At 39.7% G+C, this 72,089-nt stretch overlaps 1 protein-coding gene across 1 annotated transcript; it reads left to right on the top strand.

Annotated features, from left to right (window-relative positions):
* The first annotated feature begins 45,156 nt into the window (after positions 1-45,156).
* On the top strand, positions 45,157-46,198 carry LOC105471187 (taste 2 receptor member 40). Its single transcript, XM_071094325.1, has one exon. It carries the CDS (start codon positions 45,199-45,201, stop codon positions 46,168-46,170), a length of 972 nt encoding a protein of 323 aa, XP_070950426.1. The 5' UTR covers positions 45,157-45,198; the 3' UTR covers positions 46,171-46,198.
* Positions 46,199-72,089: the final 25,891 nt, after the last annotated feature.

Raw genomic sequence — 72,089 nt, 5'->3', positions numbered from 1 at the left:
TGCACATTGTTTTGTTGATTGACTCTCTCACTATCGATCTTTATTAAAAATCCAAACAAATCACAAATTAAGCATTAAGTAAATCACTCTCCTATCACTACCTCTTATTTTTCCATTTTATTTGCTCAAGGGCTGCCATAGAAACATCACAGGCTTTCAATTCATTGACACTTCTATATTCTCTATCCCTCTCTCAGGCCTCTCCTCTCTTCCTTTCGTATTCAGTTTGGATTACTGGTCAATCATTATACTCACCCTTCAAAAACAGCTTCAGTATTCACAGCTGAAATGAGCTGTATCTGTGATTTGCTTTGAATTAATCCAACAGAGGGCAAAGGAGTGGAGAATGGGGCGGTTTGGGTTATTCTTATGCTATTTTTTTTTTAAAACAAGGCTTCAGGCACGTGGAGTTCTTTCTACTATTCTGTTTCAGAGTATGTTTGAAAATTTCCCTAATATAGCTTTTATATAAATAAATCATACAATACTCTAATTTCCTGACCCTTCTAAATGTGAAATAACCCCACATTTAAATGACTATTTAACATTCTGTGTTTGCTTCTAAGCAGCTGAGTGTTACTTGAGAGTATTTCATAACTGGATGAGCTCATGTTCCTACAAATTCATGCTCCTCAGCCTCAAATGAGTAACTTCATTGAGCATTTCCATTCCATATTTCCCTAGAGAAGTCATTCATTAAAGTCCCCACAATGACTATCTCACATCTTTTCCTCAGTCTCCAAACCTTCAATCTCTCTTCTCTCTGACCCATTTCAGCCCTTAAAATCTTTGACAGGCAACATTAGGACAATCCTCTTTTTCCCATTAGTAAATATACTAATCCACCAATTTCTGCCTATATACCCAATATTTCAACAGAAAAGGTTCCAGTCAATGAAAAAAAAAATCATTAGACATGTTTCAACTATGTTCTACTCCCTCTATGTTTTTTCTTCCTCCAGGTTTCATTTTTCTATGTGTTTTAGTTTGTTTTCTCTCATGATTGAGTCTTTCCTTAAATATCTGATGATCCTTGAATGTCAGTACTAAAAAGTCGATTGCCAAATTTTAAAAATTCATTTTTAAATATCTCTTAGAATATAAAAACTATATTGAATCATCTATGTGAGAGGTAGCTCAAAAGTAGAACATACAAACTCATTAAATACTGCCACATTATTTCCACTGGTGAGCCAGAATGTTAGGAACAATCATGGATGTGTCTTCTGTCTTACTCACTTCATGTAACTCATCAGTAAGCCCTTGTTTCTGTCCTGTGACGTGTATAAGTAGAGGATTATTCAATTATTAGTTGAACAAGTATTGGCTGAACACCAACTATATGGCATATTCTATTCCAGGTGCTACGTATACAATGAACAGGGCTCTTGTCATCACAGATCTTCCACTCTAGTGGGAAGGCACAGGTAATAAAACCTCGAATGAATAGCACATCATAGTGGTGGTGGATCAGCCCAGTCAGGAAGGGCCCAGATGAGTAAATAAGATATAAAGAGGTAATTGTTAAAAATATAACTCTAGGCCAGGCGCCATGGCTCACACCTGTAATCCCAGCACTTTGGGAGGCCGAGGGGGGTAGGTCATGAGGTCAGGGGTTCGAGACCAGCCTGGCCAACATGGTGAAACCCTGTCTCTACTAAAAATACAAAAATTAGCCGAGCGTGGTGGTGGACGCCTGTAATTCCAGCTACTCAGGAGGCTGAGGCAGGAGAATCCCTTGAAACTAGAAGGCAGAGGTTGCAGTGAGCCGAGCCGAGATCACAACACTGCACTCCAGCCTAGGCAAAAGAGCAAAACTCCATCTCAGGGGAAAAAAATACATATATATAAATCTAGATAGGGGAAATAAGTTCTAGAGTTCCACAGCACTGTAGGTTAACTTATAGTTAACAATAATTTATTGTGTATTTTCAAATTGCTAGAAGAGAGGATTTTGAATGTTTCCAACACAAGAAATGTTTGAAGTGATAGATATGCAGATTACTCTTATTTGATCATCCCACATGGTACACATGTACCCAAATATCACTGGGTCCTATAAATATGTACAATTATTGCATGTTAACTAAAAATAAAACAAAATTATAAAAATAAAAAATTATAAATATGGGCCGGGCGCGGTGGCTCAAGCCTGTAATCCCAGCACTTTGGGAGGCTGAGACGGGCGGATCACAAGGTCAGGAGATCGAGACCATCCTGGCTAACACGGTGAAACCCCGTCTCTACTAAAAAATACAAAAACCTAGCCGGGCGAGGTGGCGGGCGTCTGTAGTCCCAGCTACTCGGGAGGCTGAGGCAGGAGAATGGTGTGAACCCGGGAGGCGGAGCTTGCCGTGAGCTGAGATCCGGCCACTGCACTCCAGTCTGGGCGACAAAGCGAGACTCTGTCTCAACAAAAAAAAAAAAAAAAAAAAAAAAATTATAAATATAAACCAAGCATTTAGGATAATTACAAAATAAATCTAAGGAAATCAGAACGTATTAAAGATTGATTTGATAAATAAAATATAAAAATGTTAAAATGGATACAAAAACTGGTTCATTGAAAACAGTCAGTAAAATTGGCATCATTAGCTTATATAATCAAGAAAGAAAAAAGGCATAAATACATAAAATAAGACATGAAAGAAAAATAACTACAAATCAGAGAAATTGCAGTACTTTTAAGAAACTATTTTGTTTAAGTCTATGCTAGAGTTTGAAAACGTAGATAAGATAGATGTTCCTAGAAAAATATAATTTACTAAAATTGACTTCAAGAAAATCTCAGCAGAATAATCATCACAGTTGAGCTACAGAAAGTGGCGAAGAGCCACTCCTCAAATAATACTGGCACCAGGTGTTCACAAGGGAATTCTATCAACTTCTTAAAAGCAGATAACATGAAGTCTATGTAAATTGTTTCACAGCATGAAAGTTAAAGGAAGCTTCCAAATTTGTTTTGTGAAATAAATATAATTTAGATATCAAAACCTAACAAAAATTGTCTCCCAGAAAACTACAAATAAACCTCACTTATCATTGTTTATACAAAAATACTAAATAAAATGTAGTATTAAATTTAAATCCAGAATACAGGTTTATTCCATAAAAGTAAAATGGTTTAATATTAGAAAACATATCAATATAATTAACCATATAAATAATATCAAAGAGAAGAATCATATAATAATTTTCATAAGTGCTGAAAAATAAAATTCAACAACCATTCCTAATTATTTTTAAACATCTTAAAATAAAAATAAGTTATTTCCTAACATGATAAAATATATCTATCTCTTAATAGTTAGCATTTTTTTTTTTTTTTTTTCGAGACGGAGCCTCACTCTATTGTCCTGGCTGGAGTGCAATGGCACAATATTGGCTCACTGCAAACCTCCACCTCCCAGGTTCAAGCAATTCTCCTGCCTCAGCCTCCCAGGTAGCTGGGATTACAGACATGCACCACCATGTCCGGCTAATTTAACAGCTAGCATTGTTCTTAATGAGAAAACATTATTATTTCCATTAAATTCAGGTAAAAAGATGAATATGTTTACCCTCACCCTATTAACTGATGTTATCCCTACACAGTATTCAGTACAACTAGAAGAAGTGAAATTAATGTAAAGAATTTTTAAAAAGTGGAAGTTTCCTGGTGTAAGTATCATTATCTGCAGATGGTTGTATAAATAAAAAACTCAAGAGAAGGAATTAAAATATTATTATAAATAATAAAAGCATGAAGCATGGAAGGAAAAAAATAAACAGCAACAAAAGATAAGATACTAGAGCAATAAAGTTAACAAAAAATGAGCACGACTGAAACAGGAAATTTTCCCTGACCCCTTCATAGGCCTCGAAAAGGGAGTGGCTTGTTTATTCAGCCTGCAGCTCTCAACCCCATGCAGCTGAGTGGGAGCAGGGACTGGGAGGAGTTCTTCTGGATGCTGACAGGAGCAGAACTCCTTGCGGCCCTGCGGCAGCATCTCGGGGGGTACCCATGACCCCTGGAGCCCCAGAGGGCATGTGTTACAGTGCTCTTTAGCTCTGCCATCCATGTACGGCTTTAGTGTTTAACAGCTCAGTGTGATAGCCCTCTGTATCTCGAGCTCTTGTTGGGCATCCAGGAAGCATCAGGTCGCAGGAAAAAATTGAGCATGGTAAATGCAGGGGATTTTATTGCTGATAAAATTTGCTCTCAGTGGGATGACGGGCTTGGAAGTGGATGGAGCGGGAAGGTGGTCTTCCCCTGGAGTTAGGCCATCTCTGGCCAAACTCCTCTCCAAGGTCCTGCCATCAAGCTGACCTTCTTAAGTCAAGCTGCTTCTTGCCAGTGTCAAGTTGCTGCTTTTCTTCTCTCCTCTGACGCTCTGCTGCTAGTGGAGCCTGGGGGTTTTATGGGCACAGGATGGCGGGGGTGGGGGTGGAGCGGGCCAGGGTAATTTGGAAAAGACAACATTTCAGCGGGAAAACAGAAATGTATGTTCTCACTTTGGGCTTCAGGTCCCGGCTTGAGGGTGGGGCTTCAAGAAGGACCCCATCCTTTTCTACCTAGTATTTTGCTGCATCCTGTCCATATCACAATCTATATGAAGACTACTTTTAAATGCTTCAGATATACGCACAGAAGACTTGAACAGGAGAAAGGCTACCATGCTATTGAGTGGAAAGTGTCAGTGTCATTAGATATAACATTTCCCTAAATGTATCTACATTTAGTGTAATTTGAAACAAATGCCAAAAATTTTTTAGACAGTAATAAACATAATCTGGAAAAAAATGAAGCAAGAATGGCCAAAACATTCTGAAAATGAAAAAGTAATGAGGGAGGACTAACCCCATGAAATAACACACATGTTACAAAGCTAACAAACACAAAGTAGTGTGACAGTGGGAATCAATACTCAATAAAACAGAGTAGACATCCAGAAAAATGAGAATGTAGTATATGATAAAAGTGGCATTGCAAATTAGTAAAGAAATAATGGATTATTCAATAAATTATGTTAGAACAACTAGCTAGCCAAGTGGAAAAAATTTTGGATGTCTCTCTCACATCTTATACTAGGCCAAATAAATCAAATAATTTATGTTTTTTAAAAAAGGAACTATTAAATATTAGAAGAAATTTTGGAGACTTCAAAGATAATTTTAGAGTTGAGAAGACCCTTCTAACCATGATAACTGAAAAACAAACATAAAATGATTTATTTAATCTGGTTACGTAAAGTAAAAAGATATTACATGGCAAAAACTACCTAAGCAAAGTCAAAGACAAGAAACTGGGAAATAATATTTGCCACTCACATTCCAAATAAAGATTAATTTTCTGAATATATTAAGAGCTCATACAAATCAATAAGAACAATTACTGAATTTAAAAATTGGCAAAGGATATGAACTGATAGTTACAGAAAATGAAATAAAGGTGGCTCTTAAGAAATTGAAAGCTTATAAAATGTGAAAAGATATTTAAAAATAAAAATTAATAATCATCCATTATCCTTCAACCCAGAGACAACTTTTAAAGCGTGTGTCTGTGTGCGCATATGTGTGTAGTTTAACAAAACTAGGTTCATACTAAACATAAAATTTTTGTAACCTTTTGTTTTTATATAACATTTAGAAGATTTTTCTAATTTATTAAGTTGCTTTCAGAAATGTGTTTTAAAAATTTAAAGGATGCTCAGCCTGACTTACTACAAGAGAAATAGAAATAAGAACTACTCTGAGATGTACTTTTTCACCTATCAGATTAACAAAGATCAGAAAGTTTGATAACACACTGTGCTGATGATCATAGGGACCAGGTGAGCTCATAAATGATGGAAGTGTTAATTGCTACTGCCTTAAGTACAGTTTAGTAGTATCTATGAAAATTATGATGGTACGTAACTTTCACTCAAGAATTTTACATGAGTGAAACCAGAATACGTATACTTGAACACACAGAAAATAACATATGTACAGGTCACATGTTACAGCATTGTTTATAATAGAACAAATAGGAAAATCAAAGGATATCATCAATACAAATTAATATCAATACACAGGTTCAATGTAAGAAGCTATAGAAAGAAAATATTAAAAGAGGCACAAGAAAAAGAAAGAAAGAGAAGGGAACCAAATGTACTTATTTGTTTGGAATGGCTTCCAAATGTGCTATTAGGCACAAAAAAAGTGTTAAAAAAAAAAAAAAAAAAAAGCAATGCATTTAGTATACTATCACTTGCATTCAATATTGTTAAAAATAATTAAATACATGTGTGCTTGCATATACATTAATTTTCTCTGCAAGAATACAATAAGAAATTAATAATATTGTTTTCTTAAAATAGAGGTAGAGAATGGGAATTTTTTTTTTTTCTAAGACAGAGTCTTGGTCTGTTGCCCAGGCTGGAGTGCAGTGGCATGATCTCAGCTCACTGTAACCTCCGCCTCCTGGGTTCCAGCAATTCTCCTGCCTCAGCCTCCTGAGTAGCTGGGACTACAGGCGCCCACCACTATGGCTGGCTAATTTTTATATTTTTAGTAGAGATAGGGTTTCACCATGTTGGCCAAGCTGGTCTCGAACTCCTGACCTCGTGATCTGCCCACCTCAGCCTCCCAAAGTGCTGGGATTACAGGCGTGAACCACCGCACCTGGCCCAGAAATATTTATATGTTATTTTCTTCCACAGTTGTAAATTATGTGACTGGGAGACAAGAAGCAGGAAGAAGACTTTATACATTTTGTATCTTCTGAATTTTCAGTGGTATTACCATATAATCTATTCAAGAAATGAATAAATAGAAAATATGAGCTGTTTTGTGGTGTGTGCTTGTATTAGTCTGTTCTCACACTGCTGACAAAGACATACCCAAGACTGGGTAATTTGTAAAGGAAAGAGGTTTAATTGACTCACAGTTCCATATGGCTGTGAGGCCTCACAATCATGGTGGAAGAGCAAGGGACATTTTACATGGCGGCAGGCAAGAGAGAGCTTGTGCAGGGGATATCCCTTTTATAAAACGATCAGATCTTGTGAGACTTATTCACTATCACAAGAACGGCACGGGAAAGACCTGTCCCCATGATTCAATTACCTCCCACTGGGTCCCTCCCATGACACATGGGAATTGTGGGACCTACAATTCCAGATGAGATTTGGGTGGAGACACAGCCAAACCATATCAGTGCTACTAAATCTTGAGAATTTAGTCATGCTTATTATAATGCTAACAACATCCACTGCCATCCTCTGTGTTTCCAGAACTTTGTTTTGTTTCAGCCAGAAACATTTTTTTCATATCTGGTCAAGAATTAGTGATTCTCAGGCAGCCAGCAGTACTCTCAATGTGTGCTAACTTGAATTAAGGGAGGACATATTTCTGTGTCCCAATAAATTTAAGAAATGCTCTCTTGAGCCCCAGTAAACAGATTTCTATATAATAAACAAAATGTTGCTAATTCACCATCAGCATTGGAATGATAAACCCTAGCAAGCTACCTCTTTCATTTCTATTATACGTGTGATAACATAAAATCTCCCATATCACTGGCCATTTAGCAGAAAGAATTTCTTCTACTTGGCATTAGACCAAGAGTAACAACCTACAGTTGGGTTGAAAAGGCCAGATAGAGGTACCTGTAAAAAGACTAAAGACAAACTGAAAAGAAAATGCTGAGGAAACAGTAATTAAGAAAGTGCTTTGAGAAGAAAATTAGGTTGAATCTTAGAGAAAACTGAATTAACAACAAAAGTAGCACCAACAACAACCAAATAACCACAGAGTGGAAAGTGTCTACAAGCAAGGAATGATAAGACTAGTTAAATTCAAGTTAAAGTTCTAAGTCTCTGCCATCTACTCTGTTTATTCTTGAGCAAAAAAACTAACCTATGCAAATCTTAATTCTCTCATCTATTAAATGAGGAAGATAATAATGCTAATCTCACAGGAGAGTCCTGAACAATAATTAAAATAATATATGTATAGCAAACGGCCGATACAAGGTGGCCATACCTGTTATTGAAAGCAGCTGTATAGGGGTAACAACTAATGTTGAATCACCAGTCTCCAGAACTTGACCTACGAAAAATTTTCTAAACAAAACGTATTTTACCCTCCATTTCCCTCTGCAAAGTATTAGGTGGAACTCTTCTGAAATAGAGGCACTATTTCTTTTTTCTCTTCAGGAAATTGTAGTGAATCTTCTTAAGAGTCTCATTGTCTGAACTTTGGTGTCTATGGACTTCTAAGAGGAGATAAATAAAGGCAAAAGAGCAAAAGGCAAGAACAATCCTGAAACTCTCAAGTCAAGAAACGGATGCTACAGATCATTTTAATCTATTCTGGGTAGGTTCTGGGCATCAGGCTTCTGACCTGGAGTGGAAAGGGCCCCAGAAGGTAGACATTCCTAAAAGGAAAAAGGTGAATGGAACTGCCCCCATTTGTAGACTAATCTCTAAGACAGTCTGTAAACATGGACACCTGTTGGGGGTTCCCCTGGACCAATGGCTATCTGTGTTAGCCATTGTTCCTCAGATCCACCATCCTTAAAAGCTAACAACAAGTAATACGACATTTTGTTGACACCCTTTCACAGCCTTCTAGGAAGAAACATGTCTGTTCCAGGTGTGTTAGACAAACAACATTATTACCTTTCATTTGATCCCTAGTGAGGATTTTGTTGTTGTTTAAAAAAATGAAGTATTTGGTATGCAAAATGATGGCATGCTTCCTTGTACCTTAACAAATGGATTTTGAATAATATACTGGATGCAGAGGAAAGGGGTAAGTGTACTTTGTAAATGCTTTTTCCTATCTCATCATTCTCCGGCATTGAAAACATTAAGTCAACAACTGTCAAAACATTGCCATGGACAGCTGGAAGTAGAGCATTAAAGCCATCGAAAACCACCTGGGAGAAAATATTTACGGGAAATGACAAGATTCCTTAGCAAGCAGCTCCCAACCATCTTAGTAACAGGTAATTTGGTGAAAACATGTCACATGTCACAATTGTTTGCTACTACTTTCTGGTAATGTTGAGAGGTTTTATTTTCTTGTGAACTAGCCTGATTAGTAGAAAGTTAAACTCGTCATAACTCAAATTCTCATGTATGGCCTTTTTTAAAAAATAGATTGGGAAGACTTACAAAAACATAATAATATTACTCATTTTTAAATCTTCTCCCCCAAAAAATACAGAAGCAAAATTGGTTGTTTCAAAATGATGAAACTTTCAAAATTATTATTATCAAAGTAATACTGGTTTCTGGGGGAAAAAATTAAACACTAAAAAAGGTGTTTTGTGAAAAGCAGCAGTCTCCTGTCTCACCCCAATTAACATTTCCAAAAGCAGCATTTCTATCAATTTCTGGCTTTAGTTTTTATGGTGGTTACTCTCACAACTCCACATACATACACATATACATGTGTGTATATTTTTTATCCATTTGTAAATAATATTCATTGACATATCGCTATAAAAAGTGGGAATTTCTTTTTCTGACTGGGTGCTGTGGCTCACGCCTGTAATCTCAACATTTTGGGAGGCCGAGGCAGGAGAATTCCTTGAGGCCAGGAGTTTGATACCAGCCTGGGCAACATAGTGAGAACCCATCTCTAGATTTTTTTTTTAAGTGAGAATTTAAATGTCGTTTACATTACTCTCAAACTATTCATCCTTGTCCTCTTCTAAAATTTTGAGTTGTATTACTATTTTCGGCTCTTGTTTTCATTGCCTTTAAATTGTTAAGTGATAATTTTAAGTTTCCATTTCTTATTCAAGTATTTATACTCAATGCCCATAAAATGCACTTTATAAAAAGAGTACGTTAGCTCTCCATCCTTCCTTCAACACCTTCCCTTTTCCACCTTATAACTTCTGAAAGCAATATGTTCCTTCTGCATTGTCATATGCTTTTCTATAACTATAGTTCAGTCTTCTATGCTTTATTTATAACTTGATTTAAATATAGAAAACCAATAAATAGCATTTCTAATATTGTGGCTAAATACTGCTCAACTCAAGACAGAAAACCACTTCCCATTAAGGTCAATGACACAATCCATAGACCCAAATCAAAGGAGAATATTTCCACAATAGAAGTCAAATGTGTTTTATAGTTTTCTGTGTACAATTCCTTCAACTTCTTTTATAAGTTTATTCCTAAGTATTTCATTATTTTCGATGTTATAATTTTTATCATTTTTTAAAATTTCATTATCAGATAGGTCATTTTTGGTGCAAATAAACAGTACTGATTTTGTATATTGGCTTTGTATCCTGCAACTGTACTGAATTTGCTTATTCATTCTAACAGATTTTTGTAGTCTTTAGACTTTTCTACATATAGGATTATACCATCTGCACACAGATAGTTTTATTTCATCCTTTCCAAATTGGATGCCCTTTATTTCTTTCTCTTGAATAATTGCTCTGGGAAGGACTTCTAATACTATGTTGAATAGCGGAGGCAAGAGTGGGCAACCTTGTCTTGATCTTGACAGAGGAAAGCTGTCAGCTTTGAGCTATGAGCTTGTCATGTGATATATGGCATTTATTATGTTGGGGCACATTCTTTTTATACATAATTTGTTGAAAGTTTTCATCATGAAAGGGTGTTGAATTTTGTTAAATGTTTTTCTGCATTGACTATGATAATGACATAATTTTTATTCTATATTCTGTTAATGTAATGTATACATTTATTGATTTGCGTAAGTTGAGCTATCCTTGCATCCCAGCAATAAATCCCAGTTGATCGTGGTGTTTTCAATGTGCTCCTGAGTTCGTTTTGTAGTATTTTGTTCTGGATTTTTGCATGTATGTTCATCAGGGATATTGGCCTGTAGTTTTCTTTTCGTATGGTGTCTTTGTCTGGTTTTAATATCAGGATAAAGCTGACCTCATAAAATTAGTTTAGTACTGTTTCCTCTTCTATTTTTTAGAAGAGTTTTTAAAGGATTTTGTTTATCTTGTCAGGTTTATCTTTTCAAAAAACAAACTCTTAATTTGATTGATTAAGTTGTGTTAAAATATTTTCTATTTCATTTATTCCTTCTCTAATCTTATTATTTCTCTCCTTTTGTTAACTTTAGTAAACACTTAGTTTAGGGCTTAGTTTGTTCTTCTTTTTCTAGTTCCTTGAAGGGTAAATTTAAGTTTTTAATTTGAGATCTTTTTTGAAATGTAGATGTTTATCACTGCAAAATTCTCTCTTGCTGCTTTTACTGCATCCCATAAGTTTTAGTATGCTGTCTTTCCATTTTAATTTGTCTCGAAATAGTTTTATAAATTTTCCTTTCGATTTATTCTTTGAAACATTGATGAAAGAAATTGAAAAATCACAAATAAACGAAAAGACATTTCTTCATGTTCATGCACTGGAATAATTAATATTGTCAAAATGTCCATAATATCCAAAGTGATCTACAGATTCAATGCAATCCCATCAAAATTGCAATGGCATTCTTATAGAAATAGAAAAAAATCTAAAATTTATGTGGAACCGTAAGATGCCCCAGTAGCCAAAGCAATCTTGAGCAAGAAGAAAAAAAAAACAAACAAACAGAAGAAATCACACTTCCTGATTTCAAAATACATTGAAAAGTTATAGAAATTAAAACAATATGGCAGTAGCATAAAAACATACATATCAACCAGTGGAACAGAATAAAGTTTCCAGAAATGAACACACACATTTACAGTAAACTAATTTTTGACAAGAAGGGCAAGAATATACAATCAGGAAAGGATAGTACCTCTTTCAATAAATGGTGTCAGAAAATTAGATACCCACATACAGTAAATAAAATTGGACCTTTATCATACACCATACAAAAAAAACAACTTAAAATCGGTTAAATATCTAAATGTAAGACCTGAAACAATAAAACTCAAAAAAAAAGGGGGGCAAACCTCCTTGACATTAGCCTTGACAATGATTTTTTGGATATGACACCAAAAGCACAGGCAACAAAAGAAAAATAGACAAATGACATTATATCAAATTAAAAACTGCACAGAAAAGAAAACAATCGGCAAAGTAAAAAGGCAACCTACTGAACAGGTGAAAAATTTGCAAAAGGTATATTTGATAAAAGACTAATATCCAAAACATAAGGAAGTTCTACAATTCAATAGCAAAATAATAGCCTCATTCAAAAATGGGCAAAATATTTGAATATACATTTCTTAAAAAAAAAAATCCAAATAGCCAAAAGGCATATGAAAAGGCGCTCAACATCACTAATCATCAGGAAAATGTAAATAGCAATGATATATCACGTAAGAATAGCTGTTACCAAAAAAGAAAAAGTAGCAAATGTTGGTAGGATATGGAGAAAATGAAACTCTTGTAGACTGTTGGTGGGAATGCAAGTTGCTACAGGCACTATATGGAAAAAAGTATAGTTGGTGGAAATGTAAATTGGTATGGACACTATGGAAAAAGATCCTCAAAAAATTAAAAATAGAACTACCGTATGATCCAGCAATCCCACTTCTTGATATATATCCAAAAGAAATGAAATCACTATCTCTACGAAGTATCTGCACTCTCATGTTCATTGCAGGATTATCCATAATGGCCAATATATGAAAACAACCTAAGTGTCCACTTAGGGATAAATGGATAAAGAAAATGCAGTATTTGTATGTGTGTGTGTATATAATACATATATATGTATGTATATATGCACACCACACACATACACTCACACTCAGTGGAATATTATTCAGCCTTATAATGAAGGAAATCCTATCACAGGCAACAAAATAGATGAATCTTGAGGATATTATGCTAAGTGATATAAGCCAGACATAGAAGAACAAATACTACATGATCCCACTTATATTAGAAATCTAAAACAGTCAAACCCATGGAAGCAGAGAGCAGAGTAGTGGTTACCAAGGACTGAAGGAAGGAAGAATTGAGAGGATTTGGGTCAAAAAGTACAAAGTTTCAGTTAGACAAGATGAGTGAGTCCTAGAGATCTGCTGTATAGCACAGTGCATGTAGTTAACAATCCTGTATTGTATACTGCTTTCAAACGTGTCAAAAGGGTAGGTCTTATGTTAAATATCCTTATCACAAAAAAGGAGGGAAAAAACTTTTAGAAGTGATGGTTATGCTTATGGCATTGTTTATGGTGATGGTTTACATAGGTATATACTTGTCTTCAAACTCATCAAGATATATACATAAATATATACACCTTTTAGTATGTCAGTCACACCTCCAATTTTTAAAATCGAATGTATTTTATTTTCTTATTATCCAATACTGACTCAGTAGCATTCAAGAGGTTGGGTTTGTAATAATTCTACTCAATTGCTTTATTTTATGTTGTTTGGATCCCTCCTCCAGAAAATACACACATATGTTTTACTGCCTCCTCAAAGTAACTCAGATTTATAATCACACTACTACCAAGTAGATGTAATCTACTTTTTTTGCTCCAGGAACATCGTTTTCAAAGCCCTTTATCCTCTTATTTCAGTCTCAACAATTGTGCCCTAACTCTGACTCACACTGGAAATTTCTTCACTGAATGTCTGAATTATATCCATTAACTATTTTCTAGATCTCATATCTTACCCTTCGTTTATTTTCTCAATTTTTTACTGGAACACATCCTCAAGTAATTCCCTCAGAAAAGTGACCTGAGAACATAAACTCTCTCACTCCTTGAATGTTTATAACTTTTTTATTTTGCTCTCATTCTTGATTGGTAGTTTTGTTGAGTATATAATTTAGGTCTAAAATAATCTCCCTTAAGAACTTAAAATAAATTTCATTACCTTATAAGATTCCTTGTGATTAGTCCATTCTCATGTCATGAAGAAATACCTGAGACTGAGTAATTTATAAAGAAAAGAAGTTTAGTCAACTCACAGTTCCGCATGGCTGGAGAGACCTCTGGAAACTTACAATCGTGGTGGAAGGCACCCCTTCATAGGCCAGCAGGACAGAGAATGAGTACAAGCAGGGAAAATGCTAGATGCTTACAAAACCATCAGAGCTCATGTGACTCACTCACTATCACAAGAACAGCATGAAGGAAACCACCCCCATGATCTAATCATTTTGCACCAGGTCCCTGCCATGACACATGGGGATTATATGAACTACAATTCAAGATAAGATTTGGGTGGGGACACAGAGCCAAACCATATCATCTTGTTACTAATTGGTAGTCTGAAAGCAGTGTGTCTTTTTCATTTGTACATTTTCACATTGTTTTTCTCTAGAAATTTTTAGGGTCTTCTCTTTATTTTTGGTGATTCACTAGTATTGTACAACTGCATATAACAGAAGTCTAGCCTAATATTTTTAATGTAACATGAAGTCTAGAGGCTGGACAAAATACTCCATGCAGTCATGAAGGACCTAGGATCCTTCCAGCTTCCTGTCCTACCACTCTTTTCTTGTCACTTACTCTCTTGTTCATTGTCACTTACTTGTTCTTGTCACTTGTTCTTGTCACTTACTCTCTTGTCACTTACTCTCTTGTCACTTACTCTCTTGTTCATTGTCGGCTTCTCCACAATGAGGCATCACATTTTTTTTCCACACAGGGTCACCCTCTGCCACCCAAGTTGGAGTGCAGTGGCACGGTCTTGGCTCACTGTTGCCTCCACCTCCTGGCTCAAGCAATTCTCCTGCCTCAGTCTCCTAAGTAGTTGGGACTACAGGGACATGCCACCATGCCCAGCTAATTTTTGTATTTTAGTAGAGACAGGGTTTTGCCATGTTACCCAGGCTGGTCTTAAACTCCTGTGCTCAAGTGATCCACCCACCTCGGCCTTTCAAATGCTGACATGAGCCACTGCACCCAGCCAAGGCATCGCATATACATCCCGGGCAGAGCTGGGTCACATGGACACCCCTGCAAGGAACTCTGTAGGAGAAATGATTTTTCACTGTGCACCCTTCCACACTAAACAAAATTGATGTGTTTTTTTTTTTTTTTCCAGGAGAAAGAGGGGAGAATGAACATGTCTTAGTAAATTTGTAGTGAATGTTCCACTTGATGAAAATTACGTAAGACCAACCCTGGGCTTACCAATTAAAATAACATGTTTTTTGTCAGCACTGAAATTTTTCCTTCTATTTAAAAAATATAACGTTTTCCCCTCCATTGTCTCTAACTTAACTACCTAAAACTTCTTTCAGTCACATCTTAGACCTCCTGGGTTAAACAACTGTGTCTCTCATCTTTTCCTTTATCTTTTTAATGATTGAGTTTTACTCTGAATTCTGAGAAATTACCTTGACTTCACCTTGTTTTTACTATAATCATATATTACCTGGATGTAATTTTAAATCATACTTTTAATATCTGAAAGCCTTTTGTGTCTTTTTTACTTTGTTTTTAATTGGCATTTAACAATTACTTATTTATGGGGTACAATGTGATATTTTAATACATGTATAAATTGTGTAATCATCAAATCAGGATATTTAACATATCTATCTCCTCATACAATTATCATTTCTTTACAGTGAGAACATTCAAAATTTTCCTGTTTTGATGTTTGTTTTGTTTGTTTGTTTGTCTAATGCACAGGCTGTAGTGCAATGCTGCAATCTTGGTTCACTGCAACCTCCACCTCCCGGGTTCAAGTGATTCTCCTGCCTCAGCCTCCCAGGTAGCTGGGATTACAGGCATGCATCACCACGCCTGGCTAATTTTTGTGTTTTTTTAGTAGAGGTGGGGTTTCACCATGTTGGTCAGACTGGTCTTGAACTGACCCTAGGTGATTCACCCTCCTTGGCCTCCCAAAGTGCTGGGATTACAGGCTTGAGCCACTGTGCCTGGCCTTTCTAACTGTTTTGAAATACACAACATTGTTAACTAACATAGTCACCCTACTGTGCAATAGAACACCAGAACTAATTCCTCCTAACTGTAACTCTGTTGTCATTGACCAATCTCTCCCCATTTGCCCCCTAATCTCACTATCTTCCCCAGCCTCTAGTAACCACTATCCTACTCTCTACTTCTATGAGATCAACTTTTTAAGATTCCACACACTGGTAAGATCATGCAGTATTTGTCTTTTTGTGCCTGGCTTATTTCACTTAAAATAATGTTCTCTCGGTTTATCCATGTTGCCACAAATCATAGTATTCCAATTTTTTTTTTCTTTTTGAGATGGTGTCTCACTCTGTTGCCCAGGCTAGAGTGCAATGGCGCGATCTTGGCTCACTGCAACTTCTGCCTCCCGGGTTCAAGCAATTCTCCGACCTCAGCCTCCCAAGTAGCTGGGATTACAGGCATGCACCAATACTCTGGGCTAAGTTTTGTATTTTTAGTAGAGACAGGGTTTTACCATGTTGGCCAGGCTGGTCTCAAATTTCTGACCTCAGGTGATCTGCCTGCCTTGGCTGCCCAAAGTGCTGGGATTACAGGTGTGAGCCATTATGCAGGATGTATTCCAATTATTTTTTATGTATAAACAGTATTCCATTGTGTATATAGAAAACACATTTTCTTTCTCTATTCATCCATTGGTGGACACGTAGGTTGATCCCATATCTTGACTCTTGTAAACAGTGCTGCAATAAACATTGAGGGTGCAGATACCTCTCAGTGATTTCCTCTGGGTATATACTCAGTAGTGGGGTTGCTGGATCACATGGCTAGTTCTATTTTTAATTTTTGAGGAATTTCCATACTGTTTTCCACAATGACTTACTAATTTACATTTTCACCTTCTCATTTCTAAATTGCTTATTTTTAATAGCATCCTTTTCTTATATTATGGATGCAGTATCTTCTGTGCCTCCTCTAAGGACACAAGTTTAAATTTTTTTGTGTTCTTTGATCTTTATTTCTTCAGGGGTAATTTACTCTTAGTGTTCATCGTGGTCTTTCTCTTTCAGGCTGTGGATTTTGTTCCTATTTCTGATCATCCTTCATTAGTAATTCATGAAGGAAAAGGAAAGGCTGTTTTGGGTAAGTAGGTATCATTCTCTAGTAGAACGGTCTCCTGAATGGAAAGGCTGATTGGAAGCTCTCTTTTGTAACTGGGCCACCTTGACAGGCTGGCTCCTCTTTTAGGTATGTGGATGTGGAATCTGACATTAGCCTGGAAATTTAAAATGCCATAATAAAAAAAGGATTTAATCTATGTGCAAACATCTACACTAGAAGCCCTAGTTCTTCCTTGGAAATGTATTTAATTTTTCTACAAAAGAATTGTCAATATGAAGGTTTCTGATGGTTCTGTATGTAGTGGCAAGGAAGGCATTGGAAGGCATCAATGATGCAGCTATACGTCAGACAGAATTTTAATGATGCCTCTGGTTTTTGCACCATGTCTCACTCCTGCTATCCAAAGCTAGGAATCTGATAGCCAAGGCCCTCCAGGCTTCTAGCAGCCTGATCAGCCACCATATTTCCAGAGGCCCATCACATCATATTCTGAGCATCCTTTACTCCACTTCATCTACAATATGCTTTTTCTGATTGTCCTCAACCAAGAAATAGGATGAAATCTCTAGTCTACTCTTGGCTGTCCTCATTCCCCTCTCTTTAGTATTATGATAGTTTTTTTCTCTATGGAGTCTCAGAAGAAAGGGAAGTAGTGAACACATTATTCAAAAAATCAAATAAAAATCTTATACACACTTTTTTTATCACACAAGAACATCTGGATCTATTTCAGAAGCATAATATTTGGTGCCCAAAATATTTTATCCTGGACAATCTTATATTGCACAAATTTTAATTTGGAGTCATAGAAGTCCCGCAAACTGGCTTTTTAAGCTGATGCATAAACCCCATTGATGATAGTCTTACCCTATTTTTGTTTATGCTCATGTGCTTTCTCACCTGTTAAGAAACTTGCTAATTCTATTATGTGACTCTCTGGCAAAGCGTATCAAAGCTTCAAATTAATTAAGCAGTGGCAGCTCCCAATTTCCTTTTCTTACTGGCAAATATTTGTTTCATAGAAAATGTTCAGAAAGCTTAAGTTGGTAACAGCTGATTGTTGACCTGGTAAGAGGTCTTCATCAATATGTTAAGTGGTCAGGATACTTAAAATAAATTTTAAGTTTTCTTAAAATAAAGAAACACATCTATGTGAGACTTCTTAGCATGCACTTTAGACAAATACTTGCTGTCCTTCACCATTATTTCAGGTTTTTCGTAAAAGCATAAGAACAAACACATAAATAATAAAAGCAGAAATTAGGCCAACTCTAGTTTGCCTGCCAAGTAGGTAAGATGCGGTGGCAGAATACTGGCTACACTTGTACCTGTATCACCATGGAGACCCTGCTCTGACCATCGGGTAATGGGATTCTAATGAGGAATGCTGCTGTACAACAAGCATGGCCGAGCACAAAGACGGAGCTGCCAGCATTGGAACATGGGGGTGAGCAAGAGAAGAGGCAGCTCAAGGGAGAAGAAAAGGTGACACTGAACGTAGGTGTCGTGATGAGAAGAAAATAGGTTGCAGGTGGTGACTTCCTGGAGGCCAGCCCAAATCACCTTCCACCTTTACCTGGAATCCATGCTCAAAGCAGGAGGGACAATCTTGAGTGGGATAAATGCGACATGAAATGAGTCAGTTTGCCCAGAATATGCTTTTACCTATGAGGTGGATTGCATAGGAGGGGGGAGGGTCATGGAAATTAAATGAATTACTTTCCTAATGTGCATTGTTGGTTTTTTTTCTTTACAAAATTGGTTCACAAAATAAAAAATTAATCCTTACTTTATGTATGAGCTCATCTGGGATTTTGAAATAGATTCCTGATGCACATCTGCACTTAGACCAATTCTAAATCCTGGACTAGAATTTTGAGTAAAATCATCTCCAGGCAAAAGCCAGGACCAGTGAGAGCTGAGAGGCCCAAGAAGTGATGAGAGTAGATTAGATGAACCCTCACTGCTGATATCAGAATTAGGAATGAATTATAACAAGGCTGAATTTCAAAGAGAAATGCCCAGGATGGGGCCAGGAGGCACCTTTCTCTCTCTCCCTACAAGCTCTCCCTGAGGGGTCTCCTCCATTCTGAGTGCTCAGGTTCCCCCACAAGCAAATGGCTTCCAAACTTGTATTTATCCCATCTCTTGCTCTTTATCTCCAGGCCTCTCTACCCACCAACAATCCCTTCTCCTGTATATATATTTTGGGACCCAAATTTTTGCTAAATGAATGGTTCTGGCTCTAACTACCCTCTCCCTTGCAAATGAGAGGTCTTTCATTCTAAGAATTATTATGGGCTGGCATTTGTAGCTGACATTGAAAATAAACCCCCCACTGAACTGCCTGTAAGATGTGATTTTCTGAAAACCTGCAGGCCTTGGGAATGCAAATCAGAGAAAGATTCAATTGTCACCAACACTTACCAGGGAAAACTGCCATTTGCATCTGCGCTCCAGATCCCCGGTGGCTGCAAATAAATCAGTGGCTCATTCAAACCAAAGCCCAGGCACAGATTGAAAGCTCAAGTGGAGGTGGATTTGGAAAGAGGAATGAAAAGGACACAGCTCTGGAAACTAGGGGGAATGAGTCCGTGTCACTGCCAAGACGGAAGGGTAGGCAGTGCATTCCCACATGTCTTTATCCCTGAGATTTCAAATTTCATTAGTAGCATCTCCTTTAGCTCAACCTAACTGCAAGGAGAATGGGAAATACAAGGAGGTCCCTGCCATGTTTGGGGAGCATTCCTATCTCTGCCCCAGCATCTCCCACTTTCTGTTGAACTAAAAACCTTTCTCTTTCTCAAGATAGGTGGAAAAGGAAAAGGAGAAATAAGGCATATATCTTACTTTAGTCCTTCATTTTTCTAGCTTCCCGACTCTCCAACTTAGACTCTCACTCTGACCCCCAAGTCAAATATGGCAGGTAGCACTGCCTTCTTTAGGGGTCTTCCAGATTATGCTACCACCACCACCACCACCAGCACCACCACTCTGCTTTTCAGAAACATGGGGGTTTCCACTTGACAAAAATAAAACAACCCTCTTGATCATTATAGACTTGGGGTCTCGGTTAGAGAACAAATGAAAATAGAATTAAAAACAAAGAGGCCAGGTGCGGTGGCTCATGCCTGCAATCCCAGCACTTTTGGAGGCTGAGGCAGGTGGATCATGAGGTCAGGAGTTTGAGACCAGCCTGGCCAATATGGTGAAACCCCATCTCTACTAAAATTACAAAAATTAGCCAGGTGTGGTGGCAGATGCCTGTAGTCCCAGCTACTCGGGAGGCTGAGACAGGAGAATCACTTGAACCCAGGAGGCGGAGGTTGCAGTGAGCCAAGATGGCACCACTACACTCCAGCCTGAGAAACAGAGCAAGACTCCGTATCAAATAATAATAATAATGACAACAAAGAAAAACAAATAGTTAAGAATAAGTATTTAAACATTTTGAATTCCATAAATATTGATCGAGGCCCACTATATAACTAGAATCTTTTTCATTTAATATTCTCTACGCTCATCCAAGTTCCAGGCACCTTATAATGCACACATTTGCAAGCCACAGCCCAGCACAAAGGGCACTCCCTAAATGAAAGCAACCACAATCCCTCCTGAGAATCACACAGTGTAGAGAACCACTCTCTCCCTTCAAAAAATACAACCACGGAACATAAGGCTGATGGCATCAAACATACAAACAGAGGAGGGAGGACTCGCCACTGGAGGGAGATAAAGCAAGTGGTCCCAATGCAGGCAGTAAATGAAGGTGGCACAGGGCTCTCTGGCGTTTACTGTATTGATGCGCCCAGCGAAAGGCAATTTGGCATCTCTTTAGGGGTAATCTGCCTTACAAGGGACCGTGAGCTGACTGGCAAGCAACAGAGTTGCTATGCCATCATCATGGTCACGTTTGTTACCCTCACTTGTGGAGGAAGAACAGTCACATTCCTCCCCACCACAAACCTCCAAAGAGATCTGGCACCAATGAAGCCTTCCTGCTTTCCTGCCACAGCCCAAAGCCTCAGAGTCCCCCACAGATTTCACTTCCTCCATAACCTCAGATGTCATTCCTTGTAGCAAATCCGTGTGATAGTGCACAGAAGCACACACACATACAGGGAGGTCTTCATTTCTTTCCTCCCTCATTCCTTCCCTCATTCCTTATCTTCCTGATCTCCTTCCTTTCTTTCCACTTTTCTTCCTTCCACCTTCCTTCCCCCAACCAATTTATTTATTGATAGCCTAACACATGGACAGGCATATCTCTTTAATTTAGAAAGTAAGACTTTACTACATGCAATTTAAAAGTAAAATGCACCTGTTCCCAAATAAACAGGGACAAATACACAGAGAGAGACAGAATTCAGCTTCAGTTGCATACTTTTGCCTACACACCTGAGCAAAACATACAGCTACACAGGTTCTTTCCTTTGTCAGATAATTCTATGTAACATTTTGGCATGAGGATAGCATGCACCCACAGAGGTAAGTATACAAATGATGTCTTATTTCCAATATCTGCAGTGAAGCTGGAGTAGAGCTTTCACAGTTCAATCCCGTTTAAGACCTAGAGATAGGTTAATTCTGTTTAACTCTTATCACTCCTCCCTCGCTGCCACCCACCATGTCAGTCTCTTACGTGGCTCTTCTCTCTGACCTGAAGCTCTGTTGAGGATTGAGCCCAGTTCTCCAGCTTTGCATTTCTCTCAGGCCCTATACTAATGTGGAAGGCACAAAATACCTATGTCTTCTTGCATTATCTTCATGACCTGCTGCACTTTATCCTGAATATTCCATTCCATTCAAACAGATATTCTAACATCTTGTTCCCTTCATGTAACACATAACCATTTTTGGTGCTCCATAATCTTCCATCTCCCCCACCCCCAACCCCCCAGCTACAAAAAAAAAAAAAAAAAAAAAAAGCAAAAAACCCAAATCACTGTATCTCCTTTTATGGAAAAACTAACAACCAGAATATATTTGTCACTTTTTAATTGTCGACCTAAAGAGGTAAACTCTGCAAAATATTTGCAGAGATTTATTCCAAGCCAAGTATGAGTGACCATGGCCGATGACACAGCCCTCAGGAGATCCTGAGAACCTATGCCCAAGGTGGACAGGCTACAACTTTGTTTTATACAGTTAGGGAGGCATAAGACATCAATCAATATAAGATGTACATTGGCTCAGTCCAGAAAGGTGGGACAGCTGGAAGGGGGTGCTTCCAGGTCATAGGCAAATTCAAAAATTTTCTGATTGACAATGGGTTGAGTTATTATCTACAGGTTTGGAATCAATAGAAAGAAATATCTAGGTTACAATATGGGCTCATGGAGACCAAGGTTTTATCAATGCAGATAAGGCTCCTGGTAGCAGGCTTCAGAGAGAATAGATTGTAAATGTTTCTTATCAGGCAGAGAGTCTATCAGTCTTAAGGTCTGTGTTGATGTTAATGCTGGTCAGTTGGGCATGAATTCCAAAAGGGAGGAGGATGTAATGAGGCATGTCCAACTCCCCCTTTCCATCATGGCCTGAATGCGTTTTTCAGGTTAACTTTGCAATGCCCTTGGCCAAGAGAAGGGGTCCATTCAGATGTTGGGGTGCCTGGAATTTTATTTTCGGTTTACAGAAGTCTTAAAATGGTCTTCAAAATTATATATAAATAGGGCCAGGCACGGTGGCTCATGCCTGTAATCCCAGCACTTTGGGAGGCTAAGAAGGGCAGATCACTTGAGCTTAGGAGTTTGAGACCAGCCTGGACAACATGGCAAAACCTCATCTCTACAAAAATACAAAAATTAGCTGGGCATGGTGGTGCCTGTGGTCCTAGCTACTTGGGAGGCTGAGGTGGGAGGATCGCTTGAGCCCAGGAGGTGGAGGTTGCAGTGAGCTGTGATAACGCCACTGCACTCCAGCCTGGGCAAGAGAGCTAGAACCTGTCTCTCTCTCTCTATATATATATGTAAAAAACCAAAATTATATATAAATATATTACCTTTTAATTATATCATATATAATTTTAAAACATAAGTAATTTTGGTTTCAGATTAATAATTTCCACTCAAAGTTTTAGTGTTTGAGTAACCTGTCCTACTGTGTTTCTGGATTCCAGAAAAGTGAAGGACTCAGGATGAAGGCTCACCCAGCCACGAGGGGAGAAACTTGGGTTTAGACATTTGATTGGTGTCCTCAAGAAACCCCGGAATGTTCCCTGGTTACAGCTTTAGCGTTTAAGCAAGCCACCCATTTACAAATTGGAAGCATTTTAAAGTTTGATTGCAGCGAGGCAAGCTGTACCTCTCTCCCTTTGGTGGCCACATGCCCCAGCATTTTCCGCCAGCACAGATTTAAAATATTGTCATGTATTCTTCTCTCACAAGAAGGCTGGTGGCTCTCAGCCCAGGTCTTTCCCCTTTTCTCTCACACTTCTCTCTTATCTCCTTCCTCTACTGTCTTCCCCAAATGCCTAGGTAACAGAAAAACATCTGGTGGTCCTACGAAAAGAAAAAAAACAAAAAACAAAAACGTGGGCTTCCCAAGGCACCATCTCAGTCTCCTGGTAGCGACTGGCACAACTCCCAGCAACCTCACCCTCTCTAGGAAGACGTTCACAGCCCATGAGGTGGCTTCACAGAATTTTGAAATCCCCTCCCCTAAAATCATCTGGTTCCAGGTTTATTCAAAGAACCGGATTCTACAAAGCACCATGAAGGATAACTTTTTCTCTCTCTATCACTACCTTTGGTTTTAGTGTTTAACAGCTTTCTTCTATGTTTAAGAGCAACCTTCCAGGTCTAGACATGTCAGAAATCAAAACAACATTATTTTTAGGTAAAAGATTAAAAACACGTTCAGTCCTATTGCAATCAAAACTGTTATCCCCCATCTCATTTTAAGGTGCTCTCGTCTCTCCAGCAAGACCTGAGCCACAGAGCTTTACCCCAGTTCCAGCAATGAGAATGGATCCAATAAAATCTCTTTTCCTCACCTTCCTTTCCCTGCTTGCTCAATTGCTGCCAGTTTCTGGAAGCAGGAAGGGAGGGAAGAGGAAAAAGTTTAGGTAATTACTTAACTAGTTCCGGTGCAATGTGGCTACTCAATGCCCTCTAGATGACATGTGCCCAAATACTGATGAAACAGGAAAAGTTCCCTTATTCCCTTTGCAGATATGCCACTGGGGTGTGGCTTGATTCTTCAGTGCCCCACTGCTCAAACCCTTAGCGGGAACATGAAGACAAGCAGGTCTTAGGGAGTTTTTTGGGCTCCAACCCCATAACAGCATCTAGGGTTGAGGTTTACAGCTCCCAAAGAAAGCCCCAGTGGCCATGTGTTACAAAGTTTACTCTCTGAGCTCTGCCGTCTGCAGGTAGCTGGTGTTAAGCAGCTCAGTTAGATCCCTTGCCTTATTGCAAGGACAGAGGGCTTTCTGTATCCTGGGTTCTTGTCCCAGGGTACTGGGAAAACCGAATCACATGGGCTTGGAGGAGGGATGCAAAGTTTTATTGAGTAGGGGAGGTTGTTCTCAGTGAGGTGGATGGGGAACCAGAAGGGGGATGGAATGGGAAGTTAGTCTTCCCTTGGAGTCGGGCCACTCAGTGGCTGGACTCTTCTCCGACTGCCCCTGACCGAATTCCACGTCGTCTTGCCCTAGATGGCTTGCCGGTGTCTGCTGGTGTCTGTCAGTGTGCTCTTGTGCCTTTCTGCTCCTCTCAACATCCAGCCACTTGTGTCTGTGTCTGCTTAAGGTCTTGGACTTATACAGATACGGGATGGGGGGCGTGGTGAGCCAAAAGGCAACCTTTTGGGTGCAAAAACAGAAATGCTTATTCTCACTTGGGTCCATGGGCATAGGCCTGAGGGTGGAGCCCTTGCCAGGGACCCCGCCCTTCTATACTCAACACTTCCCTGCCCCAATCCCCTGTCACTGATGGGCAAAATAATGCTCCCCAAAATGTTCATCTTCTAATCTGTGGCACGTGTGAATATGTTACCTTAAGTGGCCAAAAGGACTTAGCAGGTGTGATTAAGTTCAGAACCTTGTGATGGAGAGAGGATCCTGGATTATCTAGATGGGCCCTATTTATTTATTTTATTGAGACAGGGTGTCACTCTGTCACCCAGGCTAGAGTGCATTGCCTTGAAGTTGGCTTACTGCAAACTATGCCTCCGGAGCTCAGGTGATCCTCCCACCTCAATAATGGTACGACAGGGACCAGCCACCATGTCCAGCTAATTTTTTTCTTTCTCTTTTTTTTTTTTTTTTTTTTTTTTTTTGTACAGACAGGGTTTCACCACATTGCCCAGGCTGGTCTTGAACTCCTGGCCTCAAGTGATCCACCCACCTCGACCTCCCAAAGTGCTGAGATTACAGGCAAGGGTCACCACGCCTGGCCAGATGGGCCCAGTTTAATCCAATGGGTCCTTAGGTAGGAGGGTGAGAGTCAGAGAAGTGAGTGACAGTGGAATCAGAGATCAAAGTGATGCCATTGCTGGCTGGGAACTGTGAGCCAAGGAATGAGGGCCATGTGGAAAAGCTGGAAAGGGCAAGGAAAGGGATTATCTGGAGCACTCCCAGAAGGAACACAGCCCTGCCAGCACTTTAACGGTAGCACAGTGGAATCTTTGCTGGACCTCTGACCTCCCTCCAGAACTGTAAGGCAATAAACTTGTGTTGTTTCGCACTGCTAAATTTGTGGTGCCTTATGACAGCAACCCCAGGAAACTAATACACTGACTTCCTTATGGGACACTTCATAGGTTTTCCAGACCTCCATAGCAGGATTCTTGACAATGTATCTTTTTCTAAAGCAGTGTTTCTCAACCAGGGACAATGTTTGCTCCCCCCAGGCAGCATTGGTTAAAGTCTTGAGATATCTAAAATCATCATGACTGAGAATATACCAACAGTATCCAGTGAGTAGAGCCCAGAGATGCTGCTAAACATCTTACAATGCACAGGAAACCCCCACAACAACAACAAAAAAAACTATCTGGTCCCAAATGTTAATACTGTCAAGGTTGTAATACCCTGATGGAAAGCAAGCAACTCTTTGACTTCCAATTAAAGTGCTTTCCTGGCCAAGCACGATGGCTCATGCCTGTAATCCCAACACTTTGGGAGGCTGAGGTGGGCAGATCACCTCAGGTCAGGAGTTCCAGACCAGCCTGGCCAACATGGTGAAGCCCTGTCTCTACTAAAATTACAAAAATTAGCTGGGCGTGGTGGCACATGCCTGTAGTCCCAGCTACTCAGGAGGCTGAGGCAGGAGAATTACTTGAACCTGGGAGGCAGAGGTTGCAGTGAACTGAGATCACACCACTGTACCCCAGCCAGGATGACAGAGTGAGACCCTGTCTCAAAAAAATAAATAAAAATAAAGTGCTTTCCTATCCAACAGAAGCCCCCGTCAAGTGGGTCCTTTCACAGTAACTTGAGGCTATTTAACTTGGACAGCATGTGTCCGAAAGGGAAAGCATTGCCTTCTTTGCTCCACCAAGCAGTAGAAGCTCAGGCAGCCCCCACATACCCATTATCTTTGCTCTGTCATCAGAAGCAAAGCCAGGAAGTACCTTCCCTTCAGATTCCACGAGGGAAGAGTCAAGCATCAATCTCTAGATTGATATCACCCTCTAAAACTAGGGCAGTAGTTCTTAATCAGTGGCAATTTTGCCCCCTAGGGAACATTTGGCAATATCTGAAAACATTTTTGGTTGTCAGGACTTGGTCAGGACAAAGGGGAAGGGGGAGTTGCTACTAGTGTCTAGTGGGTAGAGGCCAGGGATGCTGCTAAACATCCTTCAATGCTCAGAACAGTCCCAAACAACAGACATTTATGCAGCCCAAAATATTGATAATGCTGAGGTTGAGAAACTTGGCTCTAGGAGATCCATATTAGGGTCCCCGAAGAACTCTCCAAGGTTCTGCTCAGGTAGTAGCAGAGGGAAACCCATGAGGAAGGTGCTGCTTCTACCAGGTGTCTTGACTCTACCAGTCATTATCTTGAAGCTCCAAACCAAACTTGTCTTTGTGAGGGAGGAGGAAAGAGCATTCTAGAGAAAGAGATAGGAAGAGCTGCTCTCTTTTTATGCAAATTTCCTTTGAAGAACCCTTTCTCTTATGTAGGTTTGAGGTGGAAGATGAATATAGGATCCCCTTTCTAGATTAAGTGGACACTTAACACCAATTGTGTTCAATTTGAAGGAGATAGCAAAAAGTTTCTTTTTTATTTTTTACTGCGATTCACTCTTGACTCTTGTTGCCTAGGCTGGAGTGCAATGGTGCAATCTTGGCTCACAGCAACCTCCACCTCCCAGGTTCAAGTGATTCTCCTGCCTCAGCCTCCCGAGTAGCTGGGATTACAGGCATGTGCTACCATTCCTGTCTAATTTTGTATGTTTAGTAGAGATGGGGTTTCTCCATGTTGGTCAGGCTGGTCTCAAACTCTTGACCTCAGGTGATCCGCCCACCTTGGTCTCCCAAAATGCTGGGATTACAGGCATGAGCCACCACTCCCAGCCACAAAAACTTTCAAAAGCCCCATTTAGCATCCTATCATATACCTTTCCTATCAGATGCTGGCAAGGATACAGAGAAAAGGGAATTCTTAAACACTATTGGTGAGAATGTAACTTAGTCCGGCCACTATGGAAAATAGTAGGAAGATTGCTCAAAAAACTAAAAATAGGGTTGCTTCCAAGATGGCTGAATAGGAACATCTCCAGTCTACAGCTCCCAGCGAGATCGATGCAGAAGACAGGTGATTTCTGCATTTCCAACTGAGGTACCTGGTTCATCTCACTGGGACTTGTTGAACAGTAGCTGCAGCCCACAGAGGGCAAGCCAAAGCAGGGTGGGGCATTGCCTCACCTAGGAAGTGCAAGAGATTGGGGGATTTCCCTTTCCTAGTCAAGGGAAGCCATGAGTGACTGCAGGAATGGTACACTTCTGCCCAAATACTGCACTTTTTCCATGGTCTTCGCAACCAGCAGACCAGGAGATTCCCTCTAGTGCCTGGCTCGGTGGGTCCCACACCCATGGAGCCTTGCTAGCTGCTATCGCAGCAGTCTGAGATTGACCTGGGATGCTAGAACTTGGTGGGGGGAGGGGCATCTGCCATTGCTGAGGCTTGAGTAGGCTGTTCTAGGCTTACAGTGTAAACAAAGTGGCAGGGAAGTTCAAACTGGGTGGAGCCCACCACAGCACAGCAAGGACTACTGCCTCTCTAGATTCCACCTCTTGGGGCAGGGCATATCTGAATGAAAGACAGCAGACTTAAACATCCCTGCCTGACAGCTCTAAAGAGAGCAGTGGTTCTCCCAGCCAGGGTTCAAGCTCCGATAACAGACTGCCTCCTCAAGTGGGTCCCTGATCCCCATGTAGCCTGACTGGGAGACATCTCCCAGGAGGAACCGATAGACACCTCATACAGACGAGTGCCCCTCTGGGACACGAAGCTTCCAGAGGAAGGATCAGGCAACAATATTTGCTGTTCTGCAGCCTCTGCTAGTGATACCCAGGCAAATAGGGTCTGGAGTGGAACTCCAGCAAACTCCAACAGATCTGCAACTGAGGGCCTGTCTATTAGAAGGAAAACTAACAAACAGAAAGAAATAGCACCAACATCAACATAAAGGACATCCACACCAAAACCCCATCCGTAGGTCACCAACATCAAAGACCAAAGATAGGTAAAACTCAAAGATGGGGAGAAACCAGAGCAGAAAGGCTGAAAATTCCAAAAACCAGAATGCCTCTTCTCCTTCAAAGGAACACAACTCCTCACCAGAAAGGGAACAAAACTGGATGGAGAATGAGTTTGATAAGTTGACAGAAGTAGGCTTCAGAAGATTAGTAATAACAAACTTCTCCAAGCTAAAGGAGGATGTTCTAACCCATTGCAACGAAGCTAAAAACCTTGAAAAAAGATTACACAAATGGCTAACTATAATAAACAGTGTAGAGAAGAGCTTAAATGACCTGATGGAGCTGAAAACCACAGTACAAGGACTTCATGAAGCATACACAAGCTTCAATAGCCGATTCGATCAAGTGGAAGAAAGGATATCAGTGCTTGAAGATCAAATTAGTGGAATAAAGCAAGAGGACTAGATTAAAGAAAAAAGAGTGAAAAGAAACAAACAAAGCCTCCAAGAAATATGGGACTATGTGAAAAGAGCAAATATCTACGTTTGATTGGTGTATCTAAAAGTGACGGGGAGATTGGAACCAAGAAAACACTCTTAAAGATATTATCCAGGAGAACTTCCCCAACCTAGCAAGACAGACCAACATTCCAATTCAGGAAATACAGAGAACACCACAAAGATACTCCTCGAGAATAGCAACCCCAAGACACATAATTGTCAGATTCACTAAGGTTGAAATGCAGGAAAAAATGTTACCCACAAAGGGAAGCCCATCAAACTAACAGCGGACCTCTCTGCAGAAACCCTATGAGCCAGAAGAGAATGGGGCCCAATATTCAACATTCTTAAAGAAAAGAATTTTCAACCCAGAATCTCATATCCAGCCAAACTAAGCTTCATAAATGAAGGAGAAATAAAATCCTTTACAGACAAGCAAATGCTGAGAGATTCTGTCACCATCAGGCCTGCCTTACAAAAGCTCCTGAAGGAAGCTCTAAACATGGAAAGGAACAACAGGTACCAGCCATTGCAAAAACATGCCAAATTGTAAATTTTCATCGATGCTATGAAGAAACTGCATCAATTAATGGGTGAAATAGCCAGTTAGCATCATAATGACAGGATCAAATTCACACATAACAATATTAACCTTAAATGTAAACGGGCTAAATGCCCCAATTAAAAGACATAGACTGGCAAATTGGATAAAGAATCAAGACCCATCAGTTTGCTGTATTCAGGAGACCCATCTCACATGCAAAGATACACATAGGCTCAAAATAAAGGGATGGAGGAAGATCTACCAAGCAAATGGAAAGCAAAATAAGTGGGAGTTGCAATCCTGGTCTCTGATAAAACAGACTTTAAACCAACAAAGAAAAAAAGAGGCAAAGAAGGTCATTACATAATGGTAAAGGGATCAATTCAACAAGAAGAGCTAATTATCCTAAATATATATGCACCCAATACAGGAGAACCCAGATTCATAAATCAAATTCTTACAGACCAAAAAGAGACTTAGACTCCCACACAATAATAATGGGAGACTTTAACACACCACTGTCAATATTAGACAGATCAACAGGACAGAAAATTAACGAGGATATCCAGGACTTGAACTCAGCTCTGGACCAAGTGGACCTAATAGACATCTACAGAACTCTCCACCCCAAATCAACAGAATATACATTCTTCTCAGCACCACATCACATTTATTCTAAAATTGACCACATAATTGGAAGTAAAACACTCCTCAGCAAATGTAAAAAAACATAAATCACAACAAACTGTCTCTCAGACCACAGTACAATTAAATTAGAACTCAGGATTAAGAATCTCACTCAAAACCGCACAACTACATGAAAACTGAACAATCTCCTGAATGACTACTGGGTATATAACAAAATGAAGGCAGAAATAAAGATGTTCTTTGAAACAATGAGAACAAAGACACAACATACCAGAATCTCTGGGACACATTTAAAGCAGTGTGTAGAGGAAAATTTATAGCACTAAATGTCCACAACAGAAAGCAGGAAAAATCTAAAATTGACACCCGAACATCACAATTTAAAGAAGTAGAGAAGCAAGAGCAAACAAATTCAAAAGCTAGCAGAAGGCAAGAAATAACTAAGATCAGAGCAGAATAAAGGAGATAGAGACACACAAAAAAACCTTCAAAAAATCAATGAATCCAGGAGCGGATTTTTTGGAAAGATCAACAAAATAGATCACTAGCAAGACTAATAAAGAAGAAAAGAGAGAAGAATCAAATAGACACAATAAAAAATGATAAAGGGGATATCACCACCAATCCCACAGAAATACAAACTACCATCAGAGAATACTCTAAACACCTCTATGCAAATAAACTAGAAAATCTAGAAAAATTGATAAATTCATGGACACATACACCCTCCCAAGACTAAACCTCCCAAGACTAAACTAAAGTTGAATCCCTGAATAGACCAACAATAGGCTCTGAAATTGAGGCAATAATTAATAGTCTACCAACCAAAAGAAGTCCAGGACCAGATGGATTCACAGCCAATTTCTACCAGAGGTACAAAGAGGAGCTGGTACCATTCCTTCTGAAACTATTCCAATCAACAGAAAAAGAGGGAATCCTTCCTAACTCATTTTATGAGGCCAACATCATCCTGATACCAAAGCCTGGCGGAGACACAACAAAAAAAGAGAATTTTAGACCAATATCCCTGATGAACATCGATGCAAAAATTCCTCAATAAAATACGGGCAAACCAAATCCAGCAGCACATCAAAAAGCTTATCCACCACAATCAAGTTGGCTTCATCCCTGGGATGCAAGGCTGGTTCAACATATGCAAATCAATAAATGTAATTCATCACAGAAACAGAACCAATGACAAAAACCTCATGATTATCTCAATAGATGCAAAAAAGGGCTTTGACAAAATTCAACAGCCTTTCATACTAAAAACGCTCAATAAACTAGGTATTGATAGAACATATCTCAAAATAATAAGAGCTATTTATGACAAACCTACAATATCATACTGAATAGGTAAAAGCTGGAAGCGTTCCCTTTGAAAACCAGCACAAAACAAGGATGCCTTCTCTCACCACTCCTATCCAACATAGTATTGGAAGTTCTGGCCAGGGCAATCATGGAAGAGAAAGAAATAAAGAGTATTCAATTAGGAAACGAGGAAGTCAAATTGTCTTTGTTTGCAGATGACATGATTGTATATTTGGAGAACCCATCATCTCAGCCCAAAATCTCCTTAAACTGATAAGCAACTTCAGCAAAGTCTCAGGATACAAAATCAATGTGTAAAAATCACGAGCATTCCTATACACAAATAACAGACAAACATAGAGCCAAATCATGAGTGAACTCCCATTCACAATTACTGCAGAGAGAATAAAATACCTAGGAATCCAACTTACAAGGGATGTGAAGGACCTCTTCAAGGAGAACTACAAATCATTGCTCAACGAAATAAAAGAGGACACAAACAAATGGAAGAACATTCCATGCTCATGGATAGGAATAATCAATATCGTGAAAATGGCCACACTGCCCAAGGTAATTTATACATTCAATGCTATCCCTACCAAGCTACCACTGACTTTCTTCACAGAATTGGAAAAAAACTACTTTAAATGTCAAATGGAACCAAAAAAGAGCCCACATAGCCAAGACAATCCTCAGCAAAAAGAACAAAGCTGGAGGCATCATGCTACCTGACTTCAAACTATACTACAAGGCTACAGTAACCAAAACAACATGGTACTGGTACCAAAACAGAGATATAGACCAATGGAACAGAACATAACATGCTATTTCTGAGGCCTCAGAAATAACACCACACATCTAAACCATCTGATCTTTGATAAACCTGACAAAAACAAGAAATGGGGAAAGGATTCCCTATTTAATAAATGGTGATGGGGAAACTGGCTAGCCATATGTAGAAAGCTGAAACTGGATCCCTTCCTTACACCTTATACAAAAAATTAACTCAAGATGGATTAAAGACTTGTATGTAAGACCTAAAACCATAAAAACCCTAGAAGAAAACCTAGGCAATACCATTCAGGACATAGGCATGGGCAAAGATTTCATAACTAAAACACCAAAAGCAATGGCAACAAAAGCCAAAATAGACAAATGGGATCTAATTAAACTAAAGAGCTTCTGCACAGCAAAAGAAGCTATCACCAGAGTGAACAGGCAACCTACAGAATGGGAGAAAATTTTTGCAGTGTATCCATCTAACAAAGGGCTAATATCCCGAATCTACCAAGAATTTAAACAAATTTACAAGAAAAAAACAAACAACTCCATCAAAAAGTGGGCAAAAGATATGAACCGACGCTTCTCAAAAGGAGACATTTATGCATCCAACAGACATATGAAAAAATGTTCATCATCACTGATCATCAGAGAAATGCAAATCAAAACCACAGTGAGATACCATCTCACACTTTTGAATGGTGATCATTCAAAAGTCAGGAAACAACAGATGCTGGAGAGGATGTGGAGAAATAGGAAAGCTTTTACACTGTTGGTGGGAGTGTAAATTATTTCAACCATTGTGGAAGACAGTGTGGTGATTCCTCAAAGATCTAGGACTAGAAATACCATTTGACCCAGTAATCCCCTTACTGGGTATATACCCAAAGAATTATAAATCATGCCACTATAAAGGCATATGCACACGTATGTTTATTGTGACACTATTCACAATAACAAAGACTTGGAACCAACCCAAATGTCCATCAATAATAGACTAGATAAAGAAAATGTGGTACCTATACACCATGGAATACTATGCAGCCATAAAAAAGGATGAGTTCATGTCCTTTGCAGGGACATAGATGAAGCTGGAAACCATCATTCTCAGCAAACCATTACAAGGACAGAAAACCAAACACCACATGTTCTCATTCATAAGTGGGAGCTGAACAATGAGAACACATGGACACAGGGAGGGGAACATCACACACCGGGACCTGTTAGGGGATGGGAACCTGGGGGAGGGACAGCATTAGGAGAAATGCCTAATGTAAATGACAAGCTGATGGGCGCATCCAACCAACGTGGCACATGTGTACCTATGTAACAAACTTGCACATTGTGCACATGTACCCTAGAACTTAAAGTATAATAATAATAAAACCTAAAAATAGAAATACTATTCAATGCACTAATCCCATTACTGGGTATTTATTCAAAGGAAAGAAGTCAGTACATAAAAGAGATACCTGCACTTGCATGTTTATCGCAACACTATTCACAATGGCAAAGATATGGAATCAACCAAAGTGTCTATTAGTGGATAAATGGATAAAGGAAATGTGGTATATATACACAATGGAATACTATTCAGCCATAAAAAGAATAAAATCATGTCACTTGCAACAACACAGATGCAACTGAAGATCATTATCTTAAGTAAAATAAGCCAGGCACAAAAAAACAAGTATCACATTTTTACACTTATATGTGGAAGCTAAAAATTTGATCACATGGAGGTAGACAGTGAAAAGATTAGATAACAGAGACCATGAAGGGTGAGTGGTGTGACGGAAGGATGAAGGGAAGTGGGTTAAAGGGTACAAACATACAGTTAGATAGAAGAAACAAATCCAGTGTTTGATAGCAGAGTGAGATGACTACACTTCACAAAAATGTTTTGTACTCAAGTGGTGAACACCCTAAATACTCTAACTCGATCACCATGCATTATATACATGTAACAGAATTTCGCATGTGTACATCAATGTCTACAATTTTCTTTTTTGAAAAAAAAATATAGCCAGGCGCGGTGGCTCACGCTGTATTCCCAGCACTTTGGGAGGCCGAGGCGGGTGGATCACAAGGTCAGGAGATCGAGACCATCCTGGCTAACACAGTGAAACCCCGTCTCTACTAAAAATACAAAAAAATTAGCCAGACGTGGTGGCACACACCTGTAGTCCTAGCTACTCAGGAGGCTGAGGCAGGAGAATCGCCTGAACCCGGGAGGCAGAGGTTGCAGTGAGCTGAGATCATGCCACTGCACTCTAGTCTGGGTGACAAAGCGAGACTCTGTCTCAAAAAAAAGAAAAGAAAAAGAAAAAGATATGTACGGAATTGTTAGGGTTTAGAAAGTTACTTGTTAACTAATTCTGCCAGGAAGCATTGTAGGCCAACATTTTCATGTAGGCCAACATTTTCATCAAAGAATGATGACTTTTATTTCCTGAGAGTGACTTTTACACAAATCTGTAGAACTGGAGTAGGGAAGGATATAATCTAATGTTTTATGTATCAAAGAAAGGCTATTTACAAACAAATGAAGAGAGAACTGGGAGCAGAGCAAAGTTTATGTGCTTTCTCCAGTAATTAATTCAACAAATACTCCATTCAGATGTTACCTTCTTACTGAAACCTTCTCTTAAAATAATCCCATCACTACCCTATGCCCACTTTCTCTCTGTTCCCTCTTTCTACTTTCTCATTAACTTTTTGAGGAACTGTTTTCCAAAGTGGCTGAACCATTTTGTGTTCATACCAGTGGCGTATGAGAGTTCCAGTTTCTCCATAGCCTTGTCAACACTTGCCATCATCTTCCTTATTTTTGTCATTCTAGTGGGTATGAAATGGTATCTCCTTGTGATTTTGATTTGTGTTTCCCTAATGACTAATGATGCTGAGCATTTTTTTTCATGTGTTTATTGGCCATTTGTATATCTTCTTTGGAAAGATATCTATTCAAAACCGTTGCATTTTTTTTTTTTTTTTGAGACAGGGTCTCACTGTCACCCAGGTTGGAGTGCAGTGGTGCAATCATGGCTCACTGCAGCCTTGACTTCCCAGACTCAAGTGACTCTCCCACCTCAGCCTCTTGAGTAGCTGGGACTACAGGCATGTGCCACTGCACCCAGCTATTTTTTTTCTTCATTTTTAGTAGAGATGGGGCTTTGTTATGTTGCCCCAGCTGGTCTCACCCTCTTGGGCTCAAGCAATCTTCCCGCCTCAGCCTCCCACAATACTAGGAATTACAAGCATCAGTCACCATGCCTGGCCCTTTGCCCATTCTACTGGGAAGGGGAACATTATGGTAGAAGTTTATTCAGAGGCAGAAGAAGGGAGCAGTCACTTCTTTTTTATTGTAAATTCAGAGGGGTCTATATGCAGGTTTGGTACATACGTATATTGCATAATGCTGGGGTTTAGGCTTCTAGTGAACCCATAACCCAAATAGTGAACATACACTATAGACAGATTTTCAACCCTTGCCTCCCTTCCCCCTCCCTGCTTTTGGAGTCTCAGTGTCCACTGTTTACATTGCTTTTCTAATAGGAGAAGAGCATAACAAAGTTATTTGATCGCAGTTCATGTGACACAGCAGTCTTCAGAGTGAAGACTTGTAGATCCGGGGAAACTGCCCTTGTTTATAAACATTAACATGGTTCAGCAAAGTATGGAAATATGATTGGACAAAAAGAGTAAGATCGAATGCTCATAGACTGAAAGGAAGAACCCACCCAAGCCTGTCAGTTCAGATTCTTCTTGGCATCTCTTAGCAGCATTCCCTTTGCCCATTTTTTAAATTGAGTTTTCTTTTCTGTTTGCTTCTTTTACTGTAAGACTTCTTTACATATTCTAGATACTAGGCCCTTATCAGATATATGATTTGCAAATATTTTCTCCCAGAATGTGGGTTGTCTTTCAGTTTCCTGATAGGGTCCTTTGAAGCACAAAACTTTTTTATTTTTATGAAGCCCAATTTATTATATTTACTTTTCTTTCATTGCTTATACTTTAGGTCTCATATCTGAGAAACAATGACCTAATCCAAGGTCACAAAGATTTACACTTATGTCCTCTTACATTTACATCTTTGATCCATTTTGAGTTACTTTTTGTATATGGTGTAAGATGGAGGTCCAACTTCATTCTTTTGCATGTGGATAAAGTTGTTTCATCACCATTTTTTAAGAGTTTTCCTTCCTCCAGATAGTTTTGGCACCCTTGTGAAAATCAATACCTTATTGTCTTTATGGCACTTATCACCATCTGAAAGTATATTATTTATTTGTTTATTGTCTGCCCTCCTCAAACTCCCTTACTCCCTGTATTAGTCTGCTTTCATGTTGCTGATAAAGACATACCTGAGACTGGGAAGAAAAAGAGGTTTAATGGACTTAAAGTTCCGCATGGCTGGGGAGGCCTCACAATCATGGCGGAAGGCAAGGAGGAGCAAGTCACGTCTTACACGGGTGGCAGCAGGCAAACAGAGAGAGCTCATGCAGGGGAACTCCTCTTTATAAAATGATCGGATCTTGTGAGACTTATTCACTAACAGGATAACAGCACAGGAAATACTTCCCCCCATGATGTGATTATCTCCTACCAGGTGCCTCCCACAACACATGGGAATTCAAGATGAGATTTGGGTGAGGACACAGCCAAACCATATGTCTCCCCTTCCTCCTTCCCCCTGCAAACACACATACAAATTCAAATGTGCATCTTATTAAGACAGGAACCTGTCTTATCTACTATTTATCCCCAGGGACATAGTGGGCACTTAATAAATATTTGTTGAATGAATAAAAAGGGCTCCAGTTTTGTTGAAAATGTATGTGTCTATACCCAAATGCAGGTAATCACTTCATTTAGGGCAAAAAGATTGTTGAACACTGCCTAAATGAGATTTTATAGCCATTTCCTGGGTTGGATGAGAAGAACCTAATTAGGCAAGAAATAATTACCCCATTGGCAGGAAAAAAAAATTCAGCAGAGAATTTTAATGAAAATCCAAATGCAAGTGTGAAGGGACTTTCTGAGTCCTTGGACTACTTCAAGTCCTATGGACTACTTCATAGTCCAATAATACCTCAGTAGCTGTATGGCTTTGGTCAATTCCCTTCACTTCTGAAGGACTTAGTTTCCTCACCCTTATATGGGGAGCTCCTGTGCTATGCGATCTTGCAGGTCACTTGCAGCACTAGCATTATATCATTCTAATGTTTTGGATTTGTTTTTGTTTTTGTTTTTGAGACAGGGTTTCCCTCTGTTGCCCAGGCTGGAGTGCAGTGGTGCAATCATAGCTCACTGTAGCCTCAGCCTCCCACCTCAAGCAATCCTCCCACCTCAGTCTCACAAGTAGCTGGGACTATAGACATTCACCACCATATCTGGCTAATTTTTTTTTCCAACAGACGAGGTCTCACTATGATGCCCAGGCTGGTCTCAAATTCATGGCCTCAAGGAATTCTCCTGCCGTGGCCTCCTCTCCTGCCTTGGAATTACTCTGGGATTCCAAAAGTAAGCCACTTCACCCAGCATGTTTTGGATTCTTTAGAAATAGCATCTGTAATCAATTAAAGTTAGTCTACTTAAGGAGTATAGTTTTCATTTGCAATTTATCTTGCAGAAATATACTGACCAATCTGTTAAATTAAAAGTATACGTGGCTGGGCAGAGTGGTGCATGCCTATAATCTCAGCTTCTCAGGAAACTGAGGCCAGAGGATCATTTGAGGCCAGGAGTTCGAGGCTGTAGTGGTGCACCATGATTGCATCTGTGAATAGCCACTGCACTCCAGCTTGGGCAACAAAGCAAGACCCTTTTCACTAAAATATATATTTTTAAAAGATGCTTGATTAAGAAACAATATAAATTTTCTCTTGAAAACTGTCTGAAATAACTGATCATGAGTACAAAGAATCAGAGATCCCCTCAGAAGACAGGAGGTAAAATTCTTAGTCAACTGCCTCAGGTTTTCAAAGGTTTCCCCACGGTAGGTTGCTGGTTAGAAAGAGCATGTCTGCTCACTAGTGGGCAAATCAAGGAATTGCTCTCTTTTCCAAGAGGAATTCATAAGGCTCCATCTTGTGGTGAAAACTGTTAACAAGCTTTACAGCTACCACATAATCCATTTCTAGGCAAGACCTAGGCCTGGAAGAGGTCATTCAAAACTCCAGGGTCTGCGGAAGCCAGAGACGTCAAGGTGTACGGGCGAACATGGCAGCTGTATGGAAACCAACTGTCAGAAAAATAATCACTGTGTTTATTTTTCTGAACTAAGACTGCAACCATACCGGGTAATGTGTATGTGTATGAATATATATGTGATATTGAAGATTGTATCTTAAATTCAAAATTGAAAAAAGATAAAATATAAATATTTAATTTCTAGTATTTTATTTTACAATTTGCTCACTTTTTCTTCAGCACCAATATGTCCTTGTTAAACCTGTGTTAAGTTATATAATGAAAACAGAATTCAGCCTTGACTAGGACCCATTAACTACAAGTGATAATTAGTCCTACTTAGTTTAATACTGGAAGAGAGCTGTTCAAAAAAGTAGATATTTTTAAATGTGAGTTGTTGTACAACTGTGAAGATATTTGTAGAAGTTTGGCATTCCAGTGTCACTGTACAAAACATCCAATCCTATATCACACCATGAATCATTTTTCACACTATAAGTAGGAATTGACAAGGTGGATTGAACAATGGGAGGCTATCTTCACAAAGTCTGAAATCAATAAGCCATTTTGAGAAATCAGTTTTCAGTGTATCACAATTTTTATCACAGGTTTCAGGACATCAGTTTTATTTCTAGAAACTAATTCCAACCACAGAAAAGAGGACTTCATAACGATGCCAGATATGGCCTCCTATAACTTTTTTTTCTTTTTTTAACACCCGTGGCAGCAGACTCTATTCTACGTTTTATAACTGCTTTGTGGGTGCCTTTGCAGGGAAATATTCAAAGTGTTTGTCTACCCCAAAGCTCGGTGTTATGATAACAATCTTTGCTGCTTAACATAAGCAAAGCTTTTTTCCCTCCAGTGATGTGAATAAGTTCATTTCTCTCAACTGTTCAACAATGCTCCTTTGCTTTCTGCCATGACTAAGCCCCCACCCTCTGTGTCATGAGCAGACTGCCATGCTGTGTGTCCAATTCATCACACGGTGCCTTCAACACTCTGTGCCTGAAGCCCTACAAGGAGATCCAGCTCACAGTATGAACGCTGTGTTCGGGACATCGTCAATTTTTAACTTCTAGCAGAAAGCAATTCCTGCTAAATAATGCAAGTAAGTAGATGTAAAGCCTGTGTCTTTATATAATTTGCCACCTAGAGTTTAAGTTTTATTGCAAGTCTGATATAAACACTGCTCATCCCAGGAATATCATCCTATAGGCACACAAATCTACTGCATTAAATTGTTTGGAAGTTTCCTCTATACACAAAAATTATTTTCTTAATCATTTCCTAAGATTGTGTCTGTCTTGAGCACACTGTCCAAAATATTTTTCAGTCATATAAAAATTCATAAGCCCCATGGTGGTTAATAGAGCTCATCACTGCATCTAAGTATTACTAAATATGTATCTTCACCAACTGCAATAGCAAATGCCACCATTTTAAAACTTTTTCACATGATTTTTCTTTTCATATCTTAGTCACATTTCCATTGCATTGAGCAACAGTATTTCTAGTTACATTTACATTTGCACGTGTTTATATCTTTTCAGGACATGCAATTTCCGCTACATTCAGTAGATTCTCTTTTACAACTTGCTATCTGTGAAGAATTTGATGTCCCAGGCAGATTTTTTATTTATGACTTCTTATTTCTTAAACAACCAAGACAAACCTTGTTGACATTTCAATTCTCTCTTCAGCTCCTTAGGTTTTGATCGCATGTCTCTTCTATGGCCCTCTTCTTTGTTCTCCCAGTGGCTTGTTTCATAATGGCACCTAGACTGTTTCCTTAAATTACATCTTTTGCCAAATATGCACACAGGAGGGTTCTGTGAGGAACACAGGAGGAACACATGACTCCCTCAATCTATCTTCATTTTCCTACTTTTCAAAAAGATATGACTACAAGAAATATGCTACTTTTCTAATACTATAGGGTAGATGTGACTTCACACCACCAAAAACCCAGTTCTGCAAAATGTTATAATTATTTTCTATAATTCAACCTCTGAATCTGGTCTCCTACCACCTGATAAAGGATATGTCCTCTTAGTCTTCTTCAGGAAGTCATTCAGTCACTTCCACAAGGATATTGAGGGCCACTTTTCCTGTTGCCCCCAGTAACCCTAGAGCTCATACTATAAACCATAAGGGTAAGTCCCCTCAAAGGACAGTGATTCTCAACCCTGTCCTGCTTCATATAAGAATCACTATAGGGAGTTTTGAAAATGCCAGTGCTTAGCTGTTCTGCAGAACAATTATTCATAATCTTCGAGGGTGGGACATGGGTATAGGTGCTTTGCAAAAGCCCTTCCAGTCATAAGGGTAATTCTAGGATGTCGACAGGGTTGAGAAAAACAGATCTAAAGAAAGCAGCCAACAATTGAGGCCAAATATCTACCTGCAAAGGTTAATAAGAGGCAGCAGTACCTGCAAATGGCCAGGATACCAGCAGCAGCCCTCCACCTGAGTCTGCATATATAGAAAGATTAGGGAGGGAGAAGGGGGACCTACTGGAGTTATGGGCAGCAGAGTGAAGCGTTGCTGCAGAGCCTCCTCAAGACTCACATGAGATCTTCACAAGACAACCAACATCTGGATGTCTGGCACCCGGAAGGCAAGGAGGGCCAGATGGTGTTGGCCAGGGGAGCAGCAGCAACACAAGAGAGTGCATTTACAACAGCAGCCAGGGAAATAAAGAGACTCTTCTGCCTGTCCTCTCTCACACACATCCAACCAAAAACTGAAGAGGGAGAGACGGGTGTCTCAGGGTCCACCTTGTCTCCTCCCAATCCTAGCAGATGGGGTCTCAGCTAAAACTGTGCTTGGGGAAAGGCAGAAGATAATACTTAAACCAACTATGAAACTAAACTGGACTATTAATAACCAAAAGAAGACGAACATTTGAAACCTGCCCAGGACATTACAATTGGATGGGAAGCACAGAGTGAGGCACTGAAACTAGAGGAGGGAAACATGTTGTGTTTATCCCTTCTCCTTTCTCCTTCTTGTCTTCCATGAGTGACATCTCTGCTCCTTGGGAGTCACTCTAAGATTGGCATGAAGGTGGGATGTAGAGTCTATACTGTGATCATTCCTCTGTCCTTACGTTGATGTCAGTTCACACGTCCACACTTTGATGTCATGCTTGCAAAGTCTCCTTGATATGGCCACTAGACCTCATGGAATCCAATAACTCCCTTAGCAGATTTCCAAACTCCTTTTGTGAACACAAGGAAGGTTGAACAGCTCTCCCAAGTGTGGATGGGCTGCAGGGGACTCAGGGGCTCTCTTGCAGTCTAACTGCCTTTGACATCCCCATGCAGCCATGAGCAGTGGGCCAAGGTGTGAGACCCCTTCAACAGAGATCCTTACCTTCTCTGGTTCTTTCCTGCCTCCTCTTCTTTCATTCCTCTCCAACTGGGAAAGCATTTTCTAGTCTACATGGTGGTGATGGAGAGAGATGTGAAAGAAAAATGTTTCCCTGACCACCTATTCTTCCAATCTGTTCTATCCTATGCCTGGACCAAAGCTTTTAAACTTCATAGCCAAGAATTTGAAACTTGTTTCTTGAAGACCCCATGAGAACTTCCGTAAACTAGGCTGGGCGCAGTGTCTCACATCTGTAATCCCAGCACTATGCGAGGGTGAGGCAGGTGGATCACATGAGGCCAGGAGTTCAAGACCAGCCTGACCAACATGGTGAAACCCCATCTCTACTAAAAATACAAAAATAAGCCAGGCATGGTGGCAAACATCTGCAATCCCAGCTACTTGGGAGGCTGAGGCATGAGAATCCCTTGAACCTGGGAGGGGGAAGTTTCAGTGAGCTGAGATCGTGCCACTGTGCTGCAGTCTGGGTGACAGAGCAAGACCCTGTTTCCAAAAATAAAAATAAAAAAAGAACTTCCCTAAAGTAGAGACAATGCCTCCATTCTAGCTCTCCAAATGAGAAAATATGGAATAAAAATGAATTGGCCCCACATAGCTGTAAATGTGGCGCTGTGAGTGGCTTGGAGTTGTCAGCCTAGACTGCCAGCTTGCATACAGCCTCAGCAACAGTCCCACACCCCAGTGGCTGATTCCCTCCCTGCTCCTCTTGCCTGAGCTTCTGAGGCTGCAGGTAGACCCTGCCCAACATCTCCTTCTGTTCCCACCTCTTAAAATCAGAGAAAAGCATGAATGAAAACCAATAGAAAACAGTTCCAGAACAATGGAAGTCAACGATTGTGTGCCAGAAATTTGGGGTGATACCATTTATTACAAACTTGCATATGTTGGGACAAAATAAACCAAACAGTGAGTTTGATGCTTCGGAATACATGAAAGCTGCTGACAAATGCTACTGTCTTCAATTAAGAGAACTAACCAAAGTTAATGAGTCTCTTACAGGAGATGTAGAACCTGCCAAAAATCTTGTTTCCAGTTCTGACTATTATGAATAAAGCTGCTGTGAGCATTTTTGTACAAATCTCTGTGTTGACATAAGTTTTAATTTCTCTAAACAATGCTTTCTTAATTTTGAAATATATTGCTTTGCCTGATGCTTATTTCTATACAAATATGATCTAATAACATTGCCATTTTAAAATAATAATAAATCTCTGACTTCCTTATTTAGTTAATTTATTTATTTTTGAGACAGGGTCTGGTTCTGTCACCCAGGCTGTAGTGCAGTAGCTCCATCTCAGCTCACCAAGACCTCCACCTCCCAGGCTCAAGGATCCTCCCACCTCAGCCTCCCGAGTAGTTGAGACCACAGGTGCGTGCCACCATGCCCGGCTAATTTTCTGTATTTTTTGTAGAGAGGGGGTTTCACCATGTTGCCCAACCTGACCTCAAACCCCTGAGCTCAAGCAATCCTCTTTCTCAGCCTCCCAAAGTGCTAGGATTGCGGGCATGAGCCACTGAGCCGAGCCAACTTCCTTATTTTAAATAAAATTAATTTGGGGTGGGGAAATCCATTTTTATCATTCATCCATTTATATTATAAAAAAATATAATGGACCAAGGCCAGGGATGGTGGCTCACACTTACAGTCCCAGTATTTTGGGAGGCTGAGATGGGAGGATTGCTTGAGCCCAAGAATTCAAGATCAGCCTGGCCAACATGGTGAAACTCTGTCTCCACAAAAAATACAAAACTTAGCCAGGTGTGATGGCATGCACCTGTAGTCCCAGCTACTCAAGTGGCTGAAGTGTGGGGATCACTTGCGCTATGGAGGTCAAGGCTGCAGTGAGCCATGATTACGCCACTGCACTCCAGCCTGGGTGGCAGAGTGAGACCCAGTCTCAAAAAGAAAAAAATAAATCAAATAAAAATAACAGGGCAAACACACTGGAAAATGATAACTGGCACTCAGCTTCTGTGTCAAGAAGACACTAGGAATTAGTATTGTCAACAAACTGAAAAGTATATGCCTTGTTTAAAATGGGCAGCCACTACTCAGCTTCAGCCAATTCACTATGCCAAATCTTCTAATTTTTCAAGAGAAGATAGATTTTTTGTGTGTGCATATAAGTAATCTCCTAAGTTTAAATGTTGGCCAATAGAACCCCTCAAAAAAAAAAAAAAAGTTACACACTGGTGGATTAATGCTGTATAGCATTAGCCAATGCAAAGTAAAAAGACCACAGGCCAAATCTGACCCAAGGCTCATTGGTTTCTAGCTAAGATTTTGGTTCTCAATCCTGACTATGAGCAACAAGACCTTTTGGCTTTTTTAAAAGATAGCATGCCTGAGCCCTAGTCCAGATTCTGATTTCCTAGATTTGTATGAGTCCCGGGCATCTACCATTCTGGTTCACAGCCAGGGTTAAAAAGTAGGAAATTAAATTTCAAGTTATAGTACCTTATCATATTTCTGAACTTCAACACCAAGTCCAAAACACTGAATTCTCCCCAGGCTCATTCTACCTGATTCTGAGCTCAAATAGTCATGTGGGATCTCAGTAAGCTGAAATTGATGACACGTATACAAACAATAAAAACTGGGACTATGGAGACTTCCTTGTCTCCAACTTGAATGGCATCCAATTTTGGCTTTTCTGTATACTATTTGAGGACATTATAATAGCAGGCCTTTTTGGAAGAAACTCAATTCTAAGTAAAAGATGTTCATATATGAGCGTATGGGAATTTCTTATTCACAAACATGGTAACCATCAAAATAAAACTCTCTCCCAAAATAAGAGAGACAAGAAAAGAAGTGGAGAAAACAGATTTTAAAAGCTGTATGAGCTTTTACAAATAATTTAGCAGGTAACAGAGATCTTGTGAGACAAGTAAAAAGGCCTTGTATTCATGCCTTATCAGGTAAATGTGGACTTAAAGTAAATAAGGTAGGAAGGTATTGAGCTAGAAACATGTCTCAAATTATTTCCAGTGAGCTTCTGAAAGCCCAAGACAAATGTATCTTTATGAAAAACTGAGACAGACCCAGTAACCAGATCCTCTCATTATTTGCATGTGAAACCTCTAACTTGTCGTCATGTGATAAACAAATGGAGAAAAATTGGAAATAACCATTAATGAGGGGGGCGGAAATTACAATAACATTGAGCAAGGGTCAGAAGATTGCAGAGCAGTTACCCGTTCTTGGCATAGAAACCTGAAAGTCAAGATCAAAGAGAATGGCAACCATGAACACAGATGCCACAGACAAAGACATATCCAGGTTCAAGGTCATCTTCACCTTGGTGGTCTCCGGAATAGAGTGCATCACTGGCATCCTTGGGAGTGGCTTCATCACGGCCATCTATGGGGCTGAGTGGGCCAGGGGCAAAACACTCCCCACTGGTGACTGCATTATGTTGATGCTGAGCTTTTCCAGGCTCTTGCTACAGATTTGGATGATGCTGGAGAACATTTTCAGTCTGCTATTCCGAATTGTTTATAACCAAAACACAGTGTATATCCTCTTCAAAGTCATCACTGTCTTTCTGAACCATTCCAATCTCTGGTTTGCTGCCTGGCTCAAAGTCTTCTATTGTCTTAGAATTGCAAACTTCAATCATCCTTTGTTCTTCCTGATGAAGAGGAAAATCATAGTGCTGATGCCTTGGCTCCTCGGGCTGTCAGTGTTGGTTTCCTTAAGCTTCAGCTTTCCTCTCTCAAAAGATGTCTTCAATGTGTATGTGAATAGCTCCATTCCTATCCCCTCCTACAACTCCACGGAGAAGAAGTACTTCTCTGAGACCAATATGGTCAACCTGGTATTTTTCTATAACATAGGGATCTTCATTCCTCTGATCATGTTCATCCTGGCAGCCACTCTGCTGATCCTCTCTCTCAAGAGACACACCCTACACATGGGAAGCAATGCCACAGGGTCCAGGGACCCCAGCATGAAGGCTCACATAGGGGCCATCAAAGCCACCAGCTACTTTCTCATCCTCTACATTTTCAATGCAGTTGCTCTATTTCTTTCCATGTCCAACATCTTTGACACTTACAGTTCCTGGAATATTTTGTGCAAGATCATCATGGCTGCCTACCCTGCCGGCCACTCAATACAACTGATCTTGGGCAACCCTGGGCTGAGAAGAGCCTGGAAGCGGTTTCAGAGCCAAGTTCCTCTTTACCTAAAAGGGCAGACTCTGTGACTGGAACTCAGGGAGGACTGCGGGACCTCGTCCAACCACTTCTGCCTTTTCCTCAGGTAGAACTCTCTCCTCACCCATCTCTTCTCTCCCAAACCTGCTCTGACACTTCTCAGAAAACGTGACCCTTTTATGAACATGAAGCTGAATTTTTAACTTGAGATTCTAAACAGAAGTAACCAAGAAACCTGAAGATGGACTTTGAAAGTTCCTCGAACTATGTTCATTCATATCCTGCCCTGAGATCTCTCTGCTTTCTTCTCCTCCTGAGCCTTAAGGAGAGGGTGGCCAGACATATCGGTTTGCCAGGGACAATCTCTGTTTATTGTCTGTTGTCAATTGAGCACCCTTCAATTCTCAAGAATATCATGGTCTGGATGAAGAATTACATGATCATCCTACTTAAGACACCCAACTAACACACAGTTAGGGCTGGTGAAGCAGAGCACAGCACTCAGTCCATGGGGTAGAAGGGAAACCAGAGTGGCTACAGAGAAAGAAGATTCAGGAAAGAAAGGCTGCCAGAAATTATCAAGAAGTGCTGCAGAGGTTCCGAGGAAAGTAAAGGGTGAAGAAAAAGGCTTTGGATTTGACTGCAAGCAGGCCATGTGTGCTATTAGTGGAGTGATAGGGTGACATCCTGATCCCAGGAATTCCAGAAGATGATGCCAAAAGAGAGGGGATGGGTAAAAACCAATAGTCTAGAAAGGATGTTTGGAGATAAAGATGAGTTATAGAATGGCAGATGAATATGTGAAGGGTCAGTTCAATGCTTTATTTCTCCAAATGGGAGGGGACAAAGTGAGCAGAGAGGAAAGAAAGAATGCAGGGAAAAGAGTGAAGTGGGCAGGAAGCCAAAAGAGAAAAGAAAGAGGCTGGAGTAAGTGAGTGTCTGTTTTGCTCAGTTCCCGACCTGTAGCAATGCTAGTGGCACCTGTGCCTCTGGTTTTACCAGTTCTGGGTTACCTTGAAGTAAACAGTGGGGCAAGAGCGGGTTACTTGGGGCAGACCGCTGGAGAAGAGGAAAAACATTATTCTCCATTGTCATTCTTCAGGATGGTTCCAGCAGCATTGTCTCAAAGAGCTGTTCACAAAATATTGGACACCCCCTCCCCAGATATCTTAGAGCTTGAACGTTAGGAATCTGAAGTTGTCTTTTATTAGGTAAATTTTAAATCACGATTATTGAGGAAAATGTAAAAAGAATGCTGCGAATCATACCAAACTTAGGTAGTCCTCAAATGAAAGTATAAGGTCAGTAGCAAAGTCTAGTTCTGAGCTCCAGGGCTCTCAAGCACACATTTCAGAAAGAGTTCCTTACATCCATAAACTGCAAAAACGGCATACACACATGGCATACACACACACGGCATACACACACATACACACACACGGCATACACACACATACACACACACAGCATACACACACATACACACACAGCATACACACACATACACACACACAGATTCCTTTATAGCTCAGTTTGAGACTTATCTACCTTAAAAGTCAAAATATTAAGGAAACACATACTTTTGATAGTTTTCTTAAGCTATAGTTATTTATATGACTATTTCAGGCGGTATTTGTTATAGTAAGACAAATTAGATTTTGAAGTTTTATTCCAATCCCTAGAATAAAGAAATAATACACTTCCCTCCAAGTTATATATGTGGATAAAAGGGCCATGTACCCACTAAGGGTTCTCTGATGCATTACAGAGTTAGAGAGAAAATTGATTTAAAGTTGCCATTATATTAACATGAACCATGTCAAGACCACGAAGTGGATAACTCCTCTCCATGCTTACTATGAAGAAATATCATCTCATTGCTAGCAACAGCCTAAGGCAGCAAATAGCTAACAAAAGCTCCAAGGATGATAACATCCTTATCAATGTACATGCTGCCCTGCCTTCAACAAGATAAAATTCTCTCCAATTCTCTTTCTTCTGTATGTAAAACCCAATTCTCTTTCTTCTGTACGTAAAACCCCAGTACATAAAACTCAGAAAGACCCAGAATACCTAGTCTTCAAGTTGTCTGGCTTTAGACAGCAATCAGAAGTCCTAAATGAAGACAATAATTGACTCTGCTGGACAAAAGTCTGTAACCAAATGCAAAGCCCGGCTTGCTATGGTCTCAATATTATTACAGGTTTCCACCTTGCACACTCTACATCATCTCTCTCGCCCCACAGCCCTGTGGGATGTTGAAAGTGATAGAGTGAAGGATTCCTTTACCCACAAAGTCACTCTGAATATTCATCTAGAATGTGGAGCAGGTAAGGGGATTTTGGTTAGCAAGAGATTCCAGTCTGGCAGGCCCAGCCCAGAGGCAGGGTGTCTGGCTTCTCTCCTCATACCTGGTCGAGTCCTTGCAAATAAAGGCTAGACTGGCAGCCATGGCCAGTCTAAGGGCTATAACTTTACGGGTACCAGATTGTCCCACAATCCAGTATCATCTTCCCCTTCCAACTACTTCAGTGTCTGCTAAAATTCCACTGTGGTTCCGGCTTTTCTTTGCTTTTATTCTACAGGAAATATGTTATACTCTCAGGCATTCTTTACTTGGGGCAGCAGGGAAGAAACATCTATGTAATAAAAAGAAAAGAAACTGTAAGTCCAATCAGTCTAAAATATCTTGTGCTGGAGGAGGGGAGCAGAAACCAAGGGCTAACGAATTATGTCTTGTTGAAGACAGGGCAACATATGCATTAGGAAAGATCATAGAAAGAAAGAAAAAAAAGACACTGAAAGAGGAAGCCCTCCCATCTGTTTTCCCCCTCTCCTCTGGAGAAAAGGAATAAATAAATAAATAAATTACGTGTGTGTGTGTGTGTGTGTGTGTGTGTGTGTGTGTCTGTGTGTGTGTATTTTTTTTTTTTTAAACAGAGTCTTGCTCTGTCGCCCAGGCTGGAGTGCAGTGATGCCATCTTGGCTCACTGCAACCTCTGACTCCCTGGTTCAAGCAATTCTCTTGCCTCAGCCTCCTGAGTAGCTGGGATTACAGGCATGTCCCACTACGCCCAGCTAATTTTTGTATTTTTAGTAGAGATGAGATTTCACCGTGTTGGGCAAGATGGTCTTGATCTCCTGACCTTGTGATCTGCCCACCTCAGCCTCCCAAACTGCTGGGATTACAGGCATGAGCCACCGCACCCGGCCAAGGAAAATCTTTAGAAGAGAGGTAAGAGGAGGAAATTTCTTATGTACTCAGAAAGATTTGTTTGGGGGAGAAAGAGTAGGACAGAAAGGCTAAAAAGCCAGTCTGTAATGTTTGAAGGCTGGGGGAACTCTCTGCACCGTTTTCTAAATGGGGGAAGAGTTGCCTAAAATAGGAGAGGCAAAAGTTTCAGGGAAATGCTCAAATCAAGTGTATGCTGGGAAGAGGTAACATGTTACACTGCTATAAGTTTCTGTTGATAGGAGAAAGATGGAAGCATTTTGGAGCCTGTGACATGGCCCAGGAAGGGCAGGCCTGGGCAGAAAATGGGAGCAGACAGCAGAAAATGTGTGGGGTGAAGGGCTGGGGCAGTGGGAACCTAACGGGGAAGATGTGGAGGTGTTGAGTGCTGAGGTTAATCTTGGCCACTCTCAGTTGGGAGAAGCTCTTAACTGACAATTCTGCCTAGGCCTGTGGGGATTACCCTGCAAGCAGCAGAACAAAAAGTTTTCCAAGCGCTTTCAAGAGGAGCATTTCTGGGTTGGACTCTTCCTTCCTGGTGTGGCACTGCAAAGGTGCTCTGTGTCTGTGGCGCTAGCCCATCAAACGATCTCAGGAGGAAGAATACAGATTTGCAAAAAATTTTCCTGGTTTGTCTCTCATTTGGTTTTTCTTTTTTTCTTTTTCTTTTTTTTTTTTTTTAGCAAAGTGTCTTATGAATGTTCCACCCTTTTTCAGACGCATCAAGAAAAAAAGAGAAAAGTGGTTTTGAAGATAGCCCAAGAAAGCAAAGTACCAGCCATCCCCTAGGTTTAGTGTGGCAGCAGTAGTAGGAGGGGATCCAAGGCAGGGTGGAGCATTAACAGAAAAACCTGCATCCCCTCAACTTCCACACCCCCACCCGTGCAGTTCCCAGAGTCAGGAGACTGGGTTTGGGTCCTGGCTCTGCCACTTGCTGGTGTGCAAATGGGCATGTTATTGCATCTCTTTGAACCTGAGTGTCCACCTCTGTAAAATGGGAACAATAATGAGAAATACCAGCCTCCTAGGGTTATCTCATCCTGAGAGATGAATGGGGTAAAGTGTTTAGCACACAGCATCTGACCCAGAATAAGCAGTCAATAGATGTTAGCTGTTAGTATTCTAAAAGGAAGTGGAGTGAGACTGAGAGGCATCTAGAATGAGGATATTTAAAGCAGGCCAGATATGAAAAGTACAGACCAGATTGGGCCAGATGCACACAGAAGGCTTAGCCTTTATAGTCTCAAAGAGTTGGTGGCAGAACATGGTCACAGATCCAGTAGTTCAGTCATCCAAGTGGCAGGTGAAAAGTATAGGGTGGCCTTAAGAATTGGATTCCTGTTCCCTTCCTATGTCAAAAATGAAAGACATCTAGTATTCCACAGTTTAGTTGTCCGACAGTTATCTGAGTGTCTATTTGAACCTAGCAGGCACTAGGTTAGGGGTCAGCAAACTTTTTCTGTAAAGGACCAGAGAGTAAATATTTTAGGATTTGTGGGCCACATACAGTCCCTGCCAGAAGAATTCAACTCTTCTGTTGCAGCACAAAAGCCACCATGGTGATTCAAAAAATAAATAAATGGACGTGGGTTTGCTCCAGCAAAATTCTGTTTATGGGCACTGAAATTTGGATTTCATATAATTTTCACAGATCATGAAATATTATTCTTCTTTTAATGTTTCCAACCATTTAAAATGCATTTTAATAAATGCTTCTTGCATTTTTAAATGGTTGAAAAATATTAATATTTCATGACATGACATTTTGTTGGAACACAGCCATGTCCATTCTTTCCCAGCTGTGCACTCTTGGAGGGTGAAATTTTTGTTGAGTTGATCTCGTGGGCTATACAAAACAAAAAGAATCCGTGGGTCAGATTTGCCCCCAGGTTGCAGTTGCAGACCCTTCACTCAGGCATGTTCTCCTGCCCCTGAAGGCACAGCATTCCCCAGGCCCCAGTCACACTTCATTGCAAAACCAGGGATATTTATTGTGGCAACTTTTGCCATGTTATTTTTTTTCTTTTTTTAATTATACCTTAAGTTCTGGGATACATGTGCAGAATGTGCAGGTTTGGGTATACATGTGCCATGGTGGTTTGCTGCACCCATCAACACATCATCTACATTAAGTATTTCTCCTAATGCTATCCCTCTCACCCCCGGAGAGGCCCCAGTGTGTGATGTTCCCCTCCCTGTGTCCATGTGCTCTCATTGTTCGACATCAACTTATGAGTGAGAACATGTGGTGTTTGGTTTTCCGTTCCTGTGTTAGTCTGCTGAGAATGATGGTTTCCAGCTTCATCCACGTCCCTGCAAAGGATATGAACTCATCCTTTTTCATGAATTGTTGCCATGTTTTGAACGTGGGAACTTTCCCAATATTTTTGCCACTTTCAATTTCTCCAGCTTTTCTCTGTCCCTGTGCAATCTTTAAAACACAATCTACTAGTTCTTTGTAAAGAAAAACAAACAAACAAATAAACAAAAAGCTAATGTTCTAGTCCCCTGCCTCCCACCTGCTAAGGACAGACACAGAGCCCAAATTTTGTTTCTACCTAACGCTTTGAAAGCTATTGCCTTGAAGACACTCACTTGATAACAATGAGTTTGAAATAAGTTTGAAATAGTCGTGCCTCTACAAACCATCTCTGTTGAGGTTGAACTCTAGGCTGTGGTTCTCCTTGTGAATTTGATCCAGCAGGGCAATGTTTGTATTTTTGTGTTCTTTTTAGATGACTAAGCAACAGGTTGGTTTGTTGCATAATGATGGGAAACGCCTAGTGTGGTGTGTAGAAAGAACCTACCCTTGGTGTCAAAGATCTAGACTTCAGTCCCCATTCTGTGTGATCCTGGGAAAGTCACTAAACCTCTCTGAGCCTCAGTCTCCCCATTTGGAAAGCAGAAATAATCATAACATCCACTACACAGGGTTGCTGTGATATTCAAATAAAATAATATATGTCTATAACAAATTGTAAACCACCATATGAAGATCAGTGCATTTACTCATTCAATGAAAATTCATTTCTTAATGCATTTTTAGTAAAGATCAACTCAACAAAAATTTTACCCTCCAAGAGTACACAGGCTAGAAAAGAATACTGGATTAAATTACAATGTGGAAAATTCCTGAGTGGTGGTCTATGTACTGTGGAGTCAGGCATGTACCCTAAACCTCAAATGTGCACAATTAAAACTCCTATCCTCTAAAAATAATGTTTTAATCCTGATCTTCTTCCTCTAGTTCCTTCGCCGTAGGGAGCAGAGAACTCAGGACAGAATCCTTTTCTCTCGGTCTTACTGAACCATTTAGGAGAGATCAGGGCTGAGAGAAAAAAAAATTTTCCACTGAGCATCCTCAGAGATTCCCATCAGAGCCTGAGGATGCAAAACAGAAAAGGGTCCCATTACATCCAGCCCTCCCGAGGGAAAGCTGCTGTTTGCATTTCCTGTCTACAGCTCTAGAGAGTGCAAATAAATCAGTGGTTTATTCAAACCAGCAGTTGGATAGTAGATTACGGCTGGCGGCCCTGAGGGCAGCTGAGACCATGAGTGATGGAAATGCTTGGCAGGGAGGGAGTGGCAATGTGACCTGCAGAAAATACCAAGACCCCATAGGCCCGTTCTTCCCTCATCTCACCGCTCAGTGGAATAGCACCTAACACTCACACTCTACTCATAAGAGTTGACTAAGATCTGTAAAGCTTTATGCGAGATTTATCTTAACATAATAAAAATTAAATATCTCCAAATACTACAAGAAATGGTCTTAACCTCTTTGTTATCTAATCAAATTGCTAAGTGATTCAAACACCTTTGCCTAATATTTTATCTTTCAGGAGTTATTTCACTAAGTTTTGTGTCTATATTCTAATTTACGTTTCTGGCACTGATGGCATTAATTGTACCCAATGGCAGAATTTTTTTGTTTTGTTTTTTGAAGGCTAAATAATTTAAAAACATGCCTAATAAGTCCTGATCTGAATAAGTTAATAATATCTTTAAAAGTCAAACCTGTGGCCGGAGTCTCCATTGCCTCTGAAACCCTTAAGGGTGGGGCACTGTTGGCCACTCCCTCTGTTTTAAAGATCTTCAGCCTTGACTTCCGTATCTATTCAGCTGCCCGAGTTTTCTTCTATTTCCTTATCCACCAAGCACCCTTCGAACATACAATTACTCACAATTTGTACCCTTTATCTATTGCTATCTCTAAGGTGACCAACTACTCAGATTTTATAAACGGAAAGTTCCATAACCCAGAAAACCTCTCTGTTCTGGATAACCTGGGACAGTTCGTCACCCTAAGCTCCAACCAAATGACTGACGCTAAATTCAGATAACAAGTATTACGTTTCAACTCAGCTATGATCTTCACATCAGTTCCACGACTTTGTGAACAAGAAACCTATACACATTCACTTGAACTGCACATGCACACACACACTCTCATATACTCTTCACACACACCTCACGCACTCACATATACTCCCATACACACCACACACATTCACACACACACCAACACACACTCACATTCACACACACCAACACACACTCATATTCACACACACGCCAAACACCCATTCACACACACCAACACACACATACACCTCCAAACACATTCACACACATACCAACACAAACATTCACACACACCAACACACACATTCACACGCACACACCAACACTCACATTCACACACACCAACACACACTCACATTCACACACCCAACACACATTCACACACCAACACATTCACACACACACCAACTCACACATTCACACACACCAACACACACTCACATTCACACACACACCCAACACACATTCACACGCACACACCAACACACACATTCACATGCACACACCAATACACACATGCACACACATCAACACTCACATTCACACACACCAACACACTCACACACCAACACACACTCACATTCACACACCCACACACACACCAACACACAGTCACACACCAACACATATTCACACACACACCAACACACACACACCACACACATACACACACACCAACACACACATTCACACACCAACACACATTCACACCAACACACACTCACATTCACACACACCAACACACATTCACACACCACACACGTTCACACACACCACCACACACATACACACACCAACACACACATTCACCCACACCACACACTCACATTCACACACACACACCAACACACATTCACACACACACCAACACACACTTTCACACACACCACACATTCACACACACACCAACACACACATACACACACCACACACATTCACATACACCAGCACACACATTCACACACACCACACACATACACACACGAACACACTCTCACACACCAACACACACATTCACACACACCACATTCACACAGACCAACACACACACACCACACACATTCTCACACACACACCAACACACACATTCACACACCACACACACACACACCAACACACACATACACACCACACATTCACATTCACACACTCACACCAACATACACATTCACACACACACACCACCTGCTTAAAATCCTCCAAAGGCTTATCATTACACAAAAACCTTCTGACTGGCTGCAAAGCCCTTCACACTGCATCTCAGGACTACCTTTTCTGGCATTCATTCTATTCATAGATGCTTCATTCTATTCACTCCACTAAGTACAATCATTGAAAGGACCTGATGGTTAGGTTCTATTTATAATTTTAATTTTGGAAAATTTAAAACATACACAAAAGCAGGCAATGGTACATCCCCTATGTAACCATTAATCAACCATTAACATAGTGCCAGTACACACTGTTGAAGGCTTTTGAGGAGGTTTATTATACAATTCAAATATTTCTAGTACCTTTAGCCCAAAAGATTTTGTGGGTTGTTTTGATTCCAGTTAAATTTTTAGGCCTATTAAAATTAATTGGGCTTCAAGATTCATCTTTGAAATCCACACTATCTGAAATATACCAAAATATACATCATTCTTCTGGTATATATTTCCTCTAATTCAACTTTTTTCCCTTCTATTTAATTGACATGTAATAATAGAACATACCTAAGAGTGATATTTCTGTACATGTATACAATGTGTAATTATCAAATTAGGGTAATTAGCATATCCATCAACTCAAAAGTGTATCTTTTTTTATGTTGGAAACATTAAAAGGCTCTCTTCTAGCTTTTGAAAATATGCAGTTACTGTTAACTATATTCACTCAATGCTATAACGCACTAGAACTTATTCCTCCTATCTAGCTGTGATTCATCTGTTAGCCAACCTCTCCTAATCCTCTTCCCCAACCCCTCCTAGCCTCTAATGACCACAACTCTACTCTACTTTTACGAACTCAACTTTTATAGCTCCTACATATGAGTGAAAATATGCAGTATTTCTTTTCATCCCTGACTTATTTCACTTAACATAATGATCTCCAACCTCATTCATGTTGCTGCAAATGACAGGATTTCATTCTTTTTGTGGATGCAGAGTATTCCATTGTGTATATATACCACATTTTGTTTATCCACTTACCTGTCGATGAACATTTAGGTTGATTCCGTATCTTGACTATTGTGAATAGTGCTGCAATAAACAATGAGGGTGCAGATATCTCTTCAATAGATTACTTTTCCTTGGATTAATACTCAGTAGTGGGATTGCTGCATCATATAACAATTTTATTTTTGGCTTTTTGAGAAACCTCCATACTGTTTTCCATAATGGCTGAACTAATTCAAATTCCCACAGTGTATTAGAGCTCCTGCTTCTCCATGTCCTTGCAAGCATTTATTACTTTTTCTCTTTTTGAAAATAGCTGTTCTAACTGGGATGAGATGATATCTCATTGTGGTTTTAATTGGCACTACCCCGATGATTAGTGATGTTGAGCATTTCTTCATATACTTGATGGTCATCTGTATGTCTTTTCTGAGAACTGTCTATTCAGATCCTTTGCCCACTTTTTGATGAGATTGTTAAGGTTTTCTGCTATTGAATTGTTTGGGTCCCTTGTAGACTCTGGATATTGGTACACTGCCAAATGTATAGCTTGTAAATATTTTCTCTCATTCTACAGGTTGTCTGCTCTCTTGATTGCTTCCTTTGCTGTGCAGAAGCTTTTTAGTTTGGTATGGTCCTATTTGTCTATTTTTGGTTTTGTTGTCTGTATTTTAGAGCTGCAGGCATAAAATTTTTGCTTAGACCAGTGTCCTGGAGTGTTTCCCCTATGTTTTTTTTCTAGTAGTTTTATAGTTCCAGGTCTTACATTTAAGTCTTTAATCCATTTTGAGTTGATTTTTGTATACAGAGAGAGATAGGGGTTTAATTTCATTCCTCTGTATATGAATATCCAGTTTTCCCAGCACCATTTATCAAACAGGGTGTTATTTCCCCAGTGTATGTGCTTGACACCTTTACCAAAAATCAGTTGGCTGTGAATATTTAACACATTGATTTGTTTCTGGGTTCTTCATTCTGTTCCATTGGTCTCTGTTTTTATACCAATACCATGCTGATTTGATTATTATAACTTTGTAGTATAATTTGAAGTCAGATAGTGTGATGGTTTCAGTTATGTTCTTTTTGCTCAGGATTACTTTGGTTATGAGGGTCTTTTATAGTTCCATACAAATTTTAGGATTCCTTTTTCTATTTCTGTGAGGCTTGTCATTGGTATTCTGATAGGGATTAAAATGAACCTGTAGATCACTTTGGGTAATATGGTCATTTTAACAATATTAATTCTTCTAATCCATGAGCATGGAATGCCTTTCTATTGATTTGTGGCCCCTTTCAATTTCTTATTGTATAGATCTTTCACCTCCTTGGTTAAATTTATTCCTATGTACTTTTTTGTAGTTAAAGTAAATGAGAATGTTTTCTACATTTCTTTTTTAATGAGCTGGTGATTGGTGTATAGAAACACTACTGGTTTTTATGGGTTGATTTTGTGTCCTGAAACTCTACTGTATTTGTTTATCAGTAATTGTTCTAACAGTTTTTTTGGTAAAGTCTTTAGGGTTTTCTGTATATAAGATCATGTCATTTGTAAAAAAACAAAAACAAAAACAAAAAGGGGGGGGACAATTTTACATCCTCTTTTCCAATTTGGACACCCTCCATATTTCTTTATTTTGCCCAATTCTAGTACTATGTTGAAGAAGAGTGGTGAGAGTGGGCATTCTTGTTTTGTTCTGGTTCTTCGAGGAAAAGTTTTCAGCATTTCCCCATTCTGTACGATGTTAGCTGTGGGTTTGTCATATATGGCCATTATTGTGTTGAGGTATGTTCCTTCTATACATAATTCAGGTATTCTCCTTCTATTCCTAAGCTCTCAAGTCCCTATGTTGGGAGTTTTTATTATGAATGATATTTAATTTTATCAAATACTTTTTCTGCATCTATTGAGATGATCATATTGCATTTGTCTCTCATTCCATTGATGTGATGTATACATTTATTGACTTGCATCTGTTGAAACATTCTTGCATCCCTGGGATAGCCCACTTCATCATGGTGTACTATCTTTTTGATGTGCTGTTGGATTCAGTTTGATAATATTACGTTGAGAGCTTTTGCATCTATGTCCATCAAGGATATTGCCTGTTGTTTTCTCTTTTTCTGTTGTGTCTTTATCTGGCTTTGGTATCAGGATAATGCTAGCCTATTAGAATGAGTTAGGAAAAATTCCCTCTTCTTCAAGTTTTCAAAATAGATTGAGAAAAGTTGATGTCAGTTCTTCTTTAAAACTTTGGGAAAATTCACCAGTAAAGTCATTCTGCCCTAGGCTTTTCTTTGCTGGGGGACTTTTTATTACACAATATGTGACTGTATTAGTCCATTTCCATACTGCTATGAAGAAATACCCAAGACTGGATAATTTATAAAGAAAAAGAGGTTTGAGCTGGGCACGGTGGCTCATGCCTGTAATCCCAGCACTTCGGGAGGCCGAGGCAGGAGGATCACCTGAGGTCAGGAGTTCAAGACCAGCCTGGCCAACATGGTGAAACCCCATCTCTACTAAAAATACAAAAATTAGCCAGGCATGGTAGCGGGCGCCTGTAATCCCAGCTACTCAAGAGGCTGAGGCAGGAGAATCACTTGAACCCAGGAGATAGAGGTTGCAGTGAGCTCAGACCATGACCAGCCTAGGCAAAAAAGCAAGACTCCATCTCAAAAAAAAAAAAAAGAGGTTTGACTAAGTCTCATTACGTATTATCAAACAATATGTGACATTTTCATATTGTTGTGAAGAAATACCTGAGACTGGGTAATTTATAAAGAAAAAGAGGTTTGATTTAATCTCATTACTCATTATTAGTCTGTCCAGGTATTCTATTTCTTCCTGGTTCAATCTTTATAGGTTATATGTGTCCTCGAATTTATCTATTTTCTTATCTCCTCTAGGTTTCTCAGTCTGTTGATGTATTGTTGTTTATAATAGTTTCTAATGATCTTTTTTTATTTCTGTGGTATCAGTTGTAATGTCTCCTTTTTTGTTTCTGATTTTATTTCTTCCCTCTTTTTTCTTAGTCTAGCTAGTGATTCGTTGACTTTGTTTATCTCTTCAAAAAGACAGCTTTCATTTTGTTAATCTTTTGTATTTTTGTCTCTATTTTATGTAGCTTTATTCTGATCTGTATTATTTTTTTCCTTCTACTAATTTTAAGTTTGGGTTGTTCTTGCTTCTCTACGTACACAAGATACATTTTAAGGTTGTTTATTCAAACTCTTTCTACTTTTTTGATGTTGGCAGTTACTGCTATAAAGTTCTCTCTTAGTGATGTTTTTGCTGTATCCCATAGGTTTTGGTATGTTTTGTTTCTATTCTTATTTGTTTCAAAAAAATTTACCTCCTTCTTATTGCTTCATAGATCCATGCTTGTTTGAGTGCACATTGCTTACTTTCCATGTATTTATATAGTTTCTGAAGTTCCTCTTGTTATTTTAGAGTTTTATTTCATTGTAGCCTTAAAATACACTCAATACTATTTTCGTTTGTTAAAATTTCTTGAGATTTGTTTTATGGCATAACATATAGAATATCCCAGAGAATGTTCCATGTGCTGATGAAATTTATTTTCTGCTGCTGTTGGATGAAACATTCTAACAATGTCTATTAGGTCTATTTGGTCTACAGAACAGTTTAAGCCCAATGTTTCTTTGTTGATTTTGTCTAGAGAATCTGTCCAAAGCTGAAAGTGGTCTGCTAAAGTTCTTACCTATTATTGTATTGATACCTATCTCTCTTTAGCTCTCACAACATTTGCTTTACTTATCTGGGTGCTCCAATGTGGAGTGCGTACATATTTACAATTGTATGTCCTCTTGCTGAACTGATTCCTTTATAATTTTATAATGACTCTCTTTGTCTTTTTTATGTTTTTGACTTTGGTGATTTTCTGTACTGATAATATCTGCTTCCTTTCTTTCTCTCATTCGTGTATCTGATCTACCAGTGAGTTTTATATTTTTGTGTGTTTTCAGGATGGTAGATATTGTCCTTTCACTCCCAGATGTAGGACTCCTTTAAGGCAAGTCTAGTGGTAATAAATTCTCTCAGTTTTTGCTTGTCAGAGAAAGACTACTTCTCACATTAGTGAAGGATAGCTTTGCTGGGCATAGTATTCCTGGCTAGCAGTTATTTTTTTTTTCTTTCAGCACTGAGAATATGTCATTCCATTCTCTCCTGGCCTGTAAAGTTTCTCCTGAAAAAAATCTGCTTTTAGTCTGATGGGGATTCCCTTACATGTGACTTGACACTTTCCTCTTGCTGTTTTTAGAATTCTCTCTGTCTCTGCCTTTTGACAGTTTAACCACAATGTGCCTTGGAGAGGACCTTTTTGGGTTGAATCTATTTGGGAATATTTGAGCTTCCTGTATCTGGATGTCTGTATCTCTCACATAACTCAGGAAGTTTTCAGCTATTCTTTCATTAATTATGTTTTCTGTGCCTTTTCCCATATCTTCTGAAACTCTCAAAATGCCAATATTTGTTCACTTAATGGTGTCCCATATGTCAGGTAGGTTTTCTTCATTCCTTTTATTCTCTTTTTGTACTTTATATTTTTTTGTCTGACTGGGCTATTTCAAAATATTTGTCTTCAAGTTCAGAAGTTCTTCTGCTTGATCTAGTCTACTGCTGAAGCTCTCAACTGTACTTTTATTTTATTCATTGACTTCTTCAGTTTTGAAATTTCTATTTGGCTTTTTATTATAGCTATTCCTTTTTAAATTTCTCATTCAGGTCATTAATTGTTTCCTTATTTCTTTGTATTCCCTGTTTGTGTTCTCTTGTATCTTGCTGAGTTTCCTAAAGATCATTATTTTGAATTCGCTTTTGGACATTTCATAGATTTCCTTTTCTGTGGGGTCTGTTATTGGAGAATTATTGTGTTGCTTTGGAGGCATGATGTTTCTTTGCTTTTTCATGTTTCTTGTGTTCTTATGTTGATATCTGTGCATTTGGTACAACAGTCACTTCTTCTAATTTGATTAAATAGCTTTAATAAGGAAATATTATTTCCTGTGTATGTATCTGTAGTCTCAGTTGGGTAGCTTGTTTTGGCTTTATTTCTGAGTGAGTGCAATAGTGTAGTTTCCATATGATTTATTTGGGTGTAATCAATATCACTGGTGTCTACCAGTTCCTCATTTACTTAGACTGTAGTCATTTGTGGAGGCTGTGGAAAAATTTTGCTAGAAATGGAAAGAAGACATTCAGCAGGCCAGTCTTTGGGCCCCTGGTAGGCACATGCAGGTATGTGGCAGCCCCACTACTTGAAGGGGCAAGGTTTTCTGGCAGTGGTAGTGGTGGGCACTGGGTGGGCTGGTCCTCAGGCTCCTGGGCACCATGCATAAGCACTAGCAGTAGTGGCAGTGGGTTCGGGCATTCTGATTTTGGGGCCCCTGAGTGGTGCATGTGGGTACACAGCACCTCTACTGCTGGAGGGGTTGGGGACCACCAGTGACAGTGGCAGCCCCAAGTAGGCAGGCCTCAGGTTCTAGAGAGCACATGCTTTGGCTCCCTGTGTTTTGAGATGGCCTTCCTGGTGTGCTAGACTGCTTGATGTGTCTGTTCCTAAAAGTGTAAAGTACTGCATGGGCTTGGGTGGCAGGGATGCAGCTGCACTGCTGGGTCCAGCTGGTGATGTGGCATTGCAGCCCTCTGAGTGTATGTTGGGGGATATTGGTGGAGCCCAAGAGCTATGGAGATGCAAGACCTATTGGGTCCCAGGCCAGGATGCAGTCTGATGGTAACTCTGCTTCCAAAATGGTGCTGTGCTGTGGTAGTTTGGGTCTCATGGGTAAAACCCAGTGTAAATGCCCTCTCTGGATGCAGTCTGGTGGTAACTCTGCTTCCAAAATGGTGCTGTGATGTGGCAGTTTCAGTCTCATGGGTAAAACCCAGTGTAAATGCCCTCTCTGGAACAATGTAAGTATACGGACCCTAGGAAGCTCCCTATACTAGGCCTGACTCTTGTGTAGTCAGAACTGCAGGTGTCTGTGATGAGAATATAAACTGCTATGTATCTCTTGCTTAGCTTTTCCTCAAAATGGTGAGTTCTCCTTGGCTCCAAGCCAATCCCAGCCAGCTGTTTCACTTGCCTCTCTATGCTGCCATGTTGAGTTTCTATGCTTGAGAGAGTCTGTCACTTCCTTGCTGAATTTCAGTGTTCTCACTTAGAAGATCTATTCAACATGTGGTTATTATCTATTTATTGTTTTGGTCCTTGTTTGTGGAAGAGGCAAGTGCCAGTACCTCTGAGCAACCATTTGATGACATCTCTTTGCATTAGCTTTATTACCAAGAAGAAAGAAACTAATGTTATTTTATATATATATATAATGTTTTCCTGAAATGTACATTCCAGGAATGTTCTGACTCAGAGGACAACAGCAGCTGCTGGGTGTTTGCTGATTCCTGTACTTCTCTACTCTAATTTACTTTGATGATATCTTAATCATGGATCTTTTGGATGCAAGAAATAAAAATCAACTCAAAGAAGCAAAAGTAAGAGAGAGAATTATTAAAATGGTTCAAGGGTTCTCATGGAACCCCATTCAGGCATTTGCAAGAAATATGATTGAGCATCATGAAAACTAAAAAACCATGAGGGAGTCTCCCTCTCTCTTCTCCTCTTTCATTTCTCTTCTCTCCTTCCTTCTCTCTCCTTTCCATCAATTTTCTCACTAAATAGCTCTGACCTCTGCGTCTCTCTGTACATCTGTTCTGGACTCCTCCCTTCAAACCTCCTTCCACTGGAGGGATGTTCATTAGTCTACGGCCCCTTATAATTCCAATTTGCCATGGCCCCAACGCTAAACAATCTTGCAGCTCCAGTATACGATACTACGCTTCCCGTGTCTTCAAATTCTCAGAGTATAATATAGCACTGCTTGAGTTAGGCATCCATCCCTAAATTATAGCCAGGAGACCAGATTATAATTTGTTATACCTATTCCTTCAGGAGGGGCTATAGAGGCATGTCCAAAAGCAAAAAGTGGGGTGGGGGTGAGGAGGGACATGAGCTGGAATTCCTAACATGTCTTTTCTACCACTGATTCTGTGAGGAAAAAAACCTCAGATGTGTTCTTCTTACACATCATAACATAATGTAGGTTGTTAGTGACTATACTTACATATTGTAATATCTCTTCAAGCTGTGGTTTACTGAATGCAGTCCACAAGAATAAAGGTGTCCTCCCAGTTGAGAGAGAGAGAGAGAGAGAGAGAGAGAGAGAGAGAGAGAGAGAGTGTGTGTGTGTGTGTGTGTGTGTGTGTGTGTGTACTCCAAGCATTTAGATAAGGGGAAGAAGTGAAGTTGTAGCAATTTTGTGTCATTTCCCCTAAATGTCATGGCCATTCTCAGTGTGTGACTTGATCCCCTGCAAATTGGCATAGATGTATTTGTTCTCTGAATTTTAGAGATCAAATACAGAATAAATAAAACAGGACCTACTTAAAATTTCTTGAAATAGGCAATGCAATTTTGCCCATCTCAAGAAATTTTAAGTAGGTCCTGTTTTATTTAGCTTCAGTTCCTCTAAAAAATAGTTCTGCTTGTTTTCTCTGACTCATCTGTTTCTTTGCCATTTTTAATATGCACTTTGCAACAGAGCCTCTGTAACTGTTTTGTTTTCTTTCCTCATAAAGCAGTTGAGCGACTGCATACTCTTCAGTAAGTCTCTCTTCATTTTAGGAAGTTCTACATTAGTCATAAAATACCTATTTCTGATCTAATATGAAATAGCAGAAGAAAAGTAGTCTTAAGTTCTCTTTATTTCATTTTTACAAAAAACAGGTTTTCAGTACTTTCGAAATCTGTTTTCCAGCTTTCAAAAAAAAAAAAAAGCTTCTGGGTATGTCTCTTAACTTTTAGTCTTTCTCACCCCACAAACCAGCTCTCCAGGGGGTGGAGCAGGGAGAAAAACAAAGCCCAGATGTGTAGAATTTTCTGATTTTCATAGTGTAAATACTCCACCATGACAGAATTGAAACTACCAGTGTGATGTCACTGAATGCGGCGTTGGAAAGAATGCACACCATCCACTCTCTCTAGCTGGTAGGAAACAATCCTATCTTACCATGCTCCTTTTCTTTCAGGCATAATAGTTTGAGTATATTGATTCTCGAGCCACACAGTCTAGATTTCAACACAGTATTAGCTCTGTGACTTTGGCAAACTGCTTAACTCCTCTAAGTTTCAATTTCCTCATCTTTAAAATGGGGGGTAATAATAAGCTATGTTTCACAGTGTTACTGTTGTAATGTGTAAAATTCTTAGAATAGTGCATAGCCTATAGTAAGTACCCTAAGTGTGTCCTATTACTCAGGACTAGAGCTCCAGTGGTGGTATGTAGACTTATGGCCACTAGATGGCGGGCTCCTCGTTTCTGTAGCACAAATCTTTTCTGCAGCGCTATTTGCAACTCAACATTCAACAAACTGCCAATTCGATTATACGAATTAACTGACAGTATTTTTTCTGCTGCCATCTCCTAATTCAGGCTACACATTTTACTTTGAAATTCCACTGGGAACCCAGCTACTGGCCTTCACGTGCGGCCACTTCTAAAGCTCTTCGCAGGAGTTATTCTCAATCAGGACTTGCTAATCTTAGTGAGTTATTGTAAGAATTAAAATCAAAGCCACAGTTGTCACTGTTACAGAAGGGAGTCAATTCCCTGGCCTTTCTCTCCTCTTCTGTCTTTTCTCACTCAAAAGAAGACAAGATGGCCTCAAATCTGACCTCCATCATTACATAATTTATTCTCCTTCCCAGTCACTAAAGAGATCATAAATTAGTTCAACAATAGTTTAGTTCTATAAGTATTTATTGAGCATGTGAGATACTATGCTAGGAAGTAAGGATATAAAGGTGAATAAAAGTCATATAGAAGCAAGGAATTTACCTACCAACAAATCTACTAGATCTTTCCAGAAATAATGTATTCATTTTTTGATGAACCAAGCAAGTTACTCTAAAACTTAGAGGAATAAGGGTTCTTGAATATCAAATATCTCTATGAGATCTAAAGACATACTAAGTTACAGGTAGACTAATACAACAAAAAATGAGCATAAAAATAGACTTGTTTGTCCAGTGGAACTTGAGATATGATAAAAGTGAAGCACATAAAAGTGGGTAAAGGATAGATTATTTATTAGATGGTATTAGACATGAGGCTTACTATTTGGAGAAAAGTAAAGCTGAATACCTCCCTTTTACTTCATACAAAGGTAAACCCAAGTGGATAGGAAATCTAAATGCAGATGGTTAAGGTATAAATCTAATGGAAGAAAACATAGAATAACTTTGTGAGCAAAGGGTAAAGAATGGCTAATTAAACAAGGCCCTAAAAGCTCAAATCATAAGGCAAAAATTGATTGGACTTCCATTCAATGAAAGGCACAGGTGAGAGACAGACTGACAGCCTCTAAAAGCTACAAGAAACCCCGAGCTGGACTATGCAAGGACAATTGGTGCACATACAAATACACAAACATGAACGTGCAGAGGAAACCCAAATAGCCAACACACAGAAGAGGTGCTCATGCTTACCTGTAACCAGAAATATGTAAATTAAAAGCAACAACAGGGTACCATTTCGCATGCATTAGAATAGCCACAAATTACCAAGTGTTGGAGAGGATGTGAAGAAAACCCTGGTGCTACTGGCAGGAGTGTCGAATTGTACCTTTGAACGTGGAGAGCAATCCTTCAGCACTTGATGAAATAAAATATTCACATACCCTTTGACTCAGAGAACCACTCTTGAGTACATTCCCAAGAGAAATTCTAGCACAGGTTCATGAGAAGCTATAAATAAAGATGTTTCTTGCATCATTTTTATGGAGGTAGCAAGTTGAAGGGGCCCAAAATAAACAGAATGGACCAGTAAAGTGTGATGGGTGGCCAAGATAGATTATGCAGCAGTCAGAAGCAGTGAACTCGATGTGCCAACAGCGACTTAGAGGGCTGTCTAGAGTGTAAACTATAAGAAGCAGAGCTGTGTGGCCCAATGCCATTTATGTTTATGAAAAACACCTCACACACAAAACAACACTATACATTTTAGGAAGTGATACTCATGTCCAAGGACCTCATCAACCAGAAGAGCATGTGTCTGAAAGAGGTGCATAACACTTAAAAGTATGGTTTATGGAGCCAGACCACTTGGGTTCAAATCCTGGCTCTCCCACAGACTTACTCTGTCCGTTTGAGCAAGTCTCTTAACTTCTCTGTAATGTTTCTTTGTCTGAAAGAAAAAATGGGAAATAGAAATAGTAATGATTCCATGGGGGTTATTGTGAGGAATAACTGAGTTAATATAAAGTGCTTAAACAATGCCTGGTAGTAAATGTTCACTGTTATTCCTATTATTATTGTCAATAATAATATGAGTGGGAAATCAAGAGTGAAGAGAAAAATAAGATTAAAAAAAAAAAAGAAGAAGAAGAAGAAGAAGGTGGGGGCCAGGCCTGGTGGCTCACGCCTGTAATCCCAGCACTTTGGGAGGCTCAGGTGGGCAGATCACCTGAGGTCAGGAGTTCAAGACCAGCCTGGCCAACATGGTGAAACCCCATCTCTACTAAAAATACAAAAATTAGCCGGGCATGGTGGTGGATGCCTGTAATCCCAGCTACTCAGGAGAGTAGGAGGCAGGAGCATTGCTTAAATCCAGGAGGCAGAGGTTGCAGTGAGCAGAGATCCCGCCATTGTACTCTGGCCTGGGTGACAGATGAGACTCCATCCAAAAGTGAAAAAACAAAACAAAAAAAAAAAACCAAAGGTGGAGAGACTTAATGTACAATAGTGAGCTATAAATTATATAAATTAAAGGCGATAATTAACTCAAGTCTCTGTGAATCTGAGGTTCAAAACACACACATGCGTTTTCCTCCCTGCGGAAACTTAGAGCATGGTGGAGGATACTGATAACTTCAACGTAATCTGGTAAGGTCCATGATAAGAGAAAACACAGATGGCATGAGAATATGAAAGTAGAACACTTAGCCTGGAAGCTCACAAAGAAATTGTGGAGAATAGGAGTCTTGGTGGGCAGAACGGTCTAGGGCTTAAGATTTGGAAGCTGGGTTAAGATCACAGTTGTGCCTTTTACTAGCTTATATGATTTTTGGCAAGTTACGTTCCCAGAATAATAGCACCTAGATAGAAAATACCCAGGCGCTAAGAATGTATTACCAGAACTCAAAGACCCCAGAGGAATCTTGCTGTCGCCTTAAGTATGCTTGAGTCTTCGCTCTAGGTAGTTCCCATCTCTTCAAGAACAATCCTTCCTGCATATCATCAATCATGTGTATGTTAACCTAAAAGCCCCAGAATGCCTCTCCTTACTGATTTGCTCCGAACATGTCAGATAGTGGGGCTGTCTCACTCTTTCGTAATCCTCGGCCAAGTGAAGATGCAGAGAGGGTGATCATATCAGATCTTCGGAGCAGTAGTAGGTGATGGCTGTGGTGGCCTTTAACATCAGGAAGAAGCAATTGCCAGCCAGAGGTGAAGGGTCCTCTGAGCAACTGGCTCGGGAGCTCCTGGCAGGCCGCCCATGCACTGTCACTGACACGTGCTTTGTAGGCTACAGCTGCTGTATTAAAAAGAAATCCACCAGCCACAGAGACTAAGTCAGTAGCTAGAGTGTTACTTTGAAGGTAGTTATTGGTGGAAAGAGGACTTAGTCACTGGAGAGTTTAAAAATCTCATTTTCAAAACACTCTCTAGGTTTGTTCATGTTTCTCACAGAAAGAACATGGAAATGAAAATACTTGAGTGGCCTGAAATTTGCCTGGGGAATCATCTTAGAAGCAAAGAAGGAAAAGAACATCACAGAAATTCCCACAGGCATAATTCCATGGACAGAACTAGACAACATATTCTCTAGCAGTATTGAAACCAAGATCAGGTAAGGGAAAGTAGACAAGCTTTATTTATTTATTTATTTATTTATTTTGAAACTGATGACAATTTAAACAAAGCAAGCAGCCATCAAAGTTTAGTGTTAAGGCCACAGAGGTTGGTGGCGAATGGCATAAGCTCAGTTCCTACTGCCACCATTCACAGGCTTTATGACATCGTCGAAGTTTCTCCCTCAGTAAAAGGGAAACGATGATGATAGTATCTACCTAAATAGCCACTTTGGAGAACAGTTCGCCCATTTCTTAAAAAGTTAAACATAGACTTACCATTAGACCTAGTAATTCCACTCCTAGGTATTTACCCAAAAGAACACATATGTCTATGCCAAGACTCAAATGCAAATATTTACAGCAGCACTATTCATAATGGACAACAACCTGAAACAATCCAAATGACCATTAACAATGTGGTACATCCATACAGTGGAATACTGTTCAGCAATAAAAAGTTTAAAACTATAAATACGTGCTACGACATGGATGAACTTCAAGAACATTATGCTAAGTGGAAAAAAGTCAGACGCAAAAAAAAAAAAAAAAAACCTACATATTGCATGATTCCATTTATATGAAATTTCCAGAAAGGACAAATCTATAAAGACAAAAAGAAGATTCACGGTTTTTTAGGGCTGGAGGTGGCAGTAGGATTGAGTGCAGGTTCTCAACCAGGATTGACTACAGAGTGGCACCAAAAAAAAAAAGAAAAACTTTGAGATGATGAAAACATTCTAAGTCTGAATTGTAGTGATGGTTGCACAACTGTATAAATATACTAAAAACTATTGAATGGTACACTTACAATGGGTGATTTTTATGGCACATATATTAAGTTGCTAAAAAATAGTACTTATCTTGTAGGGTTGTTAAAAGGATTACATTAGTTAATATTTATAAAGTACTTAGAAGAGTGACTAATGCAGCAAGCTGTATGTGTGCTTGCTAAACAGTAAAAATAAATGTGGCTGTGTGATTCATCACAAGAGTAAATTACTAACAGTTCCTGTATGTTTTTCTACACCGACAGGAAGCAATTCTGAGTACTTAGGCAATGAAATTAGTTCTTTTCTATAAAATACATTTTTAAGATCACACTAAGCTTGAGGTTATTCCAGGGAAGATTGTAAATCTTGTCACACGAGTTTGCCTTGCCTCTACCTGCCGTAGCTCCAGCCTCATCTCTCACCATTGTCCTCCTTCAAATCCTTCAGCCAAAGAGAACTTCTCTCAGTTCCTCAAGACTCTGGACAATGGGCTTTTGCATATTTTGCTGGCTCTGTATGGAATATCTATCTGCTCTTCCTCTCTGCTATTGGCTGAATGTGTGTGTTCCCACAAAACTCATAGGTTAGAATCCTAACTCCCAAGATGATGGTATTAGGAAGCAGGGGCTTTGGAAAATGATTAGGTCATGAGGGTGGAGCCCTCATAAATGGGGTGGGTGGCCTTATGAAAGAGACCCAGAGAGTTCCCTGTCCTTTCTACCACATGAGGACACAGGGAGGAGATGGCCATTTGTGAGCCAGAAAGTGAGCCCTCATCAGACACCATATCTGCCAGCTCCTTGATCTTGGACTTCCCAGCCTCCAGACCTATGAGAAATAAATGTCTGCTGTTTATAAGCTACTCAGTCTATTGTATTCTGTAATTGCAACCCTGACTACAATGCTACCCATGGCCTACTTACTTCCTACCTACAGTTCAAGTCTTCATTTAGGGTCACTTCCTCTGAGAAGCATTTCCTGTTTCTTTCTCAATGTCCTTAACACTCCTCCCCTCAACACACATACACACACACACACAAAAAAAAAAAAAAAAACAAAAAACATTTTATACTGGATTTGCCAATTGATGTTTTGCCTTTTGACTCCCACATCAGATGGAGTGCTTATACCCCCAAGCACTCAGAACAGTGCATGGGGCAGAGGAGACACTCAATAGACACCAGTGCAGCTTTCAACCAGGGTGATTTTGATGCCACCAGGAAACACTTGGCAATTTTGTCACCTTAAAAGTTCCCTCATGCCAATGTTCAGTCAATCCCTACTCTCACTGCCAGCCTTAGGAGAAACCACTGATTTGCTTCCTGTCTATTCTGAAAATGTTATGCAAATGAAGTTGTATAACACATAGTACTTTGCATCCATCTTCTTTCATTTAGCATAATATTTGGTGGTCACACCTGGGGAGCAGGGGAGGGGTGCTAGTGGCATCCAGTAGGTAGAAGCCAGAAATGTTACAAAAACATTTTACAATAAACGTAACAGCCCCCACAGCCGATAATTATCCATTCCAATGTGTCAATATGCTGAGGTTGAGAAATTCTGCACTAGTGAAATGAATAAAAGTGTGAATTAATGAACAAATGAATCCTCTTTTCTGACATGAATTTAAGGATTGTTCTCACTGTCCTTTCAAATTCTTTTAAAAAAAGAAAAGTCTCTGAAAATATTTCCATATCCCTTCCCTTCCCACATTTCAACTTTGTTTCTCTAACAATGGTGTTTTCAAAGAACAGCTCAGAATGGGAGAAATACCAGGATTATTGCACTGGGGGCACTGATGTTCTGCACAGGCTCCCTTAGACATAAACCCAAGCAGGTGAGGTGTTGCCAGCAGCCTTCAGCTGTCAGCCCTGAGCTGAAGAGTCATCTCAGCTAAGGTCAGGGCCCCTTCCCAGAGCAACGCATAACCTGAGACTAGCTCATAAGGGGATGTAAAGTCCCAGCCAATTCACCGGAACTCAGTACAATCTCAGAATTCCTTGTAGAACTGACAGCGGCCTTTGATAAGACAGCATCATAGCACCACAGCCAACCTTTCCCTCTGACTGACTCATTTCCTTCCCTTCTCTTCCCATCCCATCGCTTCCTCTCCACAGGTGTTGATCATAAAATCAATCCCTGATAAAGCTCCTCCACTGTAATCTTCAGGAGTCTGCCTCCCAAATGTGACAGTATGAAACAATGACTCTGGCTTCTCAAATTTATACTGGAGCATAAAAACTTTTAATGTACAAAAATATATATCTATAAGATAACCTATCGTGACAGATACCAGATCAGTGGTTGTTTGGGGATGGAGGGCAGGAAGGAACTGCAAAGGGTCATAAGGAAATTTGGAGGGAAGGTGACAAAAATGTTCATAATCTTGATTTTGGTGGCAAGTTAACAGGGATGTCAAAGCTTATCAAGGCATATACTTTAAATATGTGCAGTTTATTATGTGTCAGTTAAACCTCAATAAAGCTGAAGAAAGGAAGAGAAAGAAAGAAAGAAAGAAAGAAAGAAAGAAAGAAAGAAAGAAAGAAAGAAAGAAAGAAAGAAGAAAGAGAAAGAAAGAAAGAAGGAAGGAAGGAAGGAAGGAAGGAAGGAAGGAAGGAAGGAAGGAAGGAAGGAGAAAGAAAGAGAAAGAAAAAAGAAAGAAAGAAAGAAAGAAGGAAGGAAGGAAGGAAGGAAGGAAGGAAGGAAGGAAGGAAGGAAGAAAGAAAGAAAGAAAGAAAGAAAGAAAGAAAGAAAGAAAGAAAGAAAGAAAGAAAGAAAGAAAGAAAGAAAGAAAGAAAGAAAGGAAGGAAGGAAGGGGAGGGGGAGGGAGGGAGGAAGGGAGGTAGGGAGGAAGGAAGGAAGGAAGGAGGGAAGGAAGAGACCTTAGAGTCTGAGAAATTAGGAGAAATTACACGATATGTAATATAGATATTTTCATTTTTTCATTTTGTTTTTGTCCATGTGAATACATATTTTATAAGGATATTATTACAGTATATATTAGCTGTTCTCAGCTTCAATACTGTCACACTGATATGTCCTGACGAACTGTGAGACGTTCTACCTAAACTTGTTATTAATCATATTTAAAGTACCCCAGTTTGCTAAGGTTTATCCTTTTAATATAGCATAGCACACCCAAGATTAGAATTACAATAATGTCGATTTTACTCTCTTACATTTGGTATGTTTTCCTAAGTGAGAAAGCTAGCACACAGAGTTTCATATAACCATTGATCAATCCTTAGGAAAATGTCAAGTGTTGAGAACCAGTAATGTAAATACTCAGTACTCAGTGGTATCTTGGCAAATATTGTATCTTAACACTCTGTCACAGATGTTGTTATATGGTCTTATAATTGACATTTTCCTTTAATCTAAGTAAAATATACAAATGGTAAAAAAAAAAAAAAAAATCACATAAATAATAACAGCCTCCTTCTAATCCCCTCCCCCTTCTGCCAGTATAAGTTCCTAAGGGCAATTTTCTTCCTTTCTTCTTTGCTTTTTT

Source organism: Macaca nemestrina, chromosome 4 (genome assembly GCF_043159975.1).
Source record: "Macaca nemestrina isolate mMacNem1 chromosome 4, mMacNem.hap1, whole genome shotgun sequence".
NCBI lineage: Eukaryota > Metazoa > Chordata > Mammalia > Primates > Cercopithecidae > Macaca > Macaca nemestrina.
The sequence above is the reverse complement of the archived record's forward strand: the minus strand, read 5'-3'. Positions and strand labels throughout refer to the sequence as shown.

Excerpts from the sequence above, each read along its gene's own strand:
- LOC105471187 (XM_071094325.1), top strand. The coding sequence starts at position 45,199 with ATGGCAACCATGAACACAGATGCCACAGACAAAGACATATCCAGGTTC.